General features: G+C 38.8%; 1 long non-coding RNA gene across 1 annotated transcript; it reads left to right on the forward strand.

The window, feature by feature from the left end:
• Positions 1-19,717: 19,717 nt before the first annotated feature.
• LOC140508924 (uncharacterized) lies at positions 19,718-60,240 on the forward strand. The gene is made up of 4 exons (XR_011968533.1): positions 19,718-19,834; positions 31,019-31,080; positions 38,612-38,721; positions 59,733-60,240. It is a non-coding gene; the product is annotated as an uncharacterized lncRNA (long non-coding RNA).
• The last annotated feature ends 11,849 nt before the right edge of the window (positions 60,241-72,089 follow it).

Raw genomic sequence — 72,089 nt, forward strand, 5'->3', positions numbered from 1 at the left:
CAACATGATATCTTAATAAAAAAGTTGGAGGTTTTGTTGGGCCAAAAGTCATGTGTGAAGGAGCCATCTAAAGTTCAAGGGGAATCATGTGAATGTCTTTGTCCCTACTGCTTTCTTGGTAGGGAATTGACTAACCAGCAAAATGGATCATTGCTGAGAAAGCCTGGAAGCTCCCATGGCTCCCATCCTCCGGCTACCCTCAGGACCATGCATGACACACAATTGAACACAGGTGAAAAAGAATATGGGCCTAGCGTCTGTTTCTTGAAGCAGACAGATCAAGGAGTCAGAAGAGCCACAGAATTATTCAATGTTGGTAGAAAAACACCTTAGAAAAATGCTTAAGTCAGCCTGTTGTCCCACCTCTCTAAAGCCTCAGTCTTGGATTTTTTTTTTTTTTGCCTTTCTCTCAGTGTTTCAAAGGTCTAAAATAGTCATTTTACTTATAGTTTCAATTTCATTCTTATTCAGATCTGAAAGTAAATCCATCACATACGCTTAAGGACTCACAAAGTTCCAGGCAAGAAAAAAAGGGGAATGGAAAGAAATTATTTAAAAGGCATTCATTAGGCTACCATAGTACTTATAATATGCATTATTTATTTTACAAAGAAAGATGTTATTTTAATTTTTGTGGATTACTCAGCAATGGCCTACCACCAATCCCATAAGAAAGGAGTATTGGTCTAGATAATCTTAAGTATGGGAGAAGACGCATATCTGGCCTTAAGGGTCAGAAAGATGTATACTGGCTGTGAGACCTTGGTCAAGTCACTCTCAGTGCCTCGGAAACTTTAAGTGTAGGTTACAGACTAGTTGTCAATCTAAATAACAGCCAGAGAAAGGTTCCCTGGGGTGTGCTTTTGCCACTTCCAATAGCTGGATAGAGACAATTGTTAAAGTTTTGATGTGAAAATGTTCACCTTGGAGATTTAAAAATGCTACAAATCAGGTTTTAACTAATTGTTTTGTTGATTTTCAAGACTAAGGAAATTAATGGAGAAAATATAAATGATAAAGCTTCAATGTAAAGTGTGTCGTATGCACATCTCCTTTCCTCCCACTTGAAGCTGGTAAAAATTTATCAGCACACTATTGAACTTTCCATACCAGGGACTTCCCCACATGGATGAAATCACAGGTTGTGACAAAAACAAACAGTTACAAATAACAGATACTTCAAATATAGCATTTCACTCTAGAATATATTTTGGTTTTTATGTTTGAATAGGGATGCGTCTGCCTCCAGACACTCCCCTTAGGCTCTAAACTCTTTGTGAGTTCATTTATTACAAATGCTTCATTTATTATAAAGCAGCATTAACCAAAAGAGTACAACATGATATCTTAATAAAAAAGTTGGAGGTCTTGTTGGGCCAAAAATCACATGTGAAGGAGCCATCTAAAATTCAAGGGGAGTAGGGTGAATGTCCTTGTCCCTACTGCTTTCTTGGTAGGGGATTGGCTAACCAGCAAAATGTATCATTGCTGACAAAGCCTTGTGCATGGTAATTAAACAGGATTACTCATTCATTAATTGATCTACCCTCCACATAGCTGAGAAATCAATATTCCTAAAACATGGACTCTGAGTACATTATCCCTTACTGAAAAGTCTTCAATGAGTCCTTATTGTCTATGGGATAAAATGCAGATTCCTCAGCCTGGCATCTAAAGCCCATCATTGGTCCCCTTTGAGAATGAAGGATGAATAAGAACAAAGCCCATCACCATCTGGCTCCCACCTACCTTTCTGATCCTAACTCATAGTATTCTGATGAGCATTCTCTCTGTTCTGGTCAAACTGACATGCTAACTGCTGCCTATACACAACATTCCAACTCTTTAGATACTCCTCCGTGTCTGGAATGCGTTTATAGCTCCTGAATGTTGTTGTCATGCTAGCTCTTGTTTTTCTCTAATTTTTTACATGCCCTACACTGCCAGCCAGAAAAGGGGAGGGAGAATTAAAGGCCTCACTGACTGCCCTGCACCCACCTTGAGGGCCAACTTGTCCTCTAGTGCCTTCCCTTCCTCTCTCTAGAGACTGAGGGAGGAGAGGGAATACCTAGTCTCGGGAGCCCAATAGATAGGTCATCACAGCTGGTGATTAAAATCAATAGAAATGAAAGACAAGCTCATGGTCTCAAGGGGCAGATGCCATTCTAATAATGTCCTTGGGACTTTAGCTTTTTATAGGATAAACAATTCACATACTATGACCCATTGGTGGGCTCCTTGACCTTCAAGCCAAAAGCAAGGTCTTAGCTTATATATTAAGTGAAATTAAAACTGTCTCAGAGCTGCTCCTCTTCATGAGCACACTCTAATGGCATTTATTATCATATTCAGTAAAACAGTGGAGAACACAAGATGGACAACAACACCAATCATACAATGAAATATCTATGTTATGAGAGAGAGAAACTAGGAGAAAAACATTTTCATGTGCAGACAGAGAGGAGGGAAGAAAGGAAGACAGCAGTCAGGCTGAGTCCCATTTTTACACAGACAAAAAGAAAGAAAAAGTCCTGGAGTCATTTTTGATAGACTCTTCTCTGTGGGAGAAGATCTAGTCTCTGGGCATTTGTTCTCTCTTTTATCTGGTCTCTCCTCTCTACCTTTGGTCCCCCCTTAGCTCTTGGTGCATCTAAATTGTGTGCAGCAAAGACATCCCCTGTGGATCCCCACCTGTCTCAGTCATGATTACACCTGCGCACAAGTTACTAGTTCATTAGTAACTTGAAAGTTACTGGAAGCTTGCACTAGGGGTTATATATTCCCTTCTCACCATTGTAAATTCCTTCAAAGTGCAGTGAAGGAACCACTCCTTCATGAATCCGCTCCCCACCCCCACCTGTCATTGCCTCTCTCCAAATTACCTTTTTAAAAAATGTATGTACTTCATATATTTATTATTTATTATATTTATTTAGCTTTTGCTTCCTATTTATTTACTTCATATCTTATATTTATTGACATTTATACTTATTTACTTATAATTATCATTTTTATATTTATCATATTAATATTTATTTACTTCATATATTGTATCTACATTTTAATGTACTTGTGTTTATTCATCTCATATTTATTTACTTCATATTTTGCATATACTTTTTAATGTACTTATATGTGTACATGTTGAAATGTTCTTTAGAAATGTTTCATTTTTGCCTGTGTGTATCCAGATCCTAGGACACAAACTAGCAACTTAATGACTGTTTATTGATTGATTGACTGATTCTAAAACCTCATGGCCTCAGAATGGAAGCTACTTGAAGGCAAGATTTTTTGCACTCTTGTTGCTGTATTCCTCAGTACTTCAAATGGTACCTGCCAATACAGCACACTGAATAAATGTTTAATCAGGCGACCAGGTTTCAAATCCCAGCTCTTACTAAACTGTATGACCTTGGACAAATCACTTTAGTTCTATGAACCTATTATCTCATCTTTAAAATGGGGGAATTAAAAATACTGACATTACCAAACTGATTGGGTTTCTCACTAGGAAAACATTTTGTAAATCTTGAATTGCTCTACACATGTGAATGTGGCAGAGCAACATCTAAAGCTCTGGACCTGCAGTCAGGATGTCCTGAGTCCAAATCTCACCTTATACAATTGCTAGCTGTGGGACCTTGGGTAAGTCACTTATGCTCTGCCTACCGCCATTTTCTCATCTGTAAAATGGGGGTAATAATAGCAGGAGTGTTGTAAGGATAAAATGAGATAATACTTGTAAAGCACTTTGCAAATTTTAAGGTGCTATACAAATATTATTATTATTACTGCCATATTCTGAGAATTAACTTCAGTCAGAATAATACAGTGATACTGAAGCAAGGGAGAGAAACTGTAATTATGTCCACCTTCTCTATCTTCCCTCCTGGTCCACTGATTTTAGCTCACTGCTCTATTCTGGGAAAGGACAGAATCATTCCTGACTGATGAAAAACCACTGCCCAAACACAACCACCTTCTCTCTCTTTCCAAATTGGCTCTCTGTCTAGATAACACTTATTCTGAAGATAAGGAAATGATAGTGTTTTGTCATAAAAGGAAGGAACCTCAACTTTCTTTCCTTTCTAGCTTCTGCCGAGAATCATGTCAAAATTAGAGTTTGGAGTGATGCCAACAAAGAAGTTACATGTTCCAAAGAGATGTTAATGTCATAAAAAACTTAATTGAGCAAATGAGTGAGAGTAGCAACATTACATATTCTTCATCCTAAAGCTTCACTGGCCTTGGACCACAGTGTATATTCTGATTTGCACCCTGGATTTTTTAGAAATGGATTCTAAAGTGTTTAGAAGAAAACAGGATACAAAGGTCTAAAATGCTCCAGGGGAATTCAGCTGAAGAGGGACAGCAAGCTCTAAGAAAAAAAGAAAGAAACACTAATTTGGAGCATTTTTTTATGACTATAGATCATTTTAATTTCTTCCTCTGAAAACCGCCTCTTCATATCCTTTGACCATTTATCAATTAAGGAATGACATATATTCTTATAAATTTGACTCAGTTTTCTACATATTTTAGTAATGAACCCTTTATCACAGACACTAGTTGTAAAAATTCTTTCCCAGTTTTCTGCTTCCCTTCTAATCTTGGTTGCATTGGCTTTGATTGTGCAAAAATTTTTCAATTTAACTTAATCAAGATTATCCATTTTGCATTTCATAATATTCTCTATCTCTTATTTGGTCATAAATTCTTCCATTCTCCATGAATCTGACAAATAATTATTCTTTGCTCCCCTGATTAGTTTATAGTTTTCAGCCCTTATACCTAGATCGTGTACCTGTTTGCCATCCACATCAGAGAAAGGTTTATGGAGTTGGAATGACAAATGAAGCAGACTATTTTCTCTTTTGTTATGTTTGGTTTTGTTTAATTTTTCTCATGCTTTCTCCTATTCGTTTTAATTCTTATACATAACATTACTGTGAAATTGTGTTTAATAAGAATGTATGTGCAGAGTCTATATCAGATTACATGCCATCTTGGGGAGGAAGGAGGAGAAAATTTAAAACTTATGGAAGTGATTGTTGAAAATTGAAAACAAATAAATAGAGAAATTTTGCAAAAAAAAATACTGAAGACAATTGGAAACAAGTTCATGACAGGAAAGGGGAAGAGAAGAATTCTCTGTACAAGGTCCCTGGTAAGGAGTCATCCAACCTTTGCTTGAACAGCAAGGGAGGACCCATCATCTGCCAAGGGAACCATTTCATTTTGGGAGAGTTCTAATTGTTAGGAAGTATTCCTTACATCACAATAGTACCAATCTCTCCGTGGCTTCCATCAATGAATGGCTCCTAGTTTTGCAAAATCATAGAATTAGCAGATAAAGTTTCATTGGTGATCTAGTTCAACACATACTAAGCAGAATATATCTAATATTTATTTCAGACATTTGAATGTCATGTCCATGCTAGGTCATCTCTTCTCCAAGGTAAAAATCCTATTTCTTCAACCTTGTCCTTGTATAGTAGACTCTTTATCACTTTGATCATCCTTTTCTTCATGTTTTCTAGCTTATCACTGACCTCTCTAAATATAACTGGGAGTACTGAATGGAGAACCACTACCACCCTTGTGCTCAGTACTAAGACTCTCTTGACGCAGTCTCAAATTGTGTTTACATATTTTGGTTGCCAAATCAGACTGTTGACTCATTGCAATCCCCTAATAAAAGGCCTAGATGTTTTTCACATGAATTCTTTCAACCATACCTTCCTCATTCTATACTTGTAAAGTTTTTTTAAATACCAATATAAAATTTTATATTTAGATCTCTATTAATTCCATTGCATTAGATTTGTTCCATTGTACTAAGCTATTGAGGTCTTTTCTGATCTCCTCTGTCATCCTTCTCAGCTTCATGCCATGTTCAATTTTGATAAGCAAAGTTTCTATAGATGCATCCAACTCACTGATAAACATGTTGAATAGCACAGGGCCAAGACTAAATCTTCAGGGTATTTCTCTAGAGACACCTCTCCCATAATAATATTGACCCATTATTGAATTCGCTTTGTATCTAGTCACTAGGCAAGTTCCAAATATGTCTATCTACACTATTATGTAGCCCACCACCTTCCATTCTGTCCACAGGATAACCCTAGTTGTTGTTGTTCAGTCATTTCAATCGTGTCCACTCTTTGTGACAGTATTTGGGGTTTTCTTGGTTTGCTATTTCCTTCTCTAGCTCATTTTATAGATAAGGAAATTGAGGCAAACAGAGTTAAGTGATTTGCTCAGGGTCACACAGATAATAAGTGTCTGAAGCTGGATTTGACCTCACGAAAAGGAGCCTTCTTGACTTCAGATCCAGCACTCTATTCACTCTGCTACTTAGGTGCCCACTGAATGCTTTGTTGGAAGCAATTCCCCTACGATCCCGCACATGGAGCATTCTAGTTACCCTGGCCAAAAGAAAAAGAATAAGGTTGGTCATACAGGACCTGTTCTTGATAAAGTTATTCTGTCTTAGTCATCACTCTGTCCCTTTCCAGATTCTCACATACTGTTTCATTTCTTTCATGAAATTTTTAGTTTTTCAGGGAATCAACATCAAGGACCCTCACTGATAACTCACAGATTCTACCCACTTCTGTTTTTAAAAACTTAGGACAACATTCCTTCTTTAGTCTTGTCAAACTTTCCCCAGAATCTTCTTCAGAATCTTCCACAGATCACTGATAGCACAGAACATTCATATCTCTTAGGTCTTTCAGGATCCAAGTAAGTCATTCATACTGATCTGTGAACTTGAACTCCTCAAGGAGAGCCAGGGACCTGCTTACCATCTTCTAACTCATCTTATTTCACAACTAACTAATAAAATCTATGTTCCAGTCTTCACAGTCCGAAGATAATTCTCCTTGACGTTAAAAAAATCTAGGTGCAAAATAAAAGTTGAATTTTTCTATCTAATATCATAATTTCATCTCCCCTAAGTAAGAGACATCCATTTTTAAATCTCCTTTCCCCTCCAGCATTGATAATCATTCTCCTTTTTTCCACTCAGACGTTTTTTCTCAAAAATCATACATAGAAGATGGAAGCAAGGTCAAGTAATGAAACCTGAAAACAAAGCAGTAGGACAATCCTATAAGAAAAGTGTCAGAGAGAACAAATCTCAAAATGAGCTGAAATAAGCTATGAATACAAAAAGAGGAGAAGAGATTTTATTTACTATTTGGAGATACATGAAGATGGCCAAAAAAAGTATAGCACCACACTGTTCAACTTGATGGGATAACGATAACATCCAATAAGGGGCAGAATTTTCATTAGTAGAGACAGTGGGGAAAGGATATTCCAGGTATAGAATTAACAAGAGTAAAGACCCAGAGTCAGATATATTGGAGGAGGGAGCATTGAATAGTTCAATTCCAGTGGAGTATACAGTACATAGGAATTAAGGAAGACTTCTTCCCATCTTAGATGCAAGTGGACAATTTAGAAGGAAGTCCACACACATCCACACACACGCCCCCCCCACACCCACACCCCCACACCCACACCCACACCCACACACACAAACACACACTCCACTACCCCACAGACTACTTACAAGAAAACCAGTTTGGGGGAAAAGAATTCAGGAGATTTGGCAAAGAAATCAAGAAATGTGCTCTTTCCTCCCAAAACCTCTGAGTCTGAGTGGCCCCTCAGGGAAGAGGATGATTTCTGTCTTTGATTAACCTCTGCCACCCAATCTCTGCATTGGATGATTACTCAGTAAATGTCTCTCAGAATCTGGCAGGAAAACTACTCTCTTTCTTTTTTTCCACCCAAATCTCAGTGTATAGAGTGACACCTCATTAACAGGATATTAGTTCATTCAATATCAGGTTTAAACCTGAGCAAGTGCAATTCCCCAGCTAACCAGATAGGAGTTTCCTTTTTAAACTGTCTGCTCAGCTTGAAGTAGCCTAGCCCAGTGACTGACCTGATGAGAAATTTAAATCTTTTTATAAAGAAAGAAAAAAAATATCTTTTGTAAAATGTTCCTACTGTTCTGGTAGAACATTAGCTTTGTAACGGGAAGCTCAGTACAAGAAGGCCCTTCCTGAGCAGTTGCTGTTGCTAAGAGGAATGCTATTATCCATAACAATCTTAACTCCATTCGTGTAGAGGTATGAAGTTTACAGAGTACTTTCCTCACAGCAACCCCATAGCTGGATAGCAGGAATATTATTATTTCCATTTTACAGAGGAGGAGAGCAAGACAAAAAGATCTGAAGTGATTTCTGCAAGGTCACATGACTGGTAAGAAACAGAGGTAGTACTTGAACCCACATTTTTCTGCGACCAAGTCCAATGCTCTCTGCACCAGGCTGCCTTCCCAACTACGCAAAGTCAGTAGCTACCATAAGAAATGCCAAGAAGAAATATGATGCTTGACTGTTAAAATTTAAAGCAGAAATTACACGCAGCCTTTAACTGGAGAGACATTTATCATGGTGGGGGCTAGATAATAGTTTTATTCTTTATCATTTTCTAAGAGAAAAGATGCTAAGGAGATGAAATCAATGGCCATCCCATGTGCAGAACCCTATACTCAGAGTCTTGGATAAGTAACCAGTGGTGTTACAGCTGTTACCTGTATGTCCTTCAAAGAAGTTCAACTTAATTCACAAGATATTAGGTGCCTACTATGTGCAAGGTACTATGCTCGGTGCTGGGAAACAAAGGCAAAATAAAACATCCCGTGTCTTTAAAAAACAAATGGTCTACTTAGGGATACAACATGCAGGTAAATAAGCAAATACAAACATATAATGTACATTATATATTTATGTTACACATAAATATAAATTATAGAACGTGACAAAGTATAAATTATATATGTGATAAACTATAAAATATATAAATGTTTATATATTATATTAATTCTATATATTATAACATAATTCAAATAATAAATTTATGCAATATATGAATATACAGAGAGACTCAGACAGATAGAGACATAATTCTATATACATTGAGAGAGAGCTAACAAGTGGGGGGCAATCAGGAAAGGCTTTGTGTAGGGCAGAGGACATCTGAGTTATGCTTTGAAGGAAGTATAAGGGTAGAGTTGATTGACACTCAGCCAAGTTATCCCCATCTCACTTAAAGTGAGGGATAAAATCTTCAACCAAATAATAACAATCTCTATTCTAAGTGTACAGAATTCATTTGATGATGTGAAATGCTGCCAGACAAGAAATCTGTTCAATGGACTGAGAGACTGGGTCGCATCCTCTGGGTGTTACATAAAAGCATCAAGTTAGCTAGAATCCAGGAATATTAGAACTTAAAATGTTTTATATAAACTTTTGCAAGTTTACTTACTTTAAGTTAAGGCCTTCTCTGCTGTGGCCTTGGCTAGAGATGGATCTTGCTGGCTTAGAAGAGTCCAGAAGATTTGTACCTCCCATTTTTCTCCTGGTACAGCAGCAACTGGAAGCAGTATTTATATCAGGGGCCAAGAAAAGAACAGATGGAGATTCTCCATACTTAAGAGGGAACATCTTGGATACTCCATAAGTGATAGAAATGGACTTCCAGAAACAAGATGCTATGTGTGTTCTCTGAGCTTGAGAACATGTCCCACTGTTCTCCATTTGTACATGTAGAATGTGTCATGGACTTTGGGGAGAATGTTCTGTACCAAGTGTTTTTACTATGCTACTTTTGTAATATGACTTAAGGCTATTACTTAAGCTATTTAAGGCTGACTAACTAAATGATTCTCAATTTAAGATCCTGAGGAGAAGCATACTGGTGGGGTCCAAGTCAATGGCATTAAAGAATCTCCTCCAGTCTTTCAAGGGAACTTCTAGAATTTGAAGGGAAAAGTCTACCTTTGCTTCATGACCTGAGACTCATCAAAGTACTCCTTCCTCAACTCTGCCTTGTAAATTCCCCAGCTGGTTACTTATTCACAAAAGCAGGAGAATATAATCACTTTTTCTTTCCTTGCTGACCAGGTATATTCAAAAAGTCTTTTGTTGGAAATGACAGAAATAGTACGGTTCTGTGGAAATAACAGAGCCATGGAATTTTGAGAGCTAGAAGAAACCTTAGAAAACATTTGGTAAAAGGGATATTAGCGTTATTCTAGTTCCTTCTCTCACAGATAATTCTCTGGTCATGAAGTAAGATTGCATTTCCCTTTCAGGATTCGTGGGGTAGCCGTGAGGGGTTGGTTGATGGAGGTAATTCTCTAATGCTTTTGACTCCTTTGTGTCATGGACCCCTCTGGCAATATAGTGAAGACTATGAGCCCTTTTTCAGAATAACATGGGGCTTTTAAATCATAATTGACAGAAATGTTAAATGTTAGCTAAAGGTTAGTGAAAATAAATATGTAATTTTTTTCTCATCCAAGTTCAGAGGTCTCCATAAATCTATCAGTCTAAACACCTGAGGTTAAGAACCCCTGATTTCGTGCAGCCCTTTCTTTACACAGATGAGGAAATTGAGACCCAGAGATATAAGATTACTTTCTCTATGACACAGAGTTAGTTAAGGCCAGAGATGGCTCTGGGAGTGAGAAGCTCCTAACCCCTGACCTGGCCCTGACACCATGATGACTTCAAAGTTGAAGTATATGGTGAGGGACTGATCCTTCAAATTTCTAAATGGCAAAATTTTCTTGCACATTATGAATGTATAATTGTGTTTTTAAAACACTAAGATTACCAGACCTGACTGCTTCTACAGCCTTCCAAAAAAGAGATACAGCTGGTTATTGTATTATATATGTAGTTGTACAGGTCAGATCATTGAGGCTTTCTGTAGAACCCACTGTGCTCTTCTATGTCCTGAGGGTCAGTGTGTAGGGAAATAGCAACCTTAGCTACTGGATACACTATAACACTTACAAGCATATACTATGTGCAAGACATTGTGCTAAGCACTGGGGTTACAAAGCAAGCTATATATGGGATTAATAGGAAATAATTAATAGGAGGGTATAGAATTGAGGGTAGTCTCCCAAGGAGAAGCAGTAAGGACTTTGTAGGCCATGAGGGAGATAAAAGCAAAGATTCAGTCCCTTAAACTGCAGTTTCTTTATGCTACATCTCTTTGGGCTTGGGCGGGGGGGAGCATGGATCTTGTATAAGAAAAGAAAAATGATAAGTGTTGGAGAAGATGTGGAACACTAATACATTGTTGGTGGACTTGTGAACTGATCCAAACATTCTAGAGAACAATTTAGAACTATGCCTCTAGGGCTACAAAAACTGAACACCCTTTGACCCAGCAATACTACTACTAAGTCTATATCCCAAAGAGATCATAAAAAAGGGGAATGTACAAAACTACTTAAAGCAGCTCTTTTTGTGGTGGCAAAGAACTGGAAATTGAGGAGATACTCATCAATTGAGGAATGACTGAACAAACTGTAGTATACAAATGTAATAAAGTACCATTATGCTATAAGAAATAATGACCAGGTGGATTTCAGAAAAACCTTGAAAGACTTACATGAACTGATGCTGAGTGAAGTAAGCAGAACCAGGAGAGCATTGTACACAGCAAAAGCAACATTGTACAATGATCAACTATGACTGACAGCTCTTCTCAGCAATACAATGATCCAAGATCATTCCGAAAGACTCGTGGTAGAAAATGTTATCTGCATCCAGAGAAAAAACTATGGAGTCTGAATGAAGATCAAAGCATACTGTTTTCCCTTTTTTGTTTTTAGCTTTTTTTTCTCGTGGTTTTTCCCTTTTGTTCTGATTCTTCTTTCACAACAAGGCTAATGTAGAAGTATGTTTAATATGATTATATGTATATAACCTATATCAAATTGCTTGCTTGGGGAGATGAGAAGGGAGGGAAGAGGGGAAAAAAATTTGGAACTCAAAGTCTTATAAAAATGAATGTTGAAAACTGTCTTTATATATAATTGGAAAAAAATAAAATATTAGTGAGTGGTGAAAAATCTTGTATAAGAGAAAGACAGAGACATGATCACTATTGTTTCTATAATTCACAAGGATTGGCTCCAGAAAAAGTTCAGAAAAGGTTCAAAACTTGCTGCTTCAATCAAGTGGCAGAAAAAAGTCTTTTAAAGCTTTTCATATTTAAAGGCAAAGTTATTCAGTTTGCACATTGGTCACAGACATATATTGGAACTTTTCTCTAACACTGTTTTCCCCAGATCCTAATAGGGAATAAGGTAATCCTACCAGTAGACCATTCAAAAGTGCGTCATTACTCACACATTTAAATGATGTCACCATAATGCCATTTCATCGAGGAGAGAGTTTTATGTCGTGGATGCTAAGGAAAATGTCTTAGTGAATTTCAAGGTCATTAGTATAGAGGAATTTATCTATTAATATAATTCTGTTATTGGTATTAACATCAGATGGAGTGTAAAGGAGTAAACCCCAGAGACTATTGCTTATTATATTTTGATTTGAGTTCAAGAACAAATGAATATTTTTGGCTTATAGCTATGCTTGTCTCTTGTTACAGTTGTTTCACAGCCAAGTACCGTTCAAGATGACTGGCCTAGAATTTGGCCATATTATAATTTCAGAGTATACTGAGCATAATTATGTGGCAGCATTACCTTCAATGGGCTATCAGCTTTTTCCTTTCCCCCTTTGATATTTCTAGTATTTTTCCAAGGCTTTTCCGAACCTTGGTATAATTTATATTATCTGGTCCCAAGAGAGGCAGGGATAAAGAAGGATAGAAGACAGAAAGGGCTGCTAGGTGGCACAGTGGACAGAATTCTCACCCTAGAATCAGGAAGACTCATCTTCCTGGCCTCAGACATTTACTAGCTGTGTGACTGTGGGCAAGTCACGTAATTCAGTTTCCTTTTTTTTTTTTTTTTTTTTTTTTTACTGTTTATTTACTTTTAGTGAATTTTCAACATTCATTTCCACAAAATTTTGAGTTCCAAATTTTCTCCCCATCTCTTCCCTTCCCCCATCCCAAAATGCTGAGCATTCTGATTAACCCTTCCCCCAATCTACCCTTTCTTCTAACACCCCTCCCTTTCCTTATCCCCATCTTCTCTCTTGTCTTGTAGGACAAGATAAATTTCTATACTCCCATTACCTGTATTTCTTATTTCCCAGTTGTACTCAAAAACAATTCTCAACATTTGTTCCTAAAACTTTGAGTTCCAACTTCTCTTCCTTCCTCTCTCCCCATCCATTCCCACTGAGAAGAGCAGCAATTCAACATAAGCTATATATGTGTAGTTTTGCAAATGACTTCCATAATAGTAATGTTGTGTAAGACTAACCATACTTCCCTCCATCCTATCCTCCATCCCCAAGAGTGTTTATTTCTAACTGGACCCTTCTCCCATTTGACCTCCCTTCCATCATCCCCTCCACTCTGCTTATCCCCTTCTCCCCTACTTTACTTTAGTGTAAAATAGGTTTTCATACCAAATGGAGTGTGCATGTTATTCCTTCCTCAAGCCAAATGTGATGAGAGAAAGCTTCACTTTATCCCTCACACCTCCTCCCTTTGCCCATCCATTGAAAAAGCTTTTTCTTGCTTCTTTTATGAGAGATAATTTGCCCCATTCGATTTCTCCTTTCTCTTCCTAATATATTCCTCTCTCAACCCTTAATTTTATTTTTTTAGATATGATCCCTTCCTATTCAATTCACCCTGTGCTCGCTCTTTCTCTCTCTCTCTCTCTCTCTCTCTCTCTCTCTCTCTCTCTCTCTCTCTCTCTCTCTCTCTCTCCTTGTGTGTGTGTGTGTGTGTGTGTGTGTGTGTGTGTGTGTACAATTCTTCCAAATATTGAGAAAAGTCTCAAAGGTTACAAATATTATCTTTCCATGTAGGAATGTCAAGAGTTCAACTTTAGAAACTCCTTTATGATTTCTCTTTCCTGCTTACCTTTTCATGCTTGTCTTGATTCTTGTGTTTGAAAATCAAATTTTCTTTTCAGTTCTGGTCATTTCATCAAGAATGCTTGAAAGTCCTCTATTTCATTTTTTCCCTTGACGTATTATACTCAGTTTTGCTGGATAGGTGATTCTTGGTTTTAATCCCAGTTCCTTTGACTTCTGGAATATCATATTTCAAGCCCTTTGATCCCTTAATATAGAAGCTGCCAGATCCTGTGTTATCCTGATTGTATTTTCACAATACTCTAATTGTTGCTTTCTAGCTCCTTGAAATATTTTCTCCTTGACCTGGGAACTCTGGAATTTGGCTACAGTGTTCCTAGGAGTTTCTCTTTATGGATCTCTTTCAGGAGGTGATCAGTGGATTCTTTCAATATTTATTTTGTCCTCTGGTTCTAGAATATCAGAGCAGCTTTCCTCAATAATTTCATAAAAGATGATGTCTAGGCTCTTTTTTGATCATGGTTTTCAGGTGGTGCCATAATTTTTAAATTGTCTCTCCTGGATCTATTTTCCAGGTCAGTTGTTTTCCAATGAGATATTTCACATTGTTTTCTATTTTTCCATTTTTTGGTTTTGTTTTATAATTTTGTGGTTTCTCATATATCCATTAGCTTCCATCTGTTCCATTTTCATTTTTAAAGAACTATTTTCTTCAGTGAGCTTTTGAACCTCTTTTCCATTTGGCCAATTCTGCTTTTTTAAAGTCTTTTTCTCCTCATTGGCTTTTTGGACCTCTTCTGTCAATTGAGTTAGCCTATTTTTAAAGGTATTATTTTGTTCAGCATTTTTTTGGGTCTCCTTTAGCAAGCTGTTGACTCACTTTTCATGCTTTTCTTGCATCTCTCTCATTTCTCTTCCCAAATTTTCCTCCACCTCACTTATTTGATTTTCAAAATCTTTTTTGAGCTCTTCCATGGCTCAAGACCATTGCATATTTATTTTGGAGGAGTCTGATGGTAAGCATTTCTCTTCCTCACCCAAAAGGATTGAAGGAAGTACCTGTTCACCAAGAAAGTCACCTTCTATAGGCTTATTTTTTTTTCCCTTTTTTGGGCATTTTCCCAGCCAGTTACTTGACTTTTGAGTCCTTTGTCAAGAGGAGGGTATACTCTGGGGACCTGTAAGTTCTCAGTTCCTCCAAGGTGGCACAATCAAGGGAGAGGAGTTACTCCCTAGCCAGGCTCATGTCTGAGGCTCAGATCAGCTGCTTAATTTCCCCAGGATCTTTAGGAGGGGGCAGGACCACCACTTAGGGCTGAGATTCAGAGCAGCTGCTCAATTCCCCCAGGGCCTTTAGGGTGAGAGCTCCACAAAGGGATGCTGCTGCTGCTGCCACAGCAGCCCCAGCACACCACCACTGCCTGGGGTCTGGGGCCAGAGGGGCACCCTACTCCCCTCCCGCCCTTAGAAAAAGCCCTCTCACTGACCTCTGAAGCTCTATTTTGTGCCTGTGGGTTGAGGGATCTGGAACCTCCACTACTGCTGCTGGGGACCCTGCCCTTTAGGCCTGCTCCAGGTGCTGGGTGGCCAAGGCCAGGCTGCCCTCACCCTGTGACTGGTGCAACTGACCTTTCCCATTGGCCCTCCAGGCTACCCTGGGCTGAAAATCTTTTTTTTTCTGTTGTTCTGTGGCTTCTACTGTTCTAGAATTTGCCGAGAGTCATCTTTTACAGGTATTTTATGGGCTGTGGGGGAAGAGCTGGCATATGTGCATCTTTCTACTCCACCATCTTGGCTCTGCCACCCTCAGTTTCCTCATCTGTAAAATGAGAAGAAAATGGCAAACCACTCCAATATCTCTGCCAAGAAAACTCTAAATGAGGTCATGAAGAGTCCAGCAAGACTGAAACATGACTGAACCACATAAGATAGAAAGACAATTAGAAAGGAGGAAGAGTATTTTTAACTTGCCCTAAAAGACTCAGTGGGAAGTGCCACTATTATTACTACTCCCATTACCACTATCACCACTGCTACCTTGTGAATTAGGTGCTATTGCTCCTGCGTTTTGCAAAAAAAGAACTTGAGACACATAAAGATTAAGTCACTTGCCCAGAGTCACACAGTTTATTGGTATCTGAGACTTTAGGATTAGAATTCAGGTCTTTCTGATTCCAAGTTGCATGACCTATCCATCTTCTGCCATGCTGAGCTCTTCCCATCCCACAAAGACTGTGTGCAAAAGTTTTATGGAAGGAATATTTCATTATTGCTGTTCATATTGTGCTCCTTCAGTAATGCTTTTACTTTGAGCTTATTTTGTCAATTGGCTAATTATTAAAGGTTAAAAAAATAGTTGATGGGGGCTCATGAACTAAAGTTTTAGAAGGATGTGCTCATATCCCTTGAACTTTGAACCTGAAGTAGTAGCTCCTTGCCTCCCAAAGAATTTAACCAATGCATCAAACTTAGAGGAAGTAGTCTCAGAGAACACATTGTATCTTTGAAGCCTGGTACAGTGGCAAGCATGTAAGAGCTTAATAAATACTTGTTGGTTAATTGATTAACAGGGATTTCATTAGTGTGAGTATTTTCTCCACTAACCTAAATCACAACTCCTCTATACCCTAGCAGATGATTTATCAAGCAATTTTAGCCAAAAATATTTATCACCTGGTATCCAGTCTCACCTGGTGAGAAGACTCTCTGATCTTAGCAAGCCTGATCCTTAGACCATGATTTGTCTTTGGACTCATACACAAAGCCTTTTAAAGTTTAAGCTGTAGTATTACTTCAAAAACAATAACAATTATTGATACCCAAACAGTGTTTCCAATCTGAAAAAAAAAATCCATGTTTCATGCTTTTTAAAAACCAACCAATCAATCAATAGTATTTATTTAACACCAACTGCTTACCACACTGGATGCTATGCAAAGTGCTAAGGATACAGAGACACAAAATGATGCGATCTCTGTTTTCAAGGAGCTTCCATTCTTTATGTTATTAAATCCTCCCAATGGTTCTATTAGGGAGTTGTACACATATTATCTTCCATTTAAAATGAGCAAACTGAGGCTGAAGTAACTAATACAAGGTCACAGATCTAGTAAATGTCCGAATCAGGATTCAAACAACTCCAAGCCCAATGGAAGAAGTTCATCACACCAAACTACCTCTCTGATTCTCAGTTTCTTCATCTTTCAAATGGGGACAATAATACTTAGATTACCTACCCCACAGGTGTTTTGTAAGAGAAATATTTTGTAAAGTGCTCTAAAATCAATATGAGCTATTGTTATTGAAGTAGTCTACCTACTGACCTAAAGCTTGAAGAATCTCTAGGGAAAGTTAGTGATAGACTTAGGCTAGGGGCAAGTTTATTGGCAGGCATTCCTGCTCAAGAATCGGTCATTACATCCTTGTTTGGAATGATGAATGGAATATTTGTTTCTCTGAAAACTGTTGCCTAGCAGCACCTGATCATGCCCATAACCTGTCATAAGCCCGAATCCTGTTATTCATCAGTAGTAAAACTCATTCCCATACCCATAAGGCTCTTTAGGACAAAAAGAGGAAGGAGTCAACCTGTTTACTTTAGTCTAGAGACTGTCTCACATGCTGGTTGTGGACCTAATTAATAGTTAAAGTGTAGAGATAATGAAATCTAATGTCCAAAGCCCTTTACAAACTGACCGTTCATGTGATCTGGATAAGCTGATGATGACTCTAGGGGCACTTTTTCCCCTAGTGACAAGACAATCTAGTGGTTAACAAGGGGGAGAATTGAGTCATTTCACTTTGACCCAAACCATGTAGAAGCCTCCTGATGGAATTAGCTTGCTTTGTACCCTGGAGTCAAGAATCTTAGGGTCAAGGATAATAACGACTAATTTGTGGGACTGAGCTGGAGCCAGCTTGTACCCAACTCACAGAACTGATTGTTAAATTTTCAGTGTGAGCATTTGTATCTCAGAGATACAAATCAAGGGATCTAGACTAGGGATCTGAATGGGCATAGGGCCTGAGCCCAATCTACCCACCACTTTTTTTTTTTTAATAGTGCTAAGAAAGTTTTTTTTTCTTTCCATTTTTAAATTAACAGCTGGATTTGGTCCTCAGGCCATAGGTTGCGGACCCCTGATTGGGACTTAAGAAAGTGATGGGAAAAACTTAATAATGTGGATTAAATTTTAAAGTATATCATTTGTACATTTTTTTCCCTAGAGTTAAATTAGTTAGTTGTTAAATATTTATTGACACACTCCTTGTTGATTGGGATAGGGAGGAAGGAAGGAAGGAGAGAAGGAACAAAGAAAGGAAGGAAGGAAGGAAGGAGGGAGGGAGGGAGGGAAGAAGGAAAATTTATTAAGTACGTGCTATGTTCCGGGCAATGGGCTAAGTAAGAAGGATACAGATACAAAGATAAATAAAGATGAAAGAGAATTGACAACATTTTAAATACCTACTGAGTATCTTCTCCTGGGAGAGAGTGTTTTAAACCTGTATATCCTGGAGATAAAGAGTTACCCTTGTGAGCAGAAAAGCCTTTGAGCTTTGAAGATCCTTACCAATGGTGACATGGTTGTGACTTTAGGAATCAATGTGAAAGAAAATGAACAGTTCTGCCAAAGCAGTGGGGACACCTCCACACCCTCCCCCCCATTCCCTGCCAGATTATGTTTTCCTCTGACTTTTTTTTACTTTCAAGACCACCTTAGATGCTTATTTTAGTTTGATTTTACCACGGGTAAGAGGAGTAAATGACGAGGACGGGGAGGAGAGTGGAGAAGGACCATAATACTCAGTGTGATTACACCTGACTAGCCCTACCACCTAGGAAGATCCCAGAGGGCTTTTCATGTATTTCCCTAATGGTAGCAGTTTAGTAAATACTTATGTTATCAGTCCTGTGTGAGAGTAATTTTTAATACCCTGGTTATTTGGTTCAGTGTTCTTATCACACACAAGGTAATAGAGAGAGTCTAGACAGATTCTTTGTCCTTAGCTCTCTTCATAAAGCCCAACATAGGATAATAGAAACAACTTGTAGTCAAAGGACCTACGTGCAGATCCTGCCTCGATGACTTACGTACTATATGTGTGACTTTAGATCAGTAGTTCCCATATGTGATGATGTTCTAGAAATGCTTTAATGGAGGCTTAATCAATAAACAACTACTCAATTATGTGACATACATTTTTTCCTCTATGACAAAAAGCATATGTATGTTTGAAGCAATTACACTATGTTTCTGTAGCAGTGAGGAGCTTTCGGGGGCAAAGTTATCAATTATAAACACTTAATGAATAAATCTGAAAGAATATTATGAATTGCATGTTAAATTACCCTGGGGCTTCCTTCACTTTTAATTGTGTTGAAAGATATTCTCTAAACAAAGAAACCTTGAGAATCCCTGATTTTGCCAATCACTTTAACCTCTCTAGGCATCTTTTTAGTTATCTGTAAAATGGGGAAGGGCTGCAGATTTAGATGATCTTTGACATTCCTTCTAACTCTAGAACTATAAGCCTCTGATTTTTTTTTAAACCTCCTTTTCTCAGTCTCAGAATCTCCATTTCTCCAGGGCAGAAGGAGAAGAGAACCCATCACTCTGTGTTCAGCCCTTGAGGGTCCCCTTAGTCCCTTTCTCCAAAGTCAAGGCTGTGTGATAGGATCCCTTTGTTTCACCACAGTTCATTTTTCTACTTTTGCCAGGAGAAAGTAATTAAGTTTCCTAAAGCAGTTTTGGTTTCCGAAGCCTTCTTCAATTTAAAGCCACAGGGACAAAGTAATTAAATTGAATAGAAGTCCTGGCATTTAAAATGTTGATATACATCAGGTCCTTTTTTTTTTTTTTTTTAAAGATCTTTCCTTCTTTTCAGTGTATTTGTGAACAAAATTAATCAGAAGGCTTTTTCCAGTGGGTGCTGACTGAGCTTGAGTTGAGACCGAATGCTTTGTATGAAGAGAATCTTCTCAGGTATTCAGATAAACATTTAATATTCCATCTAAATGCATAGTCTGCTATATCAAGATTCCTCCATTCTGGCAGGACTGGGGCACCTGGTTGAATACCTGACCAACGTGAAGAGATTGCCTCTGGAAGAGAGTACATGAAAATGAACCATTCTTACTCTAGGGGGTTTATAAATAAATATAACGGCAAAAAGAATCTGCCAAAGTCAGCACACACTGACCAAAAAAGGGCTGTTTGACCTTGTTTGCCTATAAAAAGATTTATATAATGGTTCTGTCAGTCACCTGTCCTGCCCTCCCTCCCTGTGTGTCATCAGAGCAGCTGCTGTTGCCTTGGCAAATAAACATGTTGCTCTTTGGCCATCTGTGTCCAATCAGGATGATAGCTGACTGAGAGGCTTATTCCCCTTGACTGGGTTGAATCCAGAGGAAGCCAGGCCTTATTAATGCAGCCTTTTGGGTAGATACACCCAATTCACTGGTGGTGTTCTAAATGAGAAAAACATCGTACAGAAGACTATAGTATTTCCAGGTAGCTTCAAAGGCTACTTATCTACATCTAAAATGACCACACACAAAGCCCATTTTCCTAAATTTTTCATTTACTGCAAGAGAGATACCAGTGATTTTTTTTTATATTATGAGTAATTAAAACATGTGCTAATGTTCTCTCCTTCTACAGGCCAGGGTAATTCCACAAGCTCCTTGAGGGCAGAGATTTTTTTAATTTCATTTTTGTCTTTGTATTTATGACAGCTAGCATGGATGTTTTTTCAATTTTTGATGCCCATTTCTGATTTTACAGGAAATGTCTGATGAAGAAATTCCCTCTACCAATACAGATGAATAAATGTTCCAAAAATTATGGTATTAGAGAATTTCCTGGACCAGAACGCTTACAGAAGTGCCTTTCCCAGTCAAATAATCACTATATCTCTGACATAGTGCTTAAACCCAAGGTCTTCCTGGCTTCCTATCAATGTCCCTTAGAATATGGTGACCAAAACTGAACACAACACTCCAGACATGGTCTGAATAAAACAGAGGACTGACAAATTAACACTTTCTAATTCCTGAAAACCGTGCCCCTCTTAATTCAGCCAACTTAGTATGTGGAGGGACTGGCAGGGAAAACAAAGGGAGAAAGACCTTGACTAGGCAGAAATTCATTATCCCAATTATATGTTAGGGAGATCTTATTCAAATTATAACAAGAAGTTCTTTCTCCCTGCCAGACCAGGGGAACAAGACAGTTGATATGTATAGAAAATGTCATGTTATCAGAACATAATAACTTATTACATTGTTCATGTGTATAATGACCTTGTGATTCCAAATTATGCTTTTAAATTATCAATTCCAGCTAAGATAAGTTAAATTTTTATTTCTTTATTTTTTCTATGTGTTTCTCACATCTGTGGCCATTCCTTCCCTACCATCGCCGTTGCCTTAGTCTGGGCCGTCATTTCGTCACATAGTCACCCAAGTGGTTATCCCACAGTTCTAACCCCTTGTCCTTCCTGTTTATCGTGCATACCACCACCAGATTCATTGTACTAAATCATCACTTTGATTGTGTTACTTTCCCATCAAAACCTTTCCATAACTCCTCTTTGTGACCCTGAGTTATGTTTCCAATCTCATCTGTTATTTCCCTTTACCTACTCTACACTACAGCCAAAAGGGACTACTAATCATCCCCTTGTAGCCAGCCTCTTGCTACTTTGAGAATTTTCTCAGCTTTGAGTTCAAAATAATGCAGTTAAATTTCATGACCCCAATCACTCTGAGTTTTTCTCCTTCCCAGGCCAATTGAATTATATGACGCCGTAACTTCTGATTCAGAACAATTTGCTAAAAATAGGAAAGCAATTAAATACCAAGTCATCAAACAGCAGATAATACCCAACACTCTCATCAATTTTACATCTACTTTGTCCCATTGAGGTTAGAATCCAATCTCTCCACAGTCTTTGTGCCACATCCACACATGAGAGGGGAACTCAGGTTTGATTTCACCCTCATTGACTCCTCTGCCTCCCAACATAGTGACAGAGGGAATGGCTTGCTCAGTAAGGAGGATAACAAAGAACTTTTCTGGACATTTTGAGCTTGATGACTGTCAGATATGCCTCAGATGCTCCTGATAGGTGCTAACGAGCTGTTTTGCTCACTCTTAGACCATCTAACTCTACCCTCTTCTTTTATCAAGACCTTCTCCCAGTCCTGGGTCTAAAAGACTGAGATTGTTTTTCAGTTTGTCTTTGTATTCTGATGACTTAATACTGTTATATATCTAATGTTAGTAAATGCTTATTTTCATGGAAGTAGGTTAGATAGATGGATACAGATTTGGTTGACTTGATTTGGGTAAATGCTTCACTGTCTGAGAAAAAGTCTAGAAGGGGTCACCTTTTTTCCCTCTCTTTTGACATTTTACCAACGTTTTTCCACTTCTGCCCTCTCTATTATTCTAACCCCACCCCACCCCCATTCTTCTCTTTTGGTCTCTGTCTGAAAGTCACTCCCCAAAGGGAGACTTTCCTACTCTGAAACATCATGAAACATGTAGTTCTAACCCGTCTCCCAAGGAGCATGTCTCTCTGATCCCAAAGCTTCATGGGAATATGGAAAACAACACCTTCAAAAAAGTTTAATATATAAAATGAATATTCCTTGTATTTTTCTACGGTAGAACCTTTATTTATTTTGGGTCTTTACCTTATAAGGAATTTCCTTCCCATTCCCTTACCTCACAATTTTCACTCCCCTTCCAAAGTGATGTCTCCCTCATTCAAATTCTCAAAAGTCTTTCCTCTTAGGTACTCATCACACTCTATTTCATAATATAATTATCTGTACATATATATATATGTATAAAATATCTCTTCTACTAGATGGTAAACTCCTTGAGGGCAGGGATTATAACTTACACATCTTTGCATCCACTTCATTATATGGCAGAGTCCTTTGTTCATAGTAGAGATTCAATAAGTGCTTTTTGAAAAATGAATAAGTGGACTTTGTAAGTACAGACAATGCCTTTATTGTCTAAATTTCCATTTGCCATTATTTTCCTTATTAATTAACCCGGCACTTTTTGCTTTAAAGACTGCTTTCATTTGCTATTCTACAACATGATGAGAAATACGATAATGGCTAAAAGACAATGGACGCTTTATGCAGGGTCTCTGGTGTTCTATTTTCACCAGGGACCCAGCCAGCTGAAGAAACATAAGTTCACTCAGAAACCCCATCGCTGGAATGCCAGGATCCTACTCCTAGGACAATGCCATTTCTAGAAATTCAAAGCAAAGCAGGCCTAACTCTGTGGATTCTGATCCTCTCCACCACAGGTCCAGGAGAGGGGAGGAGAAGAGACAACTTGAACTTAAGTACAAGTAACCTTTGGTGGGAAAAATGTGCTATTCCAGGAGTTCCCAGAGAAGACTTCAAGCATCAGATTTCTCCTTCTCAACCCCCCTGAAAATATTTGATGGAGACATAGACTATTATTAACCTTCTCCTACTCTACTACTACATACTTCTACTTCTCATACTCAACCAGAATATCTGCTGGTCTCTTTGATTGTATGAAGGTAGGAAGGAAAGTTCTTCACTGATGCTCAGAGGCAAAATGCAGCCTCTCTGATGTAATGCTTCCCACAATGTACATAGATTTCCAGGTTAATTTCAACTGGCTCCTCTACTGGCATAGGGGAAATTAATTTTTTTCTGATCTACCACTCAAGAGGTATAACGATGAGAAGGACAGGGAAAAAAACTGTTCACATGACTGTTATTTAAGTAGGTGGTACAATGGAATAAACCACTGGATTTGTCAGTTGATCAACAGTCAGCTAGCATTTATTAAGCACTTCCTATGTCAAGCGCTAATCATACAAAAAAAAAAGGGAAAAAAAACCAGTCCCTACCCTCAAGAAACATATATTCTAATGGAGGAGATATATAACAACAAGGTTCATGGCAGATATACACAGAGTAGATTAAGATAATCTGAAAAGGGCATTTAGAGTCTGAAGTCCTGAGTCTGAGTCCCAACTCTTCCATTAATAAGCTGTGTGACCTTAGATAGGTCTCTCACTCTGTCTGTGCCTCCATCTTATCATCTATAAAATCAGAGTACCAATGCCTTCTCTACTAATTTGTGTAAGTTTTTTTTTTTTTTTGTGAGGATAATCTTTGTGAAGGACTTTGTGAACTATAAAGTGAGAGAACCTTTGGAATTCCAACTACAGTCCTCAGCAAGGGCTCTAATATTACAAAGAGAGGAGGCAAGGAAGAAACAGATGACAGAACTTTGCCACTACTACCCTTAACTGAATTTATCCCATGCACAATTTCAGCTAGTCATGGTTTTAGCAAGAATGGAGGGAGAAACCTTTCTCTTGTCCTCTCTTCCCCGATCTTCAGAGGCAGTTGGTTTTCTGACCTGACATAATCACCTGTCTTGAGGAAAGCAAAGTGACACAGAAAAAGAGCACAGAATTTTGTCAGGGAACCTGGATTTACATCCTGGCTTGGATATTTGTTATCTGTGCAACTTTGGGCAAATCATTTCACATTTCTGCGCTTCACTTTAGTAACCTGTAAAATGAAGAAATTGTACTACCACAAGCTCCCCAAATGGGAGATACCACCCCCTAAGAGCACTGGAATGATCTGGGGGTACAGTAGTAGCCTCGGATCCAATTGCAAAAAGAGCATAGAATAAAAAAGGAGGGCAGTAGAAGCATAAGGAAAGAAGAGAAAATAACATTTTGAAAAAAATGTTTGTACGTTTCATCTGTTGTGTAACAGAGATAAAGTCATAGTGATTACATTATTTTCCAAATAAACATACAAAATGCAAGTTATAACCAATCAGTGGTCAAGTCCACCCACAGGTCCTAACAAGCAAGTTTTGGCAGGCAAGTGTGTCCTGCATTGTTGGGAAGTCCAGCATTCATTTGCAGGAGTATGTGTATTTAATGACTTGTTTACAATATGATACTATATGGTTACATGAGGCAATTTTATATCACCAAAATTTCAAGAGAGGAAAACCCCACAAATTTACAATAAATGATTTAATTTAAGACGTGTCATTTTTTAAAAATGTGTATTTTACATTTTTTTGAAATGATACAAATTTCAAAAAAAATGTTAAAGAGTTAAAGAAAGTAGATTTCCAGGGGGGCACTGAGTAATTTTTTTAAAGGGGGTGGTAGGTCAAATAAATTTGGGAACCTCTGAACTAGATTATCTCTAAGGTACCTTCCAGCTCCGAATGTACTGTATAATCCTCTTATCCTAGGATCCAGTGACCTCTAAGGCACCTTTTAGTTTCAAATCTATAATCTTATGAACCACCTAAAAATGTTCAAAACAATACACACAGCAGCTAGATGGTATACACAGTAGATAGAGTGCCAGGCCTGAAGTCAAGAAGATTGATCTTCCTGAGTTTAAGTCTGGTCTTAGACAAGACTTACTAGTTGAGTGACCCTAGGTAAGTCATTTAACCCTGTTTTCCTCAGTTCCTCATCTGTCAAATGAGCTGGAGAAGAAAGTGGCAAACCACTCCAGTATCTTTGCCAAGAAACCCCAAATAGGGTCACAAAGTCAGACATGACCAAAAAATGACACAAAACAACAAAAAAAAACCCCAACAATACTTCAGACCTAACAAGCTAGTACAAATGACAAAAAGTGAAAATCTCATTGTTGGAAAAATTTTTGGAAGGCAAGTCTACCAAAAATTGTTGGCAAAGTTATGAATTAGTTTAGTTATTCTGGAAGACTGTGGAATTATGACAAAAACCAAGAATTTAAAGAAAAATGGAAAGACTTGTTTGCATTAAAAGTGAAGAAAGAAGGACTGAGGGAACAATGACTCCAACAGTGTAAATAAAAACATGGAGAAACAACACAATTCTGGTCAATTACAATGGTCAATGTTCGTACAGGACACATCTGTTCTTTCTGTTAGCATTCATTGAATTAACTTATTTGGGGGAGATGTACTTTTTAAGGAAATTTTAGTCATTACCAGAAACTGTCTTTTGTGCCAAAACAAAATGTATTAGTAGATAAATGTTAAAATATTTATTTAAAGGCAAATATAATGATCAATATTAGTACAATGCCATCAAACTTAAAGGACACATAGTTCTTTTCTGTTGTTGTTGAGAACTGTGATGTCATCAAATTTAAGAAGTTCCTTCTACCAATCATCTAGATCATCTTTAACTTACAATCTGAGAGTAGCTGGGAGCCATGGGAGCAAAGACTTGCCCGTGGTCACACAATTGGTATGCATCAGAGCAGGATGTAAACCCCTATCTTCCTGGTTCTCAAGTCAGCCCTCTGTCTACTATACTATACTGTGTAATGAGCTAGTATAGATTGTTGTTACCATTAATAATTTGCTATAATATATAATATTAAAATTTAACACACTTTTTCAGGATTTAAAAAAAGAAAATTAATCTGAATGTCTTTATAATTTTGTCTCCTCCTGCCCCAGCTCACATTTATTCCATATTTGTTTGATCAAATCCAATTGATCTTCTTAACTTTGTCTTTTTGAATTCCAATGCCAACTACTTACTGAGCATGTCAGAAGCTGAGACCTGCAAGACAATTGTTCTACTGTGGGAGCTGATGAGAAATGCCATCATATTTGTTCCATTTCTACCTTATTGTGTCAGCAAGGGCCCCAGCATACACAGGAGGGCCTGCTCTACAGGTTCTTAGATCTGCTTTTCTAAAAGGAAAACAACTTTTGAGAGGTCAACAATCTACTTTAATCAAGTATATATATCATGTGCTTAGTTCAGCACCTTGAATTTCAGAGAAAATATAGAGAAATAAAAATCAACAGACAAGGCTTCCAACTCTCTGACCATGCACAATACATATATAGTTACCAGAGAGAGAAGCACCAACATCTGGGTTTTCAAAGCAGGGGGGCTCCTTAGCGGCATCCCAGAGTCTCCTCTGGCCAAACAAACACATTCAATGAATAAACCCCAAAGTAAAACCTTGCCTCAGAGTCTTTACACACTTTTCAGAGCCAGAGGGAATCACAACCCTAGAGAACCAATGCCTCATTAGCAAATTAACAAAAAGTGCGGCCTCCCCTAATCAAGCTTCCCTTAATGGGGAGGTCCATTAATGGGCAGGGAAGATCTTTAACTCTTATAATTACAATTATACCTATTTAATGTCTACCTTCTAATGGTCTCAATGGGTATCATGACAAATTCTCTGAGGATCAATTTTCCTTTCATCCCTTTTTGCCCTTTTATAAGATAATACGGGGCTTCTAGGTAGCACAGCAGATAGAGCTCTGGGCTTGGAGTCAGGAAGACTCATCTTCTTGAATTAAAATCTGGCCTTAGACCCTTACTACCTGTGTAGTCCTCGGCAAGTCTCTTAACTGTGTTAATCTTAGTTCTTCAACTATAAAATGAATTGCAGAAGGAAATGGAAAACCACTCTAATATCTTTGCCACAAAAACCCCAACTGGGGTCACAAAGAGGTGGACAGGATGGAAACAACCAAAGAACAGCATGATAATATTACTCATAATTCTCTATCATGCACCTTACTGTAGACCACTGTTGCCTTTGGCTGCCATTGTTCTATACTTGGCAAGGAGATGAAGTATTTGCTGACCAAGGTGATTTCTGACTTCTTTTTGTTGTCTCTTTGGAGTTCCTGTTTTGTGTCAATTAAATGTCTCTAAGAGAAATGGTAATAGAGTCAGTGTGTTTACTTTTGTCAGCTTCCTTTTAAAAAAATTTTTTTAATGGCTTATTTAAAGAGGTTGTGTTGAAACTACAGTAATTGCATGCAGGATTTTCTCCATTCTTATTCTTTCTTCTGATTTGGTATTGATTTCTTTCTACTTCTGCCCTAACTAATCAATGATCTTACTACACAGAGACAGTTGACTCTACAGTGACTCCCACAACAGTTTCCAGTTGTTTCCTGACTGAGGAAAAAGTAAGGATAAAAGTAAGATAAAGTGAGTTTTGGTTTTTTAGTACTATTCAGTTTTTCCACATCTAGGACCTTCTGACTCTCTTATATAAAAAAAATTCATGAAGTTTCTGAGCACAAACTTTTGGCCTTTTTCATTTATGGATTGCAAACCACATCTTCAGCATGTTTGTCTTCATCTTTCCTCATGCCTAGTTTTGCACTGGAATCACCAATTAGCAAGTAAACTATACTTATTGGCTTATTTTGGAGAGTCTAGTGAAATTCTTTATAAAATTCCTTCTCTTATCTTCTGCCAAAGATATACAAGCTATAATTATCTCCATGGCAGTCTGTTTATTTATGTTCATCCAAGTTATTCAAAGTGAGATGACCAAGTGTCCCATGTAGTAAATAAAGTGTTTTGTTTCTTTGGATGAAACCAACACCCCTAATTCTTATGTTTTTCTGCCTAAGAAAAACCTGTGAGCCACCCATCCTTTTAGTTACAAACTTTCCTTATGTTTATCCAGTCATCTAGGTTTGAAAACTACGTCATTCTAGATCTTTACTTTCACCTCCAATATCTAATCTATTGCCAAGTCCTGTTGATCTTACCCTCACAAGGTCTCTCTTATTTGAACCTTCTCTCTTCTGACAATGGAATTCTGTTGCAGACTCTCATTGCTTCATATCTGTTCCAATGCAATGGTCTTCTAGGAGTTTCCTTGCCTTAAGTCTCTGCCCACTGTAGTCTTATCTTCTGCTTAGCTCTCAAAATGATCTTCCTAAAAAGTGTATGTCTGACTCTGCTACCCCCCAGCTCAATTCAATAAGTTCCATCAGCTCCCTATTTCCTCCAGGAGCAAATATAAAATTATCTCTTTGGCTCATAAGTAATTCTTTTGCCTACCTTCCAGTCTTCTTATACTTCATTCTCTTTTGCATACTTAACAGTCCAATGACATTGGCTTCCTTGCTGTTCCTTGAATAGGACATTTCATCACTAGATAGACTCCATGCCTTTTCATTGTCTGTACCCAATGCCTAGAATGTTCTCTGTCTTCATCTCTTCATCCTGGCTTCCCTAACTTCCTCAAATCTTAGCTAAAATATTATTTTCTTCAAGAAGCCTTTTCTGAAGCAGTTTGGTGCAAACTAAGCACAGACCATCATCTCACACCATATACCAAAATAAGATCAAAATGGGTGATTGATTTAGACATAAAGACTGAAATCATGGGTAAATTAGGGGAACATGGAAAAATATACTTGTCAGATCTATGGATTAGGGAAGAGTTTATGGCCAAATGAGATACAGAGGATCACTGGAAGTAAAATGCAATTTCAAAGGTTTTGAACAAACAAAACCAATGGAGCCAGAATTAGAAGGAAAGCAGGAAACTGTGGAAAAATTTTACAGCAAGTTTTTTTTTCTGATAAAGATTTCTCAAATATATAGGAAATTAAGTCAAACTTATCGAAAATATAGGAACCATACCACAATTAATAAATGGTCAAAGGATCTGAACAGACAGTTTTAGAAGAAGAAATCAAAGTTATGTATAGCCATATAAAAAAATACTCTAAATCATTATTGATTAGAGAAATACAAATTAAAACAACTCTGAGATATCACCTCAAACCTATCAGATTGGATTACATGACTGAAAAGAAAAAGGAAAAGGAAAAATGCTTGAGGGGATGTGGAAAAATTGGGACCTTGATGCATTGTTAGAGGAGTTGTGAACTAGTCTAGCCATCTGGAGAACAATTTGGTACTGTGTCTGAATGTCTATAAAACCATGTATGCATGACCCTTTGATCCAACAATAAGACTACTAGGTCTGTATCCCAAAGAGATCAAAGAAAAGGGAAAAGGACCTATTTGTATAGCAGCTTTATTTTTTGGTTGCAAAGAATTGGAAATTGAAGGGATGTCAGTCAATTGAGGAATGACTGAACAAATTGGTTCCTGTATATGGCTGTGGTGTAATACCAATGTGTTGTAAGAAATAATGAGCAGGATGGTTTCCAAAAAACCTGGAAAGACTTACATGAACTGATGAAAGCAAAGTGAGAAGAAACCTGCAGAACATTGTACACAGCCACAGCAATATTGTTATGATGATCAACTGTGAAAGACTTAGTTACTCTGATCAAGACAACTCCAAAGGCCCCAGGATGAAAAAATGCTATCCTTCTCCAGAGAGAGAACTGAGGAACTTTGAGCACAGATTATAGCATACTTTTTCACTCTTTATGTTTCTTGATTTTTATTGTTATTATTGTTTTGTTACATGACTAATAAGGAAATATGTTTTTCATGACTTCACATAAATAATTGATATATTGCTTGCTTCCTAAATAAGTGAAGGCGGGGCAGGTGAGAAGGAGAGAATTTAGAATTCAAAATTATTTTTTAAAAAAGATGTTACAAATCAATAAATGAATATGTATTTTAAAAGGAGTTTTTCCTGGTCCCTTTAGTGTTGATATCTTTCCTCTGACATTATTTCTGAGATCCTCTCTATAAATCTTGCTTACACATAGTTGTTTGTATGTTGTCCCCCCGTGATACTGTGAGTACCTTGAGAACAAAGACTGTTTCTGCCGTTTTTTGTATCCAGACTGCTAAGCACAATATCTAGCACATAGTAACATTTAAGAAATAATTATTGACTTCACTTCCATATGACAACCTTTTAAATACTTGGAAATAGCTATTATATTCCTCCTAAGTCTTCTTTCCTTAAGCTAAACAGTTCCATTTCCTTCAACTATCTTCATAAGGTAATGAACTCAAGGTCCTTCATCCTGCTTGTCCTCTTCTGGGTACTTGATAATTTGTGTATTTTGAACACAGTACTCAAAGGTGGTATGGCCAAGACCAAGTGGGACTATCACCGCCCTAATCAGTTACTCAATAAGCCTTTATTAAGTATGTCTATCTGCCAGACACTGTGCTAAGGGAGCCCAGGAAAGACTTCTTATAGAAGTCAAGATTTTAATTCCATGTTCTTTGAGTTTCTGAATGCAACCTGATATGGCATTGGCTTTCTTGGTTGCAAATAGTATGGTCTTGATGCATATTGAACTTACAGGGAAGGGAAATGAACTATGTGCCAGATACTTTTTGGGTGCTTTAAAAATATTATCTCTATTGTATCCCAATAAAACAACCAAATCTTTTTTCAGATAAAGTTATGTAACTATGCCTCCTCTACATTGTCTCTGAAGTTGATCTGTGGAACTCAAGGGTAAGACTTTACATTCCCCCCTCAATTAAATTTCATCTTAATAGATTTGTAACTACAAAATAGAAGCTCCTTCAGGTCTAGAAGTATTTTGTTTCAGTCTTTGTATCTCCAGTACTTTCCCCAGAACCTCTCCCATAGTAATCATTTAATCAATGTTTGCTGAATTTAATTGAATGGAGCTAAAATTCAAGTCCATCAAGATCTTCTGAATCTTTTTTTTAATTCTTTGAAACTAGGTTTCACTATTTCAGTGGATAGTGCACCAAGAATATTCATCTTTGTGAGTTCAAAACTGACCTCAGATATTTACTAGCTATGTGACCCTGGTCAAGTCATTTCACCTTGTTGGCCTCAGTTTCCTCATCTGTAAAATGAGCTGGAGAAGGAAATGGCCCACCACTCTAATATCTTTACTGAGAAAACCCCAAATGTGGCCACAGAGGCTCAAACAATACTGAAACAAATCAGCAACAACAACAAAATTTCCTGTCTCACCCAGGCTAGAAATGCAGTGGCCAGTGATAAACATGGGGACTTTAATCGGCTCCATCTCCCACCTCGGCCAGTTTGCTTCTCTTTGGGCACCCTATTGGGTTTCTCAGCCACTTTATGTAAATTTGGTTTTTCCCCCTCCACTGCTTTTCACTGTTTTATGAAGTGATAATTGCTCGTAATCACACACTATCCTCCTTCATAACATTTTACAAACAAATTTATCTTCTAAATACGTATTACTATATCTCTCTGCCTGGTTAGAACAATGTGGCAGGAAATAGGAAGTTATTGGATCAGAGGAAAGTGGAGTAGGGAGAGGGGGAGGAGGCTGGAGGGAGGGATGGGATGAGGAGTAAGAGAAAGTATCCTGGAAGCCTGTGCTGGATGGACTAAAGAGGGAGGGTATAAGACCGGAGTCAGTGAGGCCAGCTGGGAAACGGCTCTCCTAGCCAGCAGATATAGACTAGAGTGCTGTGGGTATGGAGAAGGGAAGATGCTCTGAGTCTGAAAAACTTTGCAATGGTATTCATTGCTGTACTGTAAGGGCAGGTGGCTACAGGAAACATTTACTTCTCACAATCTCTTCCTGACCCAGTCTATTCCAAGAAATCTGTGGGATTTCTTAGTAGTTGAGATAATGAGGTCCTTCTGGTCCTTCTCCACCCTGACTACGTTATGTGTTGACTCAAGTGCCTTTTCTCTCTAACTGTAAGACCCTTCTCTGTTTCTCCCTTTTACTGTCTCCCTGCCCAGAAGGAAGCAGCTAAGTGGTGTGGAGAATAGAATGCTGGGCCTGGATTCAAGAAAATCTGAATTTAAACCTAGCCTCAGCTACTTCCTATCAGTTTGATCTTGGGTAAATCTGTTAACCTCAGTTTGCGTTCATTTCTTCAACTGTAAAATGGGATGATAATAGTACCTATCTCTCATAATTAGTGTGAGGATTAAATGAGATAATATCTGTAATGTGTTTAGCACAGTTTCTGGCACATAGTAGGTATCTAATAAATGCTTATTCCCATCACCTTAATCCTGAAGAGAGGTTCCTTAGGAAGGTGATATAGCATAATGGATAGAATTCTGGTTCTGGAGACAGAGGAACAGAGTTTACATTATGGTTCTGCCACTTCTTTCCAGTAGGAAGTGGCATAGTAAGTAATTTAACCTCTCTGGGTCTGTATCTCTCACCATTAAGTGAATATACAGGATTAGGTGACATCAAAGGTCTCTTTCATCTTTAAAATCTATATGAATTGAGGTGACCTAAAATCTGTCTTTGCTATTAAAATGCTTTCTTAATTCTTCAGACTTCCCTTAAGTAAAGCATAGCTGGTACGATGAAAAAGGAGTCCATCAAGCTGGCATGTTTTTACTGGTATCAGGCATAGCCTTTGGAGCAAATGGAGTAGGTGGCCGCCTCAGGTGTCTCTCCTGTAAAACATACACAGACATCTCTCCTACCATCCCTCTTTGCTGAAGCCTGAAATTCCACATTGAAAGAGATGACTCTTTGTCTCCCTCCTCTCACAATGTAAATGCTTCAAAATCTCAGTGACAGACAAAAAGGAATTCTTTCAGAATGGAAATCTCTTCCCTAGCTGTGAACAGCGTTCTGTGATTTATGGGCCACCAGTAATTAAGAGCACATTTTTAAAAGATGATAATATTCTCTCTCTCTCTCTCTCTCTTTCTCTCTCTCTCTCTCTCTCTCTCTCTCTCTCTGTTTCTCTCTCTCTGTCTCTGTCTCTCTCTGTCTCTGTCTCTGTCTCTCTCTCTCTGTTTCTCTCTCCCTGTCTCTGTCTCTCTCTGTCTCTGTCTCTCTCTCTGTCTCTGTTACTCTCTCTTTCTCTGTCTCTCTCTCTGTCTCTGTTTTTCTCTCTCTCTGTCTCTGTCTGTCTCTGTCTCCCTCTCTGTCTCTCTGTGTCTCTGTCTCTGTCTGTCTCTGTCTCTGCCTCTCTCTCTCTCTCTCTCTCTCTCTCTCTCTCTCTCTTGCTTTGAGTATTTGTTAAGCATCAAACATATTCTCATGGAAATTCTGCAGTTAGTGTTCTAGACTTCACATCTATGTTACAGACACAATGCCCTCTAGACACAAAAATAATAGAATAATAAATAATAAAATTATTTAACTTGCATTTATAGATTAGATACACCCAATATCACCTATTGTAAAACTCCTAAGAGCTATCTCTTATTTTCCTTTTCATTTTGGTTGTTATCAAGATAGAATGTCTGAACTGAAGGAGAAGCAAGCTTCCCCTACCCCCAAAGAAAAACTGAAGATACATAAGAGATAGGTGATCATTTGTCAAGCAAGGTGGGGAGAAGTGAGAAAGGCTGGGACTAAAAACATAAGTGGAAGGATTACCCTTAATGAGGGCCAAGGGCAACTCTACATCTTCCTCTGAGAGCAAGGCAGGAGAAAAGATTCAGTGACTTATTGAGATGAAGAGAGAAAGGGAAAGAAATCATGTTGGGTGCCCTTCCTCTTCTCAACAAAGTAGAGGGCAAGGACATCTGCTGGGGGGAAGGGGAGAAGGCATCAAATTGTAATGGCATTAAAACAATCCTTACAGAGTCATTCCTCTCCAGGGATGATGTATGTAGGTCCCAATAACCCAGACTCATTTAGACCACTTTTAAGGTTCCCTAGGGATACCTTACTTTAAGGTTCTCTTCAGAGATGAGCAGGAACCTTTTAAATCTCTTTTTGGCTTGGGATGGGGTGGGCAGATAAGGCTTGCTCTGTGGTGGCAGCCATTTATGTATCCATTTCCCAAGTCATTAACTGAACCAATGCCACAGAGGATCTCTCTTGGCTGCTATGACTACAGGCTTCTAGCAGTCCTGGAGCATGAATTCTTCTGCTGAAAATCCTCATCTTTCTTGAAGGCAGGGGTTCTGAATCCTTTTTTTCTATCACGGGCCCCTTTGGCAGTCTTGGGTAGCCTTGTGAACCCTTTCTCAGAATATTGCTTTTAAACACATAAAATAAAATCCATAAGTTTACTAATGAAATCAATTACATTGAAATACAGTTATTAAAAAACAAACTGTTTTTTTAGGGACAGCTAGGTGGCGCAGTGGATAGAGCATTGACCCTGGAGTCAGGAGGACCTGAGTTCAGATTTGAACTCAGATGCTTGACACATGTTAGCTGTGTGACTTTGGGCAAGTCACTTAGCACCAATTGCCTCAACCCTCCCATCCCCCAAAAAAATTCAGTTTAGAGGTGTTAGGTTAAGAACCTCTGCTCTAAGAGTTTCACTTTTGATTCTTGGGACATCCTCAGAGACTTTCTTACTCTGAAGGCTCATTCAGTCCCTAAAATCTTCTTAACCCAGAATATCCCTCTGTCCCTGTGGTCTCCTTCTCCCATGGGTGAATCTCTTCATTCCTTTCCTAGTTTTACTTCTGACTCTCTGGACTGTGCCCTGATGTCTCTCTCAACTCAGTTTTATGCATTATCTCCTAAAACAGCGTTAGAAAGTTCACTCTTCTAGTTGAGGAACTATCTGTTTTGCTTGTATTTAAAACTTCAGCACTTTGAATGGTGCCCAGCACATAGTTCATGCTTAATTAATGCTTATTGACTTGACTAAGGACTAGCCTTCCCCCAATACTTGGCTTCACCTTAACCCTAACAAGAACCATATAACCTTGCAATTGCTTATATTCTTTGTTGTCTGTGCCTAGTAATTACCAAGAAGAATGAAATTAATTTTATATAAATTAAGTTGTCAATAAAACTGGGTGAAACTTTGAGAGTTCCCGATGCTAGCTGCTCTAGGAATGACAGTAAAACAGCATCAGGAGTTGACAGAGGGTACAGAGAGGAAAATGAGGGAACAGTAAAGACTCAGTGACTTTGTCTGGGTACATGGTGTCCTGCTTTCATAGCCCTTCCCACTCTGCCTCTACTCCATACTGCTCGGAGAAACTGGATGGAAGAGCCAAGGCTCCAGATCAGAGAAGGAGGGGCTCCTGGGCCATCAGTGGACTTGGTGTGTCTTTCTCAGACTACATCCTCAGTACACTTAGCCTGTTTCATTTTGGGCTGGCCAAGCACAGAAGGGAACCGAGGTCTCCTCCAGCAATTAGAAAACAGACGAGGAAAATGCTGACTCTCCTTGGGCCGAGTGCACTACATCTGGTATCCTACGTCCTGAGTTTGTCAGAGTTTCTGCCTCTACTTCTGATGATTCATCCTAGGGGAATGTGAATCAAATATTCTCTAGAAATTGTGTTAGTTATACACCTTTGTTTGCTCTCTGGAGGACAGTCACGGGGCATGCAAAAACAAATTGTCGTGTCCTAGAACTCTTGCTAGGGAATGGGGAGACAATGACAAAACAGAACAACAAAACCTGGTCCCTGGCTCCAAGGAGCTTACATTCTGTTGGAAGGGGAGGGGTATTTGAAAATATAATACTTAAAAAGAAAAGAGAGTGCCAGACCATTTGAGGAAAGAGAGAACAATACTAATTTAAGAGATGAGGAAAGGTTTCCAGTATGAGATAGCTAGTAGTTGATAAATTGATAATTAGAAGTATGAACAGAATGATTTTACACACACACACACACACACACACACACACACACACACACACACACACATGCATACACACACACATTTGTGTCCAATAGTAGTCACTGGGGGTAGGGTGAAAAAGAAGAAAAGAAATCTACATGATACGTTTATTATGTGTTTAAATGGAATAGCAAGTTGTACATAATAGATCTGCATTTTCATGTGCAATCTTTTTTTAATTGTACTATGTTGTCAAATACTGGTTTTATTCCAAAAATTAAAAATATATTTTTAAAAAAAGACATAGTACCTAAGCTAATCTTTGAAGGAAGTCAGGAGGTCTAAGTAGAGGGAAGGAAGGAGTGCATTACATGCAGGATACAACCCGCACCAAGCCACCTGATGTCATTATCTTTTGCTATGAATTAGATACGTTATAAGATTTGGTTAGCCTGGGGGCCTAAGCTTTTATAGTCTCATTAATTGTATCATTCAGAAAAAAAGAAGAAAGATAGAAAAAGACATAGTCAAAGCCCCTTAAACAAGAGATAGCTAATTAAGAAGCCAGTTGGGGGTGAAGAGGAAGGGGACAAAGAAATCTCTAGAAGAACCATTTTTTTCTCCTATTCCATGAAATGAATACTTGAACACTTTCACAGGACTACCATAATCGCTCGAGTCATTTTGTTGGGATAATTTTCAACCTAATTACTCTCGTTTTAATCACATAATATAGTACTACCATTATGCATCACAGATATATTGTGACCTTTTTTTCCTCTCTCCAAATGACTGAGGATCTCTCTCTCTCTCTCTCTCTCTCTCTCTCTCTCTCTCTCTCTCTCTGTCTCTCTCCATATACATACATATATATATATACATATCTATATACATGCATATATATCCATGTATAGATTAGATAGATAAATAGACTTTTTTAACAGAGAGAGAGCGAGCTATCAATCCTTGGTAAATTGCTAGATGGCACATGTCCTTAAAGCAAAATTATGTCTCACTAAGGAATAAGATGCAAAGATAAGATGGTTCATTTGCTATTTACATGAGGAAGAGAAGTAGGAAAAGTGGTAGAATTTTTCCTCATAATTCAAATCAGAGAAGCACTGAAATATAAGACTACTGAGGGAAAAGTGATTTGGGTGTTTAATTTCCCAGGTGATGGCTCTAATTTCCTCCTACACTGTGGCAGCACTAGTTTGGACTGTTATTTTGCTCAAATTGGAGGCTGTTTGAGGTAAACAACCTCTGAGTGTGTTGACACTGCCTTGGTGTCAAGCAGAGCTGAATAGATTTCATGTAAATTAAATTGTCACTTAATCAGGATGAAGGGAAGCCACCTCTTTGCCTGTGCCCTAAGCAGGGAGATTTGCCCACTGCTCTGCATGGTGCCAGTGTTGCCAGCAGATCTTTGGGGACCAGGACATTTGCAGAGCCCGGTACTGGGAGAAAACAGAAGAAACAGTTCCAGTCAATTTGGCCCTTCCTTTTCTCAGAAAAAACAAAGTCTATAAGGATAAAATTGGGGTGGGGGGGAGAGTTTGTCTCTGGGTGCTCTAGCCTCTCTGTTGTCTTCCCTACCCATGATCTCCCTCTTAGATATTCAGCATCCTCATAGATCATAGATAGACAGCTGGAAAGGACCTTAAAGTCAACAGATTTCAATGTTTTCAATTTTATAGATGGGGAAATCAAGGCAGGATCACATAGCTAGTGTTTGAGGCAAAAGCCTCAATGTGATGACACATACTTATAAGCATATATTCCCTGGAAAGTCAGAGAGTGATAGATTGCTTGAGCTCAGGAGTACTGAGCTATATAACAGGACTAAGGCCAAATGGGTGTATGCACTAAGACCAGCACAAACATAGTGAAAGGAACACTTGGCTACCATAGAAATGGTGAACCAGGCCAAGGCAAGAACAGAGCAGAAGTGCCAACAAACAGAGGAGTGGGCTGGTGAGTAACCACAGCACTTCCAATCTGGGTGAGACAGGGAAATCCAGTCTTCAAAAGCAAACTGAGGCAGGATGTGAACTCACATATTCCTGACTTCAAGTTCAATGTCCTAGCCACTGTACCCTACTGCCTCCCATTTATGGGCATGTTCTCAGATCCTTCATTCATCTAGAAGCAGATTTACTTCCACAGAATTACAGAATGCCATCACCCTGTGACTGTACTGTTCTGACTAATGAGAACTTACTGTATCTAGACACCCCTAACCATAACTTATCCTAGCCATCATCTTGCCAAGCAGTAATCAAATTAACCGCATTCATTGCTTCATGAGAGGACTGCCCCAGAGCTCCACTCGCCACCCCTCTACCTTTCCAAAAGGAAACTCTCTTGCCCACCACTCCTCTATATGTGTTGTCTTCCATTATTTATCAGCAGAGACTGTCTCTCTCTTGCATTTACATCTCCCATGCTCAGCATAATGCCTGGCACATAGGAGATACTAATAAATGATTTTTCATTCCTTCCTAGCACTCTGTGAAGCACCTCTAAGACAGTAGAAAGAACTAGACTTGAAGGAAGACTCCACTGAAAAAGAGAAAAAGACTTGAGAGGAAGAACTTGAGGAAAAGAAAAAGAAGGTAATGTCAATTGGTAAGATGAGGCAAGAGGTTAATGAGAGAGGAGAAAGGAAATTGGGCATGACAATAAGGTTGTAAAGGGGTGGCCACAAAAAAAAAATCTTTGTAAGCAAATTAGAGTTTTCAGTGTTTTTACATACTTTCATCCATGAACCTCACCATGATCCTGTGTAATGGGAGGGAAAAATCTTCTCCACCCATTAATAGGCTTCAGGTGGAGCTATTAAGGGACACTTGATCAGGGGAGACTTGCTTCCCATGAAGGCCCACACCTTTTGCTGATTGCTAATGAGGCACTGGGTCACCAGGGGTCATGCCATATATATATATATATATATATATATATATGTTCTGAGGTGAGGATTTACTTTGGGGCTTACTCATTGGAAGTGTTTGTTTGGCCAGATGAGACTCTGGGCAGCTGTTTAAGAAGTCCCCCCCAGCTTTGAAAACTCAGATGTTAGTGCTTCTCTCTCTGATAATAATATATGTATTGCCTATGGTCAGACAGTTGGAAACCCTGTCTGTTAGTCTTGCTTGTATTTTCTCTGTTGTTACATGTGCTTGATTGGGGCAGCTAGGTGGTGCAGTGGATAGAGCACCAGTGCAGGAGTCAGGAGGAGCTGAGTTCAAATCTCACCTCAGACACTCACTAGCTGGGTGACCTTGGGCAAGTCACTTAACTCCAATTGCCTCATCCTGGGTCTTCTCCAGTCATCCTGATGAATATCTGGTCATTGGATTCAGATGGCTCTGGAGGAGAAGTGAGGCTGGTGATCTGCACAGCCCTCCCTCACTCAAAACAAAGTCAAGCGCAACTCATGTTATTATTTCTCTGATGACATGGTCTTCTTCGGCAATGAAGGACGAATACTCACACATGTGCTTGGTTAAAGTGAGTATTGACCCCTTAAAAGTTTCTTTCCTTTTAGAAAAGCAAATCTAAGAACCTGTGAGGCAAGCTCTCCTGTGTATGCCAGGATACTTACTGCTACATCCTATGAAGTAGATACATGTACGTACTATAAAATTCCCATTTTACAGATGAGAAAGCTAAAACTATGAGAGGTCAAATGACTTGCCTGTGGTTGCTTACCTCTTCTTCTTGACTCCATGTCCAGAACTGTTTCTACTTTACTGTGATATCTCTGCCACACATATCCTTTTTTTGATAATGGACATGTTGTCATTAAAATGTTACATTCACAGGATGTGTTCTAGCTTAAAGGCAAGATAGGTGGATAAAGCACAGAGTTTGGAGTCGAATCTGGATTCAGTTACCACTTCTATTACTTATTTACTGTATGACTTTAATCAGGTCATTCAATATCTCTGAGTCTCAGCTTTTTCATGTAGAAAATTGGAATAAGAATATGCCCAGTTCATACCTCACAGGGTTTGGGGTGATGAGGGTCAGGCATATGCACAGGTGCCATCATTTAGCTGGGATGATATCTCATGGAAGATATCAGGCAACTGCTTTCAGAGAATCCTAATGATATTTAAAGGAAGGGTCTTAGAAGGAGTAAAGAACATATGGATGCTCTGTAACTGGTTCTGGCTGGCTATTAACATAATTGGGAGAAGGCCTTTTCTATTGACTGTGTAACCAGGACTGTCAGTATCTTCTCAAAGTCCAGGGTCATCTTTGGTTGTCTCTTGGCCTGATGGTCTTCAGCTGTGCTATGGTGGTATGATGGTGTCTAGTGAGGGACTATGCTGTAAGAGTAAGGTCCACGAGGCCTTCTTACCTGACTAAGGAGGCCATGCAGATCCCAGACAGGCCTGGGGTCTTGAACATTCAGTTCTTTTTCATCCTAGATTCCACCTAAAATGGTGAATGTTCCCCACCAGCTTGTTTGGGGGAAGTTAGCTACAGCAATCCAGGTTGGATGTTGACACTGGCCCAGCACTGACATCTCAAGGAACAATTATTTCCTTAATCCAATACTCTACCACATCTCAATATCACTTTGATGGGGACCAAGGCTACGTAGGAAGTCAGCTAAGTTTTGTGCCTACTCCACCAGAGACTGAGGTGAAGGAGACTATGCCTTGATGAACTGTAGGAAATATTTTTATGTTTGTTTTTGCTATTTTTTTATTTTTAATTCAATTTTATTTTATTCATCCCCAACCTATTGAGAAAGCAAGAAAAACAAAACGCATTACATATATATGTGTACACATATATATATACACATATATATGTAATACATACATACATATATGTGTGTGTGTGTATATATGTAATATATATATATAGTACACATATATATGTAATGAAGTAAAACAAATTTAAGCAAAGCCATCTTTTTGGTATGTCTTTGAAGTAAATATCTCTTTTTAAAAGTGTTGTTCAATTGCATCCAACTCTCCATGCTTCCATTTGGTTTTCTGGGCATAGACTGGGCATGGAGTAGTTTGCCATTTCTCTAGTTCATTCTATAGATTATGAACTGAGGTATACAAGGAACTCCATCTTCAGGTCATTTTTACAGATGAGGAAACTGAGGCAAATGGGATTAAATGACTTACCCAGCAGCTAGTAAGTACCTGAGGCCAGATTTCAATTCATAAAGATCAGTCTTCCTGTTTCCAGGCCCAGCATTCTATCCACTGTACTACCTAGCTACTGCCCCTTGTAAAAGCTAACCTATGTCAAACAGCTCATTGGAACTGGGATGCTATCACTGGTCCCCTTGCAATAAGGGGAATGAAATGAATAGACACTTAAGTCAGTGTGAGAGAAAAACAACATCCCATCAATCCCTGATGGTATATACGCTAGAACCCTGAAGGTATATATAGCCAGCCTGGCCCAGAGCATACAGGGAACTTGAGAAAAGTGTTCTGTACACTTCAAAGCTCTACATAGATGTAAACTCTCACCATTATTTCTCAATCTAACTGATAGTTAAGGCATTTTAGTTTCTTTTGGGATGGAAAAAACATCATAACTCCAAGGGAAAAACAAAATGCTTCTTTCAAACATGACTCCATTTCCACCATTAAGAAAAGCACGTAGTTAAGTTGTGTCCTTTTTCAGCAAAAAGTAAACATTTAAATAGGGATCAAAAACTCATTTAGAATTGCATGTCTTTTCCCTATCCAAGGGAAGATATCTGAGTCAGCTAGATTAGCAAGACTTTCATCTGGAAAAAATGGACACCTGTCCGAAGCGATTGGTAATGCTCCAGAGTTTGAATTTCATAATTCATTATTAGTTATTGCCTTGGAGGAAATCCAGTTCAGAAAAGTGACCTCTACACCCAAATCTTGGTTTGAGTCTTAGTTGTATTCCTTTGACATGTTCATCCTCAGAGCCTGATCAGGAATTTTGATATGCTACTTTACAAGATCTCTTATCCCCTTAATGTTTTATAATCACTTCTACAACTCAAAGGTTACAGTTTCTGTTGACTTTTCTAGATAGCATATGCAAAGCTACAATTCTATAGGGAATATCTGTTTTCACATTAGGAACTCACGGGTAAGGTCACCTGAAAAAGAAACATTACAGCTAAGGATGACTATGCAAAGGTGGGAAGGCCAAGCTGGGGAAAGCAGAGTTCAGTCCCACCCCATTTTGAGAGTGGTCTCCCTGGGCAAACCAGAGGTAATTTTTCTTTCTGACTTCTTCTTGTTTCATTTTTACTTGTTCACTGATATAAAAAAATAACATAGGATAGAAATAATTCATGTCAGTTATAAACACTGTCAGCATGATAATACGTGGAGAAGTTATGAAACAAGAAAGAATAAATTTTGATTCAAAGACTTTTGACAATTTCTATACAGCGTCCAACATCTGAGTGAAAACTGAAAAATCCAGCTGTTCTCAAGTACCTGAATATTTATTCGCATATGAATTCAATGTTTTAGGTTTCATCTAGATGCTAAACTTGGGATATATATAGTTATGTGAGAAGCCTTGGTTCTGGAATAAGTCTCAGACCCTTAATGGTTATGTTACTATGAATAAGTCAGCTAATCTCTGTTGCCTCGGTTTCCTCATCTTTAAAATTTTGTTGTTTAGTTGTTTTCCAGTTATGTCAAACTCTCCATGACCCCATTTAGGGTTTTCTTGGCAAAGATACTGGAGAAGTTTTCCGTTTCCAGCTCATTGTTACAGATGAGAAAAATGAGCAAATAGGGTTAAGTGACTTGCCCAAAGTCACACAACTAATAAGTATCTGAGATTTCAACTCAGAAAGATGAGTCTTCCTAACTCCCTGAATGACACTCTATTCATTGAATCACCTAGCTGCCCCCATCTTTAAAACAGGAAAAATAATAGTACCTATCTCCCAGGATTGTTATGAGGATCAAATGATATAATATTTGGGTTTGGAGGGGGGAGTTATCTGGCAGATTTTTATTTTTTTGAGTTCATTCTTACCTATGAAGAGTTGAGAAATAAAGTGATAAGACCCTTGTCCATTATAGGCTCTATCATGCCCTTTAAAAAAAATCCCCCCACCCCCCAATTACATGTAAAAACAATTTTTAACATTTGTTTTTTTTTTTAAGTCTTGAGTTTCAAATTCTATCCCTCCCTCACTTCTCTGTTCCCTACCTGAGACAATAAGCAATCTGATATGGGTTAGTTGGTTGGTTGTTGTCCTTCATTCTTGAAGAGGACCAAAATGACATCACCATGATAAAGTGAAATTTCAGTGTGTCTGACTGTGGCTGATCAAACTTGGAATGATCTACCACAGGTTGGGCACAGATAGTCCGTGTGAATATTTGGGGTGGTTATTCCAAATTTGTACATCCTATGTTTACTTTGTACTGTCTCAATTCTGCTTTGCTCAGAGCACAGTATCCTTTCTGATGTGGGCACGCCATGCTGAGCAGACCTGTGCCAGTGTCTCCCATGTTGCATAGTCAAATCCAAAGTTCTTGAGAGAGACCTTAAGAGTGTGCCTGTATCACTTCTTCTGACCACAACGTGATCGCCTACCCCATGCAAGCTCTCCATAAAATAGTCTTTTTGACAAGCATACATTTTGCATTCAAACAACGTGGCCAGCCAATCGGAGTTGTGCTCTCTGAAGCATAGTTTGAATACTTGGTAGTTCAGTTCGAGCAATGACTTCAGTGTCTGGTACCTTATCCTGCCAGGTGATCCTCAGACTCTTCCCAAGACAGTTCAAATGGAAGCAATTCAGTTTCCTGGCATAGTGCTGGTAGACTATCCATGTTTCACAAGCATATAACAACGAGGTCAGCACAATGGCTCTGTAGACCTTCAGTTTGGTAGTCAGTCTAATACCTCTTCTCTCTCAAACTTTCCTTCAGTCTCCCAAACATTGAGCTAGCTCTGGCAATGCATGCATCAACCTCATTGTCAATGTGTACATCCCTGGAAAGTACACTAGCAAGGTAAGTAAAGTTAGCCACAGCATTCTAAACTTCTCCATTTGTTATAACTGATGGTTCCATGTATGGATGATGTGGTGGTGGCTGATGGAGGACCTGTGCTTTCTTGCTGTTAATTATTAGGCCAAAATTAGCATAAGAAACAGAGAACTGATCCATACTTTGTTTCATCTCAGTTTCACATTGAATGCACAATCATCTGCAAACAGAAAATCATGTACCAGCACTCCCTCCACTTTGGTCTTGGCTTGTAGTCTTTTCAAATTGAAGAACTTACCATCAGTACAGTAATTAACCTTGAATCCATGTTCATCCTCACTGAAAGCATTTGACAACATGGCTAAAAACATCATGCTAAAAAGCATGAGAGCAATCATACAGCTCTGTTTCACTCCATTGGTGACTGGGAAGGCACGAGAGCATTATCTGCTATCCAGAACCTGGGTAAACATGCCATCATGAAACTGATGTACAATATTGATGAACTTCTCTGGGCAACCAGATTTTGACATAATTTTCCATAAGCCCTCACAACTAACAGTGTCTAAGGCCTTGGTCAGATCTACAAACATTGTGCACAGACCTCTGTTCTGCTCCTGGCATTTCTCCTGGAGTTGTTGGGCAGCAAACACCATATTGACTGTTCTTCAGCCCTTTCTGAAGCTACACTGGCTCTCGGGTATATGACCATCTTCCAGGTGAATGATCAGTCTATTAAGGAGGACTCTAGCAAGAATTTTGCCATCAATGACCAAGAGAGAGATCCCATTGTGATTGTTGCAGGACAATATATTCCCTTTACCTTTATAGAGATGGATAATGGAGACATCCTTGAACTCCTGGGGGATAACTTCCTCTTGCCATATAACCTTGAAAACTTCAGTGAGTTTTTGTATAAGCAATGGTCCCCTTACCTTGTAAATCTCAGCTGGAATAGAATCAGCACCAGGTGCTTTGCCATATGAAAGGAGCCTAATGACACTCAAAACCTCTTCTTCAGTTGGAAGTTTAACTAAGGAGGGATTGACTTCAACTTGAGGTAAATGGTCAGTGATCTCAGCATTGATTGATGATGGTCTGTTGGAACACTATGGAGGTGTTCAGCCCATCCATTATCACTAATCAATGTAGCTCCACCAGCACTGAGTAACTGTGATGCACCATAGGTTTTTGGTCCATAAATAGCTTTCAGGGAATCATACGCAATCATATAAAATATTTCTGTATTAGTCATTTTTATGCAGAAGGAAGGAAGGAAGGGCAAAATAATGTGCTTCTCTCTGTATTCAGACATCAGTTCTTTCTCTGGAAGTGGAAAGCATTTTTCTTCAGCCTTTTGGAACTGTCTTAGATCATTGTGTTGCTGAGAAGAGCCAGATCATTCACGGTTCCTCATCATACAGTCCTGTGTACAATATTCTCTTGGTTCTGCTCACCTCACTTTGTATCAGTTGTTTCATGTCTTTCCAGGGTTTCTTGAAATTATCCTGCTTGTCATTTCCTGTAGAACAATACATTTCTTTACAATCACATGCGACGACTTCAGCCATTTTCCATTGGATGGACATCCCTTCAATTTGCACTTCTCAGCTACCATAAAAAAAGGGCTGCTATAGATATTTTTGTACAAATGGGTCCTTTCCCACCCCCACTCCTCTTTTTATCCCCTTGACCTCATTGGAATAGCCAATGATAGCCGTGATATTGCTGGATGAAAGGATATAAACAATTTTATAGTCCTTTGGGCATAGTTCCAAATTGCTCTCCAGAATGGTTAGATCAGTTCACAACTCCAACAGAGCATTAGTATCCAAATTTTCCCACATGCCCTCCAACATTTATCATTTTCCTTTTTTGTTATATCAGCCAATCTGATAGATATGGGGTGGTACCTCAGAGTAGTTTTAATTTGCATTTCTCTAAACATAGTGACTTAGAGCATTTTTTTATATAACTACAAATAGCTTTGATTTCTTAGTGTGAAAACAGCCAGTTCATATTCCTTGACCATTTAAAATGATAGAATATTTATAAAGCACTTAACATAGTGCCTGGCACATAGTAGACACTTGATAAAATACTTGCTCTCTTCTCATTCTCTTGTGAATACGCATAAAATATATTTTATTTGTGTTCTATAAAAATAATTGGAGTGGCATAATTGTAGTCAACATCAAAACAATGGCAAGAGCCATAGTAGGAAGGATTTATGTGATGAATGTAGACCACAAGGAAGCTGACTTTGTCCTATACAGTATCTTAAGAAAGTTCTGCTGTATTCAGTCAAGATGCACAGATAATAAAAGGGTGGTGATTGGCTATCTGTGTAGAATAAAACATAATAAAACTTTTCTGTTTAAACTTTGGTTTTGTTGTTGAATGGCTTAAATTAAGAAGAAAAGAGAAGAGCCTTGGCCCTTTAAAAATCATTCACAAGGACAGAGTAACCCTGCGTGAGTGAATTAAGAGTAATGGAGAGATAAAAATGGTGTTTTGTCTTAGACTACATAAGGGGGATGTAATGCTCAGATTTTGCAGCAAGGATGTTTGGAAAAGGTAAATCAAATTCTCTTCTAAATGGCAGGTAAATTTAAGTCTAGAAATTGGATGAGTCATCTTAAAAAAGGCCTAAACTGCCCGTTAGGTCGAAGAAACATAAGGCAATATTTATAGAAGTGCAAATAGTTAAGTTAGTGGCAAGGTGAATCATTGTACTTAGTGGTGATTTTTTTTTAACATTTGTTTTGAGATTCTTTGCAACTGTTAAGTGCAATGAATGAATTTTTGTTACTTCAGTAAACAAATATACTTATGTGCATACTACACATACATATATTTGCATACATATATAATGCACATATTTTGAGATACTTGTCTTTAACTACTGGAAAGGCTATCATGTGGAAGGGATGACAGTCTTTTGGCCTCAGAAGGTAGAACTAAGAATAATAGGTAGATATTTCAAAGAGGTAAATGGAGATAGAATAAAGGGATGAAATATGGAAAAACTTCCTAAAATTTCGAGTTACTCAAATGTAGAATGGGATGCCTTGGAAGGTAATGAATTTTCCCCTCATGAAAGACCCTACCACATCATTTTCATGGTTCATACTCTGAGTTTGCAGCCCCTCACATCCCCAGACCTTTTTTCAGACACATTGTTTTCAGGACTTCTCCATGTTATGTATGTTAATTTAGCTTTTTAAAAGACTTTACACGGGTCCCTATTGAATTTCATTTTATTAGATTCAGCCCAGCATTTTAGAATGCCAAGATTTTTTTGGATTCTGACACTGTCATCTAGTGTGTTAGCTACCCTTCTCAGTTTTGTATCATATTCAAATTTTATAAGCATGCCAACTATGCTTTTATCCAAGTCACTGATAAAAACATTAAACTGATAAACCATCCAGAGCCAAACACAGATCATGAGGAAACACCACTAGAAGCCTCTGGCTACCCTGACATTGAGGTATTAATATATATTCTTTAAGTCTGGCTATTCAATTAATTCCAAATACATTTCCTTATTTTTTTTTTGTTGATGTCAATTTTAGTACAAGGATTTTTTTTTTCTTTCATTAAATAACCACATTCTTTGTTTCTGCATCTTATTATTTACAGTAACTTTTAAATATTTTTATTAGACCTGACTGCATTTTATTTCTAGTGAATCTAAGCCTTTCCTTTGAAAAACACAAGGACAGGGGATTAAAAGGAATCTGGTTCTTTTTTTCTTTTTTTTCAGTTTATCCTGCTTAACTCAGCAGACTTTTTCCTACTTTTCAGACCGTTGTTTCTTATCACCTTTAACAAAGATTTTGTTCACCTTTGTATCTTTTTGAATTCTAAAATTTTATCTATACTTTATCCCTTTTTTGCTCTGTGTTAATATAAAGAGTCAATGGTCACTTTTCTAAGTCAGTCCCGAAGCTTGTTCCTGAGTTTACTTCTAGACCACTGGAGTTGAACTGTCCTGCAAGTTCACACCATTGGCACCTGTAACATTAATGGGACATAAGATCTTCCCCCACCCATTAAGAGGCCTCATGTGGAGCCTATTAAGGTAAGCTTGCTTAGGGGAGGCTTGAACACCTTTAGGTACTAAGTTGATTAGGCACTGAGTCAAGAAGGTTGTGATGCCTTCTGGCTCTGAAGTATATATATATTTTGAGTTGGTATTTTGCTTTGGGGGTGTTGCTCACCAGAAAGACTTATGATTCCCTGGTCAAGACTGAGTGGCCATATGTTCAGAGCTCCCTGACAGCTCAGATGTAAAGGGATTCAGGGAAGTATGCTTTGATTCAGGCAGTAGATCCCTGTCTGATGGTCTTTATTTCTCTGCTTATATTTTCTCTGAAGTTCAGGTTGCTGACTTTTCCCCTGAATGTAATCAAAAAAGATTGTTGACCCTTTCATAGTAAAGCAGATCTAAGAGCCTGTGCTAGCAGCTATCCTAGGTATGCCAGGGTGCTTGCTGTTACAGCAGCACACACTAATTTCACCTGAATCATCATTTACCCCAGGGCTACAGAGAAGCTAAATTATCATTTCTATTTTCTCCTAGTTGCGATGCTTCTTAAATTATTTTTTATTCTGATTTTAACAAACACCATATAAGAATGAGCACGTGCATATCAATAATAGAACAGAAAAAGAAGATTGAACGTGAAACTGTGGGTCTCTATTATAAAGTACTTTATTTTCTTTTCAGTTATATAATAAACACAACAACGCTGTCCTACCTACCTGGATTTCTTCTGTTCTCTTTGGGGAATTTTAAAAAATACTTTAATGACTATTTCTTTTCTTTTTTTTCCTTCTGATAGTTGTATCTCTAAACCTTTTTTCTTCCTCCTCACCACCTATATTTTTTCAATGGAAAAAACAAAACGAAAATGAAGAAAAATTAAAAACAAAATTCTTCTAACAAATATGAATCATCAAGTAAAACAAATCTCCACGTTAGAGGTGTCTGAAAATATATGTGACATTTTGCATCTTTGAGTAGCACACCTCATTATTAGTCCTCTGTAATAAAGGCTTGTTGTTACATTGATCAGAGTTCCTAAATCTTTCAAAGATGTTTGATTTTATAATGTTATTATATAATTTGTCCCCTTGGTTCTGCTCACTTCATTCTGTATCAATTCATGCAAGTCCTTCCCAGGTTTCTCTGAAACTAATCTTTTCATCATTTATTACAATTCGGATACCATAATTTGCTCAACCATTCCCTCATATGTGCATGCACCTCCATAGTTTCCAGGCTCCTGCTATAACAGCTTACTATACATATATTTGTGTACGTAAAGATTGCTGTCCTCTTTCTTTAACATCTGTGGAACATCAACGCTTCCATTTAATTGTATCATCATCTTTTCTATAACCCTTCATCTTTTCCACAGGAACTGCATGAATATTTTTCTCGATGGACCAGAGGCATGCATAACAGTTCTGCAAATGTCCTGTTATAGTTTATAAAATGATTTAATAAAATCTAGGTTAATTGTGTCTATAGCATTCTCTGATTGTGCCAGTTTAATAGCCTAGTCAAAGAAGGAAAGAAAGGTAGCTTGGGTTGACCTCTTCTTGATGAAACCATGCTGGCTCTTTGTAATCCTACTTTTCTTTTCTACATGCTCACTATATCACTTTAATACTCTGTTTTATAATTTTTCCAGGAATCAAAAGACAAACTCACTGGCCTATCCTTTGCAGTAGACTGTTCTGGTCCTTTTTTGAAATTTAGAACATTTTTTTCCATCCCCACTGCCATGGGACCTCTCAACCACCATTATCTTTCAGATGTCACGATGACGTGGCAATTACATCTGTAAGGCTGGATTTTTGCTTTCTGGGGTTTTTTTCTTCTGTTTTCTTTTTTAAAATTCTTTTTCATCTAAGGATGTAGTTCATTTCACCAAGTGCCTTGAATTCATCAGTGGCTGCATTGGGTTGAAAATCAAACCTATGAAGCAGCTAGGTGGTACAGTGGATAGAATACTAGACCTGGAGTTAGGAAAACCTAAGTTCAAATTGACCTCAGGAACTTACTAGCTGTATACTCTGGGCAAATCACTTAATCTCTATCTGCCTCCATTTCCTCATATGTAAAATGAAGATAATAATACCACCTACCCCCCAGGGTTGTTGTGAAGACTGCACACATTAAAGCACATTATAAATACTAGCCATCCACCATGAGAGTTGATGAGATTGTAGAGAGTGAGTGTACACAACTAAGGGAGTCTTGACATAATGTTGGGGGACACTCATAATTTGAAAACTGAAGATCTAACAAAGAAGACAGAGAAGAAAAGGTTAACAGGAGGACCAGGAGTGTTATGGAAGCCAAGGGGGAAAAGTGTCCAGCAAGAGGGAATTATTGTCAAGAGCCATTGAGAAATCATTGACTTAGGTTTGGGCTTGGGCTTAAAAATGTGGTAGAAGGATGGGAAATGGGGTAGCAGTATGTTCAGAAAGACCTAGAAGAAAACAAAGAACCAAAGCTGTTTCTGCTTGTCTGTTATTTGTTAATATATTTGATTCTACCCTGTTAAGACCTAAAGGTTTTATGTTATATTTTACTCTTTATTTTTATGCTTATTTGACTATTTCTTTTTGTTGAAAGTTATTAAGTTTATTTTTTTTAAATTTAACAGATAATAGGCAGTTTTTAAGGTAGTAATTTCTGTAGTCTTGTGGGGACAAGAAACCAAATGATAGAGGGTTAAGAAGTGTGTAGGTGGTAGAGAGATGGAAATAACTAGCATAGATGCCTCTTTTTCGGATTTTAGCAATGAAAGGAAGAAAGGGTGTGGGATGATAGATTGAGAAAACAAAATGAAGACTTTTCAAGGACAGAGGAGATCTGAACATGTTTGTAGGCAGTGGAAAAAGAGCTAATAAATAGGAAGAGTTTGAAGGAAAGGGAAAGATGGATGGGAATAATTAGTAAGGTGAGATCTCAGAGGAAATTGGAAGAGATAGGATTTGAGGCAGCTACGTGAAACAGTGGGTAGATTGCTTGACCTGGAGTGAGGATAACCTGAGTTCAAAGCCTCTCTGATACTTGCTAGCTGTGTGACCTCAGATAAAGCATTCAACCTCTGACTTCATCAGTTTTTCCATCTGTAAAATAGAGATAATGTCACCTACCTCAAAGGATTTTCATATGGATCAAAGGAGTTAACATATCTAAAATGCTTTGCCAATCTTACTAAAATGTTCACTCCTATTGTTATCAGGGTACAGGTATTGTTGACCTTAGCAATAAGGAAAGCCCCTTCATGTTTGATATTAGAAGATAGAAGAAGTTTTAGATGGACTTTTGGATGTAGAACTGGGAGCTGAAAATGTTTTCGTAATGCAATTGAGAGGGAATGAGGATGTTTGAATACTGAGAGTTCAAGGAGAGATAATATTTAGAACAGCCTCTGCAGCAGATGTAAAAAAGGAATCAGTGAGGGAAAGAATGAAAGGAGGGCTGTACAGCAGCAGAGGCCCAGCTGAGATTAGATAACATGATTTTGTAGGAGACCCAAAGAATACAGTTGGTATAGCAGCTTGGGAATAGGGGTGGAGAAGGCTGATGAGAGTACCTCAGCTGTATTGGCAAGACAAGGAGAACAAGGGATTAAGGGATTTAAGGGTAGGGGGAGTGCATATTGAACTGGTTAAGGAGAAGTTCAAGACACTGAAAAAAATGAGGCCCAAACCAGGGTAATGGATTTGGGAAAACATGGAGAGACTGAAGGACTGAACATCATCATGAACAGTTTTTGTTTGTTTGGGGGCTTTTTGGGGGGGGAGTTTTTTTTGTTGTTGTTGTTTTTACTATATAAATTATTTATTTTTCAGTTCTTAACATTCACTTCCACAAGAATTTGAAATCAAACTTTTCTTCCCATGTCTCCCCACCCCCCATCCCAGGACAGCATGCACCCCATCCACCCTTTCCTCCAGTCTGTCCTCCCTTCTATTATCCACCCTTCTTCCATCCCCTTTGCCCTCTATTTTCCTGTAGGGTAAAATAGATTTCTAAACTCCATTGCCTGTGTAGCTTAATTTTCAGTTGCATGCTAAAACAATTTTTAACATTCATTCTTAAAGCTTTGAGTTCCATATTCTCTCCTTGCCTCCCCACTGACTCTCATTGAGAAAACAAGCAATTTAATATAGGTCATACATGTGTAACAATGCAAAGCACTTCTATAATAGTTATGTTGTAAAAGATTAACCACATTTTCCTCTGTCTTATCCTGGCCTTCATTTATTCCATTCTCTCCCTTGACCTGTCCTCCCACAATAGTGTTTGCCTCTGATTATCCCTTTCCCCAATTTACTGTCCCTTCTATTATCTTACCTCTCCTATCCCCTTCCCCCTTGCCTTCAGGCAGGGTAAAATAGATTTCCATGTCCAGTTGAGTGTGTATTATTCCCTCCTTAAGCCACTCCCAGGACAGTAAGGCTCAATTATTTCCTTTCATCTCCCCCCTCTTCCCCTCCATTGTAAAAGCTCTTTCTTCCCTCTTTTATGTGAGATGATTTCCTACATTCTACTTCTCCCTTTCTCTTACTCCTAGTAAGAGAAACATTCCATTCTAGTAATATTCCATTCAACGCTAAATTTGATTTTTTTAGGTATTCTCCCTTCATATTCAGCTCACCCTGTGCCCTCTATGTATATATCTATATCTATACACATATGTATCATATATGTATATATACATATATATGCACACATATGCCCATGTACAATACATACCTTCACATGTATAATATATACATACATACATACCCATACACACCTACACATAAATATATTCCCTCTAACTACCCTAATACTGAAAAAGGTCTCATGAGTTACAAATAGCATCTTTCCATGTAGGAATGTAAATAGCTCAACTTTAATGAGTTTCTTAAGGCTTCTCTTTCCTGTTTACCTTTGCATGTTTCTCTTGATTCCTGTGTTTGAAAGTCAATTTTTTTATTCAGCCCTGTTCTTTTCAACAAGAATGCTTGGAAGTCCTCTATTTCATTGAAATTCCATTTTTTCCCCTGAAGTATTATATTCAATTTTTCTGGCTAGGTGATTCTTGGTTTTAATCCTATCTTCTTTGACCTCTAGAATATCATATTGCAAACCCTTTGATCCCTTAGTGTAGAGGCTGCTAAATCCTGTGTTATCTTGATTGTATTTCCACAGTACGTGAATTGTTTCTTTCTGGCTGCTTGTAACATTTTCTCCTTGACCTGGGAACTTTCCTTTTGGGACCCCTTTCAGGAGGTGATCAGTGAATTCTTTCCATTTCTATTTTACCCTCTAGGTCTAGAATATCACGGCAGTTTTCCTTGATAATTTCTTGGAAGATGATGTTTAGGCTCTTTTCTTATCATGGTTTTCAGATAGACCAATAATTTTTAAATTATCTCTCCTGAATCTATTTTCCAGGTCAGTTGCTTTTCCAGTGAGTTATTTCACATTGTCTTCTATTTTTTCATTCTTTTGGTTTTATTTTGTAGTTTTTGGTTTCTCATAACATCATTCACTTCCATCTGCTCCATTCTAATTTTTTAAGAACTATTTTCTTCAGCTTTTGAACCTCCTTTTCCATTTGGCTAATTCTGCTTTTTAAAATTTTCTTCTCTTCTTTGACTTTTTGGACCTCTTTTGCCATTTGGGTTAGTCTATTTTTAAAAGTGCTGTCTTCAGCATTTTTGGGGTCTCCTTTAGCAAGCTGTTGACTTGCTTTTCATGATTTTCTTACTTGATTTTCAAAATCCTTTTTGAGCTCTTCCATGGCCTGAAACCATTGCATATTTCTTCTAGAGGTTTTGGATGTAGAACCTTGGGCTGAAAATCTCTTTCACTCTGTTGTTTTGTGACTTCTGCTGCTCTAGAATTTATTTAGAGTCATTTTTTACAGGTATTTTTTGGGCTATGGGGAGAGAGCTATAGCACATCCATCCTTCAACTCTACCATCTTGGCCCATCATGAACAGTTCCAAGAGAAGTGAGGCAGAGGAAAAGATGGAAGAACAATATATTACCATCCAAGAGGGGAATTTGTATCCAATGCCATGAAAGTTGCACAGTTAGGAGTGTATCTCTAAGCTTGCTGACTGATGATGGAAAGAGAGAAGCTACAACCAGAACTGGAAAGTGTGGTAAAGGATATGGTATATTCTAGGAGCATCTAGGTTTCCATGAACCCCTAAAACTACAAAACATACAAAGAGGAAGAGGTGAAGGAGGACAGAAAACATAGGCTGGGGGTGGGGGGGATTGTAGGACTGAGTAATGTTAGGACAAAAGCACTAGAAAAGGTATAGGGGAAATGAGACCCTTACCTCATGCAATGGCAATTCTGTATCACAGGCATAGGGGGATCAGAAGGTGGGAAGTCCTAAAGAGGAATAGGAGTGGCAATAGCATTTGGCAGCTGTTGCAGTTGGATATGCTATTTGGTGAAAGAGATCCCTAATTCAAGAAAGTATATGAAAGATACAGGTACTTCATTCTTCTGTCCCCCTCTGTCATAATCCTTGATATTAAGGATCTTGCCCCATCTCATATCAATGTAATTAGAACCACTTGAATATTGAAATATTCTCATAGCCTTCAAGGCGGAGGGGGAGGGAATGCACATTTATATAGCACCTACTATGTGCCAGACTGTGCACAAATAGTATCTCATTTGATCCTTACAATAACCCTGTCAGATAAGTGCTGTTATTGTTCTCATTTTACAATGGAAGAAAACATCAGTGAAGTGACTTGCCCAGGAGCCTCAGGGTTCCATCTGTTGTGCTACCTAGTTGTTTTAGAGATTTTCAGGAGCAAGCATCACAGCTGAAATCTGTTAGGGCATACTTCATTGGTATATGGATCAAAACTCTCTCTTGCTAAGACCAGAGATGGGCAGGAATGAGGGAGTGATGTTTTGGAAAATTTTAATATATGATTCTATCAAAATTATATGGAACTAAGACACCAAGGGACAATGCCAATAAACCTAATCTCAGACTTGCAAGCTTCAGTTTCACCACTGACTCACTTGGCGGGAAAGTTCAATTAGGTCACAGAGAACAGCCTCCCTAAGGGAGCTCCTCCTTACTGATCCCTGCCATTGTAATAATCAGAAAAGAAAAAGCTGTCTTCCTGTCCTGAGAGGGTTCCCACTATCTCCTCAAGTTTCTAGAGGAAACACACCTTAACCCAGGATTTAGAGTAGAATCTGCCATGCTGTGTTCATGTTTTGGCAGAGTTCTTAGGGAAATAAATACACCATCCCTGGAGTCACTCACAGGCACTGTTGGAATAAATTGCCATGGAAAGTTTATGCTTCAGTGTCAGTAGAAGAGAATGTACTTTATGGGTCTAGCACAGAGGCTAGAGGCATCCCCTCAGCTGAGTCTCCAAGTCTGGCAAATTATATTAGTTACCGTTGTATAACCTAGCCATGGAAGTCTGACCTCTCTTCTGGGAACTGAAGGTTCTATTCTCACATTCGTTGGTTCATCAACCCCACCCCAGCTTCTACGGGAACAAATATATTCCTGGCTCTAGTTTAGGGTTTTCCCCAAAGGGGGAAAAATAAAAGGTGCTCAATGTACATACATGAATTGAATATGACAGATAATTTATTCCTACCCAAAATAAGTCATGATAAGCATGAGAGAGTCAAGCAAAAGGACCAGAATAGAATTCAGTAGCTCAATTATTATCACTAGCACAGTCAGCTGGGAGGCCAATATTGAAGCTTTATACAACAGTTCCTGCAAGGTTGGTAATTAGCCAATTAGCATTGCACTCTACACTAGGCATTGTCCTGATCAAATAACTCACCTTGACTATTCTAATGACCTTTGTCTCCAGTTAATTCCTATTGCCACTGAAACCACAGACCTGCTGAAAGAGAGAGGGGCCATCGTAAAACCCCAGAGTCCCCAGTTCACATGACCAGTGGCCTCCATTGCCATTATCCTGGGGTAGAGAAAGAGTGTCCTCCACCCTTCACTGAAATCATATCTTGCTACCTGGTGTATAGAAACCAATAAGCATCTCCAGCCAGTCCTATTACCAAATGGGAACCTAATATCATCAACTCTGGGCTCAGCAACCTATTAGGAGACTCTCAGTGAATGTGTCATACATGATTGAAAGTCAGGCCTTCAGAGCTCCCACATGGTCCACTGAAAGCAGGCAGGGACTATCCTATTCATGCTTTGAGAAGTCCCCATAACATGGGCTTGTAGGGGGCAAAGGAAGGAACAACAATTACTTTATCAGCTTTGATGATGGCAGCAAAAATGTTTTTTAACTATCAAAATGGCACATGTGTTTGAAGGGTTTCTTTCAATGTTATGAACATAAAGGTTACCCCCTTAACTATTTCAAAAACCAAACTATGTTGGAAAGTGAATACTAATTGTAGGTGCCTGAATTACTTGCTTCTGCGGACAGGCTACCTGATTGCATTTTCTAAATTACCCAATATCTTATTGGAGATCATTTGAGAAGGTAAAGCCTTTAATGCTTCTTTGGATCAGAAAATATTATCCATGTGGACATTCTGTCCAGTGGTACAGATTAAATCCCATTCAAGCTTTCATATATCATGTGACATCCATAAACCACCTATTAAACCCTATGTCAGGTATCCATACGTTGTGCTGGGGCCCTTCCTCTAGAAATTTTAGAACTTTATGGTTTCCAGAAGAGCATTCAGGCTACTCCTCTATCATCCCTTACTCTTGCTACATGACAGGTCCTGAAATAATAGAATATTAGAGTCATTGAGACACAAAACAGAGACACACAATGGGAGGTGGTATACATGCTGGATACAGTGGTACATAAGCTCTGCCACTCATTAATGTTTCCATGTCATTCAGTAGTGGGATTTGGCCTGCAAATGACTACTATACTTCCAATCTGGATGAGACAGGAAGACCCATTCAAGACAGAAACAGAGACAAAGATAAATACAGAGGGACAAAGAGATAGAGGCAGAGAGAAACAGAAACAGAGAGAAAGATAGAGAAATGTAGTATTCATCATGGAGCATGCATGAACAGAATTGTTGTGCATGGTACCAGAAAAGACAAAGACTGGAAAATAAGACGTCTCTGGTCAGCAAGGGTTTGCAAAAATGTAGAGAGACATATGCTCTCTCTCTCTCTCTCTCTCTCTCTCTGTCTCTCTGTCTCTCTCTGTCTCTCTGTCTCTGTCTCTCTCTGTCTCTCTGTCTCTCTCTCTCTCTGTCTCTCTCTCTCTCTCTGTCTCTCTGTCTCTGTCTCTCTCTGTCTCTCTGTCTCTGTCTCTCTCTGTCTCTCTGTCTCTGTCTCTGTCTCTGTCTCTGTCTCTCTCTCTCTCTCTCTCTCTCTCTCTCTCTCTCTCTCTCTCTCCATACCCCACCCCCAGTTCTGACTATGAACCATGAACTCCAGGCTCCTTCAGCACTAACTTTGTAGGGTGTTTTGCCAGACAGGTGATGGGTTTACATTACTCTCATTATATTGCTGTGCCAATGTGAAAGATGAAAGAGAACTTTTTCTATTAGGCAAACCTTAACCCTGTGACCATAGTTCTTTCATCAGGTGAGCCAAATGGTCTTTTTCCAAATTCCTGTCTGCTAGCACTGTCCTGTGCCCAATGATCAGCAGAGTTTCTTGAAAGCACCAGCCTTCCAGTGCTCTTCCCACCTATTCACTAGCTTTAGTTTAGGCATTTCTTGACCACCAAATTCCCCCCCCACCCCAAATAAATAGTAGTTGCTTTGGAGGGCAGGGGGTGGGGGGTGGGGGTGGGAAACTGCTGACTTTGCTGTTTGAAGTGACCCAAGGGTTTCACCCTAGACCTAGACCCAGTCTCTCCCGTCTAAGTCATGCATAAAATACATTAGTGTAAAATTCCATTAACAGAGAGAGAGGAAGTATAGACACCACTTTTCTGACTGCATTCAAAGCTTGGTGAGGAGAAATAACCCTTTTAAGATTTCTGTGGAGCCTGTTAGTCTGGAAGTCTCCCTGAGTTGTAAGTTAACTCTACTTGAGACTGGAGAATTCAGGAACTACCTATTACCATGGCCCTGAGATCCAACTAGAAAGTACTTGCAGGACTGAAGAGGCGAGGGAGTGGAGAGGAACAAGGAAGAGATCCTGATTCTACTCCTTTATGAAAGAGGAAGAATGATTTCTCAGAAAAAAAAGGAGTTTGGGGTGGGGTTATCTCCAAGGACAAGGTTTAGAAGAGAGCACTGAGTCAGCCAAAATAAAGAGAATAAAGTCTGGTTCTCGGTAGCACCATTAGGATTCATATCTTTTCTTCTGCATTCCCATGTTGCTTAGTAGTGAAACCCTTAAAAATAGTTTTTAAAAAGTTAAAATAGTAACAGCTCATAATTATATAATGCTTTAAGGCTTGCAAAGTACTTTGTATACATTGCTCCCCTCAACCCTCGCAACCACCCTGTCTGTTCAGGAGATGCTAATAGCACCCCCATTTTACAGATAAAGAATATAAGGTTCAAAGGAATTAGGTGGATTACTCAGTTAAGTCTCTGAGCTAGAATCTGAACCCAGGCCTTCTGAAGTTGAAGTTCATCACTTTACCTACTATAGGATTTTGCTTCACAAAGAAAAAGTATACATTATTTCCTGAGAACAGGGCAAGGGAGAAAAGGAGATGAATTTCATTCTCTCATTCTCCTTCACTCTCTGCCTGAGGGTTCAGGCCACCAAGGCGGGTGGGAATCCAGTTCAGAGAAGAGAGATAATGGCAAGGAGAAACCAGAAGAGGAGGCCCAAGAGCCAAATCCTGGGTTTTGCTGGTGGAAAGGATGAGGTCAGGGCATGGAGTAGCCTTTGGCATCTTGCCTCCTTTCCAGAACTCTTCCCCTATTCACTTTCAAAGGAGCTGTGATGAACTGGTAAGCCTACCTGGGTCAAAAATTACCATAGAGCCGGAAGTTGGAATGAGGAAACTTGCTTTCATCAGGTAATTTAACACAATTTTATTTGGGTTAAATGGTTTGCTTGTGACAGCACTAGAACACCCAATGGGCATCTGTGTTTTTCTACTGAGAATTATCCAGTTAGTTGGAAAATTGACCTAACCCATGTTACCAGTAAATGTGATTACTACAATCAAAATAGTCATTTAATTTACTGGAGTGTTCTGCGTGTCCTCCTGTATCCAGAAGTATTGCACCCAGCTCTGAGGAAATGATGTTAATGTGTATTTATTGCATTCCCAATGAATGTATAATATGTCTGTTGGGCTTCCCTTGGGCACTGAAAAAGCCATGAAAAGTATTAGGCCAAGTTCTGAAACCACAAACACTAATAGGAGGCCTCCCACGTGCTGCTACTCGCTAACACATGGTGAATAGTTATCTCCTATCTTGTGTCCAAGATTCTCTATTGCTTCCATGAGTCTGTCAAGCACAGGCTATTAATTCCTTTTCGTGATGACTGATTAAAGCTGGCCCATTGAAAAGTGAAAACAGCAGACATATTAACTGACTATATTTTGTACATCATGCCAAGTAGCTTGTTTGACTGATTTTTTTCATCCATTCAGGTAACTTGATTAATTATTTTGGCATTTATAGACACACCTGAGACTCAACACTGTAGTGGAGCTACTGGGAATTGAAGAGACTTGTTTGCATTCCAACTATATCTACACAACTCCATGAAGGGATCTTGGACACTATCTTGGACCAATTCTAGAAAGCTAATTATTAATTTTCAATGTGAGCATTTGCACCTCAAGAATGGGCAAACACTGCATATCAGGGTTTGATTTATTATTTTGTTGGTGGTCTAGACTTAAGAAAGTGATGCAGTAAATATAAACAATGAAGACTAACCTTAAAAGTGTGTGCTGAATTTGTTTTTGGAGAGTTGGTTGTTAAACATTACCAGCACAACCCTGCTTCTGTGGAACATCACATACAAACATTTTGGTTTGTCCTATCCAGGGGATGTAGATAGAAAACCTTGATTAGCGGTGGGATTTTTCATCTTTTCGACCAATTATTTTAGTACTAGGAAGACTAGTTTTTGTAGGAAAAGAATAAAATCCAGTCTCCTGCTCCACATCATGGATACCATGTTTACCAGAGGGTCAGAACCCCCTACCTGAGGAAAGAGGTAGCCTTCTGGAGGTAAGTAAAAGCAATATTGAACAACAATCATTGAGAGGCATGGTTTAGAATAGTACATGAACTCACTTGGGCTTTTCTTCAGTATTATTCTACAAAAGGAGTTTTAATCTAGACTTGTAGTTTTTGAACTGGGACATTAAGTCTTTCTTGTGCCATCTGAAGTCTTTTGAACTAGGGAGCAAGAAATAGCCATGACAGAAATGAGATCGTCATAAAACTCCATGATAAGGTATTATTGTTATTAATTATTTTAATTAGGACATGGAGACAGACAACTTTGGGTTCTCAATGGGTTACAAGCTTTGTTGAATTCTACCAAGATCAATAGCCTTTATGTATATGGGTTTAGTCAAAGTTGATAACCAATGTGTTTCAAGAAAGTGTGTTCATAGAGGTTTGGTCATCAGCTGATAAATATTGTTGGCTATACCAACCTATCCCAACTTCTACTAAGGGAAGAAGATATTGTAATGTCTGTCAATAGAGTGATTTAACCATAAATATATTATTATGAATCATAAGAACAAATATTTTGGTCCGGAAAGATCCTCAGAGGCCGTCTAGCCCAACCCTTTTGTTTTCTATATGGCAAACAGAGACTCAGAGATGTCAAGGATCTTGTTCAAGGTCATTCATATAGTAAGAACCAAACCACTGGATTTGAATGCAAGTCTTCTGACTCCAAATTCAGCACTCTTCCCAGTGAATAATACTGCCCTTCAGTGAAGCCTTTGACCAACAGATCCCTGCCTCTCTCTTTAGTGGATATATAGTCACAGTAAGCAAAGGACACTTCACAGAGGCAATGAGGTTATTGATATGTTAATGAGGTGTTCAGCTATAAAGATGCCTCTGTCTTTTGCAGCTCTTCACTTCCTGTGATTAAATCCTGAACTTTTTGGGCTAGGGGCTTGGGAAAGAAACTCATAGTAGAAAAGAAAGCCAATGACAGATTCAAGAGAGAATTCATGGCAATTGGTCTTTGAGAACCAAGCTACAGACCGGCTGGCCTTAGGAGCCTAGCTGAGCAAGCTGCCTAACTGAGAAGGTAGGCCTATGAGAGGTTGGGTGAGGACCCCATTAGAGAGAAATGACACTGGGTCCTGAAGTACCAGAGGCAGGAGTTGCTTTGGCCATATATGCTCCCAACATGTGTACCTCACTCCCACTGTACTCTCAGTTTATGCCCATTCTTCCTATAGATGTTGTATTTGTGGGACAGTACTGATACTTAAGGTCCATATGGAATGGGGATGTTGTGTAACTACTCTTTTTTACCTTGCCATTTTTAGTAAATGACTATGCTTTGTGCTAATTATATCTACTAGCTCACTGTTATATTGAAGTGCATTGGTGGGGGCTCAGGGGCTATAGTTTTAGGAGGCCTGATCAAACAGACAACCCTTAAACCTGAAGGTAGCAGCTGCTGTCTGGGCACCCAACCAGTAAGTATGAATTCAATTTTAGGAGATAGTCCAGAGGGTGTGTTACACAAGCATTATCATCATTAATACTTTTGATGAATTTCCCAAACCTAACATAAAAATCAGTGAGAAGAGTTGTGATCTAGGCCCCTACTGTTGAAGTTTAGGGGTACTAGAACCCCAAAATAACAACAGGTGGGTCCTGCCTTAATGAATTCGACCCAAGTCTTCTTTAAGTCAAAGACAAGAACACTAATAGAGAGTGGGCGTGATTCTAAAAATCCTCTATATTGGCCAGACTCTTAAGGAATCTGAGCCCTTAATGAAGGGAAGATGGATCTTCTATACAGAAGACTCTGGGAACAGGGAAGGGGTCTAGATGGAATTAAGGAAGTGGTGGTCTAGGACGGGTCCAGATGCAGACAATGAAAGGGCAGTTAATTAATTGCGAAGGGCTGATTTCTGCAGGAGAATGCCAGGGACTTGCGCCACATGAGAAAGTCCAAGGGCTTTTCCTTTATGGGATCCAGATCCCAAGACAAGGTCTTTTCCTTTTGGAAGTTCAGATCCCACCCGCATCACTACCATATATCACCATCCATGTGGTAAAGGTATGAAGAGAAGCAAATAAAACCTGTAGAGAACCTCAAAGCCCTCAACAAGCTGCCGGGATCAGATCTCCATAGGCATACAAATTTCATATTTTTTCTTCATAGAGAACAGACTCTTTGGGAATCATGATTTCACCCCTCAGCTTCATATCTCTACTCAAGGTAACAACTGCTTCCCTGAGGGGCAGCATGAAGTAGTGAGTTAACCCTGGACTAGGTGTCAGAAAGAACTAGATTTGAATTTTACTTCAAATACTTTACTAGCTGTGTGACCCTGGCAAGTAATATAATCACTCTAGGCCTCAGTTTCCTCATTTGTAAAAGAAGTGGTTGATTCTGTGACTTCCAAGGGCCCTACCAGCTATAAGGCTATGATCCTATGATGCCGCCTTACTTTGAGGAAATCCAGTTTCCACACATTTTCTTTTCTCTTTGGGTTATCTGCTTTATATTCCTCTGCTAAGTGATTGGTACATGCCTGGACCCTGACACTGGATTATCTGTGATCAATGAGAATTAAGGCAATTTTAAAAAGTAGCAGCATATAATAACTCCCCATGGATGTGGGGAGCATCACCATGAAAACCCAGGCCTATGAGCAGAAGAAGACTCAGCTGGAGCAGATTTTGGATAGAAAATATTACTCTGCAGAACCAGGTGGAGACTCTGAGTGAGAGAAAATTATGACCCCAGTCCAGCCTGGTCACCTTTCCTGAGAGAGTTACAGACAGAGCTATGGAAAACAACAGTCTTATAGCTCTGATTCAGGTGTAGTTCAAACCTTGGCCTTGCGGTTTTACTGCAACGTGACATTTGTAATCAGGTCAGCTACCTGCAATAGTGACTGGACAAGGTTATTTCTGAGAGTAGTCAACCCCCTGCTGACCACCCTTCGGTGGCCAATTTATAGACTTGTAAGGAGCTTTGGAGAACCCACTTTCGCAGACTCTCCATTGCTGGATTGTCTACTATGATAGACATGAAGCAGCTCAAGTGATAGAGGATGTCAGCTCCTACCTTGCATATCAGCTTCCTGAGGCTGCTGGGAGGAAAGCACTTTTTAAACCTAAAAGCACTGTGTCTGTCAATCAAACATCCATCTGCAGACATTTATTATGTGCTTCCTAGGTGTCAGGCCCTGTGATAAGCAATAGGGATACAAAGAAAGGCAAAAACAATCTGTCTTCAACAAGCGTAACGGGGGAGACAGTAAATAAATATAAGATACACAGAGTCGCTCTGGAGTGGAAGGCAGTAGCAGTAGGCTAACAGAGAAAGACTTCCTAAAGAGGACTGGAGTTGAATTAAGTCTTGAGAGAAGCCAGGAATTCTGGGAGTTAGAGGTGAAGAAGGAGTAAGGAACAGCAATTAAACCAGTCTGGATGGATCACAGAGTGCATAATAATAATTTTATGTATACACATATATGTATATGTAACCTATATATATACACATACATATATATACAAACATATATATACATACACATATATACATATATATATACATATACATATATAGAGAGAGAGTACTGGGCCTGGGGTCAAGAAGACCTGAGTTCCAATCCAACTTCAGACACTTCCTTCATGACCCTGGGCAATCACTTCACCTGTTTACCTCAGTTTCCTCATCTGTAAAATGAACTGGAGAAGGAAATGGCCAACCACTCCACTATCTTTGACAAGAAAACCCAAATGGGGTCACAGAAAGTCGGACATGACTGAAACAACTGAACGGCAAAAAGATCTCGAAATAGAAAACTATCTGACTCCTTCGACTAATCTCAACCCTCTAACAACTCTGGTCAACAATTCAGCTGGAGCTTCTCACTGACCAACGAAAAGCAGTGTCTCTAAACTTGGGCAGACGGTGAATCGTGGTGGCACTGGTCAATGTCACAAGAAGGGGATGAGTTCTCCCTTGCTCTGGCATTCCTCCACAACTAAGCAAGTGTCGTGACTGATCCAGTGAGACATTTTTTGCATCCATCAAGTTATCTGAGCACAACTTTTCAGAGCACGGGTCCCAGGTTGGCTCTTATTTTTGGACTGCCATTTTCACTGCCTTGCTAGTCAAAATAAATATTATTGCTACATCCATTCCCTAATCTACTCATAGGGAAAATGAACTTTAGAGACTTACCTCTCTATCTCCATCTCATACCAGCAGAACAAATGACTGATTAGCATAGGCTCACAGTGAGAAAACTGTCAACCAATCTTTAGGGTGAATGCTTTGGGTCCCACTTTAGCAAGACTGTAGGGTACATGCTTTGAGTTCTACCTTGTACTCTGTGGGGCTGTAACATCAAATAAACAGAAACTGGGCCACTAAACCATCCACAGGGATTTCTATGGCTCATAAATGGACTTAGTTTTAAAATAAATTATCTGTTTTAATACATTTTCATTGTGTTAAATATTTTCCAATTACATTATAACCTGATTCAGGCCATACATAAGCACTTTGTGGGCCACATGGGGCCCCAGTGGACTGTGTTTGATATCTCTGGTATGGGGGAGCAGGCCATGCATTTACCCTGCCTTGACAGGTCTGCTTCACAATAAGTTGGTGATTTTGGGAGGTCCACCGTTTGCCTACCTTGCCTCTGATTCTGATAACTGCTTTTAGACTTTCAGATATAATAATAACACCTAACATTTACGTAGTGCTTTGAGATCTTCCAAGCGCTTTGCATGTTATCTCGTTTGTTCTTCACAACAATCCTACAAGTTAGATGCTTTTACCAGGTGAGGAAACTGAGACTAAGAGAGGTTGCCCAAGGTCACACAGCTAATAAACATCTGATACAGGAGTTGAACTCCCATCTTCTTGAGTACAAGTTCAGCATTCTATTCAGTATGCTGCCCAGCTATCTATTAAGCTATTGAATGGCTGTCAGAAAGGGCCAATTAAACCCAAGAATGTCTTTTGTTCTGAGAATTTTAGAATATTTTAAACCAGTTGAATCTTAATCTTTTTTCAACACTGATTTCCTCTTGTTTTCTAGTAGCTCCCCACTGACCTGCAAAAGATAAAAAAAACGGGAGGCAGGAGTGAATTTCCATGCTGCTGAGAAAAAAAGACTGGGACAAGGACATGCTGGAGCCAACTCTGACCTGCACAATTGTTAAATTTTCATCATGACCATTTTACATTTCAGAAATCAGCTGTTGCTAAAACGCTTGATTTATTTTAAGTATTCAGATTTAAGAAAGTGATGGAAAAATGGTAATAATACAGATTAAATATAAAGGCATGTCATGTGTTTTGGAAGAGCCAGTTGTTAAGCATTTACCGTCACACTGTTGGCTACAGATAACCACTTTCTATGGTTTCATCCAAGAGAGATGAACCTGTCTGGGTAAAGGAATAATATATAAAATGATGATTTTAGTGTTAATGGGGGAGAGTGTGTGTGTATGTGTGTGTGTATGTGTGTGTATGTGTAGATATATATTGGGGGATGATGATATTGTCAATGGAGTTTGAAAAGTGTACAGTAGGTGTTTAATGCCAGTGGTCAGTCCACAGCAATACAGAGGGGCAGACAGAAAGTCTGAGGAAAGAAACCTTGTTTTCTAAAATATCCAAGTCGCTCTAACCCATTTGTAATTTCCCCCAAGGGAACCAGAATCCTTTTTTTTTTTTCTCCCCACTGAGAAACTGCTTCTCTGAATCCAAGATCATGGCTTAGTGGTTTCATAATTTTCTCTCATTGTAGTTGGAGCTGAATAGACCCCAGGTAACAGCTATATTGTCAGAAAAAAATTTCCCAGCTATTCCCCTGCCCCCTTTCTCAAAGAAATTCTGCTTCTAAGGTAGCAGCCTGTAATTGAGATAAATTTCAGCATGACTGACACCTGGTGGCTTCACCTCCTCCCCCAAAAGAAAGGTACAATGAAGTCTTTATGATAAGAAGAAAGCAGGTTGAGGCATTGACGCTGGAGCAGGGAGAGCTGTGGAAGTCACTGTGCTGCCCAGAGACTGAAATTTCCTTTCAAACCCTGCATAAAAGGTCTAGACTGTCTTTAACAACTGTCCCTGATCCTTGTGAATATGCTGAATGGGTCCAGAAGACTATTGAGAGGAGCTAGCTCTGGAGATATTCACAGGGCTCCCTGTAAAGGCTGCCATTTGTGGCACTCCTCAAACATAAATCAGAAAAACGAGGCCCCTGAAAATGAGAAGCAAGTGTCTTCAGACACAGGCCAACAGTTTCAAGACTTACACATTGTGTTGGGAGGCATTAAGTGGATTGTGGCAAAGCAGACAAATTCATGAGTGTGTTTGTGGCTTAATGGAAAGGATTTTAGATTAGAGGTAAGAAGACTGGAGGTCAAGTCCTGGCTCAGACCCTTCTTAGGTAAGTGACCTTAGGCAAGTCACTTACATCTCTCTAAAACTTGATTTCCTCCTCTGTAGAGCTGGACTGTTGATGATAACTAGCTCATAAATTTGACAGAAGGATTTAATTTTTTAAAAAATCTGTAAAGCGCTAGACATCTTGGCAATGCAGGGTAGAGTACGGAGTTCAGAGGAAGACCAACATCCAAATTTTATTTCTGACACTTATTTAGCTCTGTGATGCTAGGCAAATCATTTCACCTGTATGGGCCTCAGGAAACTACTTAGGTGTCTCAGCTAAGTCACAGACAATGCCATCTGTGTTGGTGGTGAGCGGTCCCCGAGACCGCCCCATACTAACAAAGATCACAGATCCTTTCCTTGTTGGAATGTATAAATGTAAGGCATTATGATGCTGCAATGAAACCATTCCTTAAGGAGTCTATTTGTACCAACGCTTAATTCTCTCAGATAAACTTTCTTATTCTCTTCCCTGTCTTTTACACATAATCTCTCTTGGGAAAGGGGAGCCTATGAGAAAGACTTGCTTAAGCAGCATTCTTTATGACATGGCACTAGTGGTTTTGACAGTGGCTACAGTAATGAGAGACCCAGTTGGGATTTGAGTAGGAAAGAATGACTGAAATAGGTTAATGAGTGAATGAATGAGTGAAAACGCATTTGTTAAGGACCTATTATGTATAACACATGATGGTGAATACTAGACATAGAAATAGAAAAAAAGATGACTGTCTCTGCTCTCAAAGACATCACACTTTAATTGGGAAGGACACATAAGTGAGTTCAGCTGAAGGATGAATGAAAAGGCCTAGAAGCAGGCTTAAATTCAAATGGCAAAACCCAGGAGTTCTTAGAGTGAATCAGGGTTTCTATACTGCAGGATGGGGCCTAGAGGGGACTGATCCATCACCACTTAGGAAAAAGTGGACCTAAAGATTGAAGTAGAGTGGGGATTCTGGGTTTCCCACAAAAGGTGTGGTTATGGGAGATGGGTGAGGGAAACACTAGAAGTGGATTTTAGGAGGAGAATTCAAAATAGTAGAGGTCCATAATAAGAAAGGGCACTGAGGAGAGCCCTGTCACTCACCACCTTATCAGCACATCTGAAATTAGGTTAGAAAATAATAGTAATATTATATTCATAATATAGTATTAATATGATAATCATAATATAAAATAGCTTGCATTTATCAAGTACCTACTATGTGCTGGGCACTACGCTAAGTGGTTTACAAATACCACATGTGATCCTCACAATAACCCTGGGAGGCAAATACTATTATTATCCCAATTTTACAGTTGAGGAAACTGAGACAACGAGAGATTAAGTCACCTGCCCAAAGTCACACAGTTAGTGTGTCTGAGGCCAGATTTGAACTTCCTAACTCCAGGTCCAGAGCTCTGTCTTCTGCACCACTTAGCTGCCCTAATATGAAGTGTTTTCATACCACCCTCATTGCTGCCACAGAGGCAAGAAAGCAGCTAGCTGAGAGACAAGCAGGGATAGAAGAGGTGAGATAGTAGCAAATAGATGAGGTCAGGACTCATCATTTCTTCCTGCTGATCCATTACGTATCTTAATTATTTCTTATTTTGGTAATTAATTTGGGAGGACTCAACCAATTGGTGCACATGTATACAGTGACAAATGGATACATTTGCATATTTTTGAACAGAAATATGGAAAACCAGAGGTAACGGGGCACTCTTCTTAGAGACTGAGTCTAGAAGTTGAAGGGATCTGAGTTTAAGTCTTACTTCTAACTTATTAGCTATGTAGTCCTGGGTAAGTCACTTAACCCCTCATTGCCCAAGAAAATTATCTGAAGAATGAAAATTACTAAGCAAGTGCTGATCTGCTTTGGTGGAGGGATTTACCTCATCTGCAATGGATAGAATGCCAAGTCTGAAGTCAGGAAGACCTGAGTTCAAACCTGACTAGCTGTGTGACCCTGGGCAAGTCACTTAACCCTGCTTGTCTCAGCTTCCTCATCTGTAAAAATAAGCTGGAGAAGGAAATAACCCTAAAACCATCTTTGTGAAGAAAACCCCAAGTGGGGTCACAAAAGGTCAGACACGACAAATAACAGAGCAACACTAACAAATCAATGAAATCACAGGTCTGACACCACCCACCCCGAAAAAATATTCATAGTGTTAAATGATGTCTAAGGCTAGGAATGGGGGTAGGGGAAGAGTGGAAAATGAGCAAAGAAGTGCAGAGTTGAAGGTGAAGAACAAGAGGTAGTGGGTGAAGTAGAAAGAGCATGGGACCTGGGGGCAGGGAACCTGATCTTAAATCCCAGCTCTGCTACTTACTGACTTTGTGACCAAGGACCAAGTCACTTAACATTGCTGAGCTCCAGTTTCCCCATCTGTAAAAGAGGGTAATCATACTGACATCTCCAACCTACCTCATAGGGTTGGCTTAAAGAACTGCCTGCATGAAAACTTGGAAAGACTTACATGAACTGATGCTGAGTGAAGTAAGAAGAACCAAGAGAACGTTGTACGAGGTAATAGCAACATTGTTTGAGAATCAACTCTGACGGACTTAGCTAAGAATCCAAGACAATTCCAAAAGACTCATCATGGAAAATGCTGTCCGTATCCAGAGAAAGAACTAAGGAATCTCAATGCAGATCAAAGAATACTACTTCACTTTTTTGTTTTTGTTACGGCTTTTTTGTGATTGTTTTTCTTTTTGTGTTGTTTCTTTTTTCACAACATGACTACTGTGAATGTATGTTTTATGTGTCATGCATATATATATATATGCACCCTACATCAGATTGCTTTCCATCAAGGACACAGGGAGGAAAGGAATGAAAAAAAATTTGGAACTCAAAATATTTCACAAAATGAATGTTGAAAATTATCCTTACATGTAATTGGAAAAAATAAAATGCTATTAAAAATAATTCCATAAGTCATAAATATGAGTTATTAAATGTGAACCAAGACTGCCTCCTTAGAGATTAAAAATGTATTTTTAAGCTCCAAGCTAAGCCGATAGAGGTAGAGAAAATTCTGAAATTCATTATTAGCCAGAAACAAGACAGCTACAATAAGACATGAATACTTGTTTTATTTTCCACACTGGGGAATAAGCGTCAAAGGCAGCTTTACCCAACACTATCCAGTGGAAGAGAAAGGAAGAAAAGGTATTGAGGGATCAGGCTGGAAGGAGAAGTTGGAATAGCTGAAGACTGATGTAATGCCAGGCCCATTTAAGACCAATCTCATTTCTGTAACTGCTAAGTCCAGAGAAATATAATTCTAAAGTTATTTAGGAGCACTGATGCCATTGTTAGAGATGGAAATACAGAGGACACATCTAAGGAAGGGATGATCACAAAATCTGAAAACTACTGTGCATTTGATTTCAGCTGTAGAAAATTGAAGTAGTCTCAGGATAGAGACCCTGATCTCATCTTTCAGACATCCAAAGACTTTCGTCAAAACTGGGCTGGAAAAGAGGCAAAGGGGAGGTACAGGGCTTGCTCTCTCTCCCAGAGCTCTTCCCTGAAGAAGAGACACACTCTAAATAGTTTTATAAAAAGCAAACAATTGGGATGAGTTTTTTCTCTTTTGTTTTTATACCACAGTCATTTCTCAGTACACTTACACAAACAGAAAACCTGGGGAATTGTGAGGCTTATGTGAGATAATGTGTGTAAAGCACTTTGGAAACCTGAAAGTGCTATATAAATGCGTTTGTTTCAGCCTCCAGCCTCCAGTCTCCGGGCCTCCAGTCTGGTGATGACTTCATTCCCTAAGGCTAAGCCTTCCAAGGTACTCCTGCAAGGGCAGAAACAATGTTTATAGAGCAATTCTGGGGTGAGCTGGTAAACATTTAACCGCAGGCCTTCCTGGAAAAAATGAAAGTATGCCCACACCCTTTTAAGTTTAATTGGCTTTATTAACACTTTCTGAAATCTAGATAATTACCAAAGCAATAAATCAAACCTCAGTTTATAGTGTTACTGAAACCTGACGTGTAAATACTCACACCGAAATGGAAGAATTGCCTGACAAGTCTAACACCCCTGCACAAAGCCTAGAATTCATCCATCTTAACGAAGAAAAATACTTGGGGAAAAAGGAATATAAATAACAATAAATAATACAGTGACCATGTTTAAAAATGTCTACAACATCCTTTCTCCCTAATCCTTTAATCTCTCTGCTGAAAGGAGAAAGGCATGTTTCATATATTTTCTGGGACAAAGATAATTTGTTATAGTTGCTACTATCATCTTTCTCTTAGTGGTCTTTTTTCTTATAATCACTGTATATATTATTCATCTGGTTTTGCTTGTTTTATTCTGGGTCAGTTCATACAAGTCTTCCCTGGGTTCTCTGAATTCCTCATGTGCCTCATTTCTTGATATGTAATAAAATTATATTCATATATATGTAATAAATAAAATTACATTCATTACATATATGTAATAAAATTACATTCATATATGTATATCCCCAATCAGTAGGCCCCTGTGATTAGTTGTGGGGTTTTTTTTTTGTTTGTTTGTTTTATTGTGATCAAGTCCTTCCTGCCTTTAGAACAAAATGTTGTGATCTGAGGAGCCTTGAAAAGTGTGCTTGTTCAGAACTATCTCTCCCATTTTCTACCATGGCAAATGAAATTCCTACCACTACAGTGATTCCTTGAAGTATCCCCTAAAGACAAGAACATTGTATGGGGTTGAAGTGAGAGCTGGATTGGTACATTGTTGGAGAGTTTGAAAGATGGGGATAAGAATAAGACAAAATTCACAGGTTTGCTGTGAGGATCAAATGAGATAACATTTGTAAAGCATTTCCCTCCTCCAAGATGGATATATCTAGCGTGTGACCTTATGAGTTTGAAAGATTTATAAAGTCTCATGAGCGTGCTGGCAGTAGCTTCCATAGGAAATCTGTAAGGTCCAAGATTTCAATGTAAGGTTAGGAAAGACCTTCATGGTCCAGTGCGTTCCCTTTATTTAACAGATGAAGATGTTGAGGCTAAGAGAGGTAAAGTGATTTTGCCCAAGGAAAAACCAGGATGCCTGCCTGGGTCATTTCAATTCAGATTTTCTCACTACAAATCCAACACCACATGGTCTTGGCTTGTCCATTTTCAAGTTGTGGTGAATAACTACAACTGGGTAGTTAGGTAAATTAATGACCCTTTAGTGGTAGAGTAATAGATTGATATTGACATTTCTTTATGCACAGAACCTCCATCTGTTCTTGAGTTTTCAATTCTTCAACCAAACATCTTCCTAATCCAAAAAAGAAATTTACTGTAATGCCTAGATAAATCCTCTGAAGTTTGTTCATGGTCCTTCTAATTCACACTTCTTAAGGAAACCTACGTTGGCAGGATTTACATTTTCTCTCTGACTCAT

The sequence above is a fragment of the Notamacropus eugenii genome, chromosome 5 (assembly GCF_028372415.1).
Source record: "Notamacropus eugenii isolate mMacEug1 chromosome 5, mMacEug1.pri_v2, whole genome shotgun sequence".
Classification (NCBI taxonomy): Eukaryota; Metazoa; Chordata; class Mammalia; order Diprotodontia; family Macropodidae; genus Notamacropus; species Notamacropus eugenii.